We start from the raw sequence: 72089 nt of genomic DNA, 5'->3' as shown, positions 1-72089 counted from the left end.
TTTAATGTACAAAATAATGGGTTTTATTGTGACATTTTCATACATGCATATAATGTACTTTGATCTATTCATTCCATTACTCTCAGTTGTCCTCCTTTGCCCCCTCCCACTGGTCTCCTTTCTCTTCCCAAGTAGATCCCCTTTTAAGTTCATGGTTTTTTCTTGCATTGTTTTATTTTCCCCAAAATTACTAGAATTAGAACTCTACTTCCTACTTTCTATAACTAGAACTTTAATTTTCTGTGGTGTCAAGGCAATAAAATTCACATTCTGTTTTATAATCACAATATAGCCCATACATTGCTTGTAAGTTCTTAAAGTTGAATGTTAATAAAATAGTATTTTATTAATAAGTAATGTAGTGATGGCACCTTTATTCTCTTCTAGGTTCTAAGTACACTCCTGTGCCACTAAAGTGAGAATGTTCCTGGCATCAAGATCAAAAGAACTGCCCTTCAAGCTCAAATCATGCCTCAGTTTAGATGTATAATTCTCTGCACTGACAGAGTGGCTCAAGTGGTAGAGTGCATTCCTAGCAAGCGTAAGACCCTGAGTTCAAACCCCAGTACTGCCTACATACATATATATATATGTATGTATATGTACATATACATACATGTATATATGCAATATATACATATATATTTCTCTTGTACAGTTTTGAGGCATTGTTTTTTTTTTGACAGGATAAGCATGGAGTATTCCTAACATCTACAGCTTCCTGCTTGTTCTATATAGTTCTCAAAGACATTATCATTTTCAAAGACATTATTCTTGGAGTTCTCTGAGTCATTCTACTTCATACCAAATTTTTAGAAAGAGATTTGTGTTGTTGTTACATTGTAATTTCATTTCATGACTGAATCCATTGCATCATTTTTCAAATCTTTTGTGGTCTCTTCCTGCAGCCCTATATCCACACCCATGCAGAAATTCACACTCATGGCTGCTCCTAGACCACATCATCACCTAGACTCACTTCATTTTTGAACTTCTACATTGCCAGTGTTGCAGACTCTGACACACCTCCTTTGCTTCTAGCTTCCTATGTCCCTCTCTCCCCTTCACAATCGCTCTTTAATTTCACCATAACCTTTAATTTCCCCAGGGTTGGCTTCATTTTCTTGCCTATCCATCACTTCAGCAGCCTATCTCCATGTTGTTAATTTAGTACTTTTTACTCCAGCCTCCCCAGTAGCTCACATTTCTACAGAATTACCGAGCACTGTAGAATAAAACTGCAATACTGTATATATTGCTTCTACTACACATTAGTTGTCTCCAACTGGAAGGAGGCTCTTCTTTGCTGTTCAGTATTTAAGTGTCCCTACACCCATTGTTTTTCTCTTGATGGTAGCAATTGTGGCTTGCCATCACTTGTCCTAATTCTCATCATGTTTACCAGCTGGTTTGCTTCTCATTTCACAGGGAGAATAAAAGTTACAGGAAGGATGTGCTCTCAACTATCTTTTAATACTATGATCTGCTTTCCTTCATTTTGGCATTGCCAAGAAAAGCAAAACGCAGCTTTTACCTATAAAGTAAGTATCATATTTGTTCAGTTTATTGACTTATACAAAGTGTGATCAGAGTCTACAAACAAAGCCCAAAAAGGAGAAAATAATACAGCCATGTTTTCTTACAACAAAATAAATAAAGTTCAGCTAATATATGATTACATGTTTAGAATTTATTAGTTTCAGGCACTAATATATGTCATATAATTGATTAATACATATAACTAAGTAATTAGTATTTGTAATAATATATACACACACCCAAACTGGGAGACAGAGACAGATACAAACAGAAAAAGAGAGTTATTAAATTGTATACCATATTTCAGGTTACATCTTTTGGGTTAAGATAAAAAGTATAAAATATAGCAAGTTTAAGAAATTTACCCAAGCTGGGCACTGGTAGTTCATGCCTATAATCCAAGCTACTTGTAATCCTAGTACTCAATTTGAGGCCAATGCAGGCACTGCCTGTTCACAGCCCCCTCTCCAAAATTACCAAAGCAAAATGGACTGGAGAAGTGGCTCACATGGTAGAACACCTGCTTTGTAAGTATGAAGCCGTGAATTCAAACTTCAGTTTCACCAAAAGAAAAAGTTTACCCACCTTCACATAGCTCACAAATTATAGCCTCAGGATATAAACCTGAGAAGTATGGCTTAAAATTCCTTGCACTTAGGTTCCTGGAAGTTAATGAAAATTAAAACACAACCTACCAGAACCTATGGGACACAGCAAAGACACTCTTAAAAGGAAAGTTTTTAATATATGAGTGCATATATTAAAAGGACAGAAAGATCTCAAATCAATGGCCTAATACTACAGCTCAAACTCCTAGAAAAACAAGAACAAGTAAATCCCAAAACAAGCAGAAGGAAATAAATAATTAAAATAAGGGCCGAAATCAATGAAATAGAAACAACAACAACAAAAAAAAAAACATACAAAGAATCAATGAAACAAAAAGCTGGTTCTTTGAAAAAATAAATAAGATTGAAAGACCCCTGGCAAACCTGACTAAAATGAGGAGAGAAAATACCCAAATCAGTAAAATCAGAAATGCAAAAGGAGAGATAACAACAAACACCACAGAAATCCAGGAAAACATCAGAGACTACTTTGACAGCCTATACTCTAATAAATTTGAAAATTTTGAAGAAATGGACAGATTTCTAGAGACTTACAACCACCCAAAACTGAACCAAGAGGATATTAAGCACCAACACATCAGAAAGATCATACACCATGACCAAGTCAGTTTCATCCCAGGGTTGCAGGGGTGGTTCAACATATGCAAATCTGTAAATGTAATACAGCACATTAACAGAAGCAAAGACAAAAAGCACTTGATCATCTCAATAGATGCAGAAAAAGCCTTTGACAAGATCCAACACCACTTCATTACAAAAACTCTAAGAAAACTGGAAATAGAAGGAATGTACCTCAACATTATAAAGGCTATATATGACAAACCTACAGCCACCATCATACTTAATGGAGAAAAACTGAAACCATTTCCTCTAAAATCAGGAATGAGACAAGGATGCCCACTATCCCCACTCCTTTTCAACATAATACAGGAAATTCTAGCCAGAGCAATTAGGCAAGAAGAAAAAATAAAAGGAATACAAATAGGTAAAGAAAGTGTCAAAATATATTTATTTGCAGATGATATGACCCTATACCTTAAAGACTCAAAACCTCTACCCAAAAACTCTTAGACACCATAAACAGCTATAGCAAGGTGGCAGGATACAAAATCAACTTACAAAAATCATTAGCCTTTTTATGCACCAATAACAAACAAACTGAGAAAGAATATATGGAAACAATTCCATTCACAATAGCCTTTAAAAAAATCAAATACCTAGGAGTAAATTTAACAAAGGATGTGAATGACCTCTACAAGGAGAATTACAAACTCCTGAAGAAAGAGATCAAGGAAGACTACAGAAGATGGAAAGATCTCCCATGCTCATGGATTGGTAGAATCAACATAGTAAAAATGACTATACTACCAAAAGCAATCTACATGTTTAATGCAATTCCCATCAAAATCCCAATGACATTCATCACAGAGATTGAAAAATTTACCCTAAAGTTCATTTGGAAACACAAGAGACCGCAAATAACCAAGACAATACTCAGCAAAAATAGCAATGCTGGAGGTATCACAATACCTGAATTCAAACTATATTACAAAGCAACAGCAATAAAAACAGCATGGTACTGGCACAAAAACAGACATGAAGACCAGTGGAACAGAATAGAGGACCCAGATATGAAACCACACAACTATCTATACCCACCTCATTTTTGACAAAGTTGCCAAAAATACACTATGGAGAAAAGACAGCCTCTTCAACAAATGTTGCTGGGAAAAGTGGTTACCCATCTGCAAGAAACTGAAACGAGATCCATGTCTATCACCTTGTACTAGTATCTACTCAAAATGGACAAAGGACTTTAATATCAGACCTGAAACTCTGAAATTACTACAAGAAGGAGCAGGAAACACTCTGGAACTAATAGGTATAGGCAAAGACTTCCTCAAAATAACCCCAGCAGCCCAGCAACTAAGAGAAAGGATGGACAAATGGGACTTCATAAAATTAAAAAACTTCTGTGCAACAAAAGAAATAGTCTCTTCAGTTTAGAAGCGTCTCTAAACTGAAGAGACCAACCACAGAGTGGGAGAAATTATTTGCCAGCTATACATCAGACAAGGGACTGATAACCAGAATATATAGGGAACTTAAGAAACTAAACTCTTCTAAAATCAATGAACCAATTAAGAAATGGGCAACTGAACTAAAAAAAACTTTCTCAAAAGAAGAAATTCAAATGGCCAAGAAATACATGAAAAAATGCTCACCATTTCTAGTCATAAAGGAAATGCAAATCAAAGCCACACAAAGATTCCACCTCACCCCTGTTAGAATAGCCATCATTAAAAACATCACTAACAACAGGTGTTGGCAAGGATGTGGGGAAAAAGGAACCCTCGTGCACTGCTGGTGGGAATGCAAGCTGGTGCAACCACTCTGGAAAAAAATTTGGAGACTTCTTAAAAATCTAAACATAGATCTGCCATATGATCCAGCAATCCCACTTCTGGGGATATACACAAAGAATGTGAGGCAGGTTACTCCAGAGGCACCTACACACCCATGCTTATTGCAGTGCTATTCACAATAACCAAGTTATGGAAACAGCCAAGATGCCCCACTACTGATGAATGGATCAGGAAAATATGGTATTTATACACAATGGAATTTTACTCAGCTATGAAGAAGAATGAAATTTTATCATTTGCAAGTAAATGGATGGAACTGGAGAACATCATTCTGAACGAGGTTAGCCAGGCTAAGAAGACCAAAAATTACATGTTCTCCCTCATATGCGAACTTTAGATCTATGGCAAATGCAGCAATGTTGATGGACTTGGATCACATGACAAGGGGAGAGCACATACGGAAGATATAAGAATAAGTAGAAAACCCAAAACATGAAAGCATTTGATGTCCCCACTCCAGAGGAACTAATACAGAAACCTTAAAGAGACAGAGGTTAACATGAAAAGTGGATCAGGAACCAGTGTAAAGATCAGTTAGAGATGAATCAACATGGGTTGTAACACATTTGTACATGAAAGCAATACTAGGAATCTTTCTGTATAGCTATCCTTATCTCAACTAGCAAAAACGCTTTGTCTTCCTTATTATGCTTATGTCTTTTCTTCAACAAAATTAGAGATAAGGGCAGAACAGGTTCTATCTGGAAGTGGGGGTGGGGGGAGAGGCTGAGGAAGGGGGACAGGGGAGAAATGACCCAAACAATGTACGCACATGTGAATAAATGCTATGCTGCACATTTTCTCTGAGAATTCTTTAAAATTGTGACATGAATTTGCTAGGTGTCCCATAATTATAACAGTGAGTTTAAAAATATCCCTGTTGATCCTTTACAGTTTTCTGTGATTTGTATGAACTTTCATCTTTCTCACTCATCAGCATTTGAATTTTCAGACTGGAGTTCAGTATCTTTAGTTCATCATCTCACAGAAGAAGTTCAATCTACTTAATCCTTAACTTGTCCTTCCTTTGAACTTTCTTAGCTCTTTCAGTTATTAGCTACTGTTCTTTATAACTCCGTCAAAGCCAGGTCATTCCTACTGTTTGGGTTCTAAGGTTGTTAATATGATGACTCCTAAAAAGTATTGTACCCTATCCTACAGATCCAGAAATCAATGGAATATCACATTGTGTCTTGTAAATTGTAAATTAAAAGTAACCGAGGTTTCATTCTAACTGTGTAGGCTGCTAATTTCTACCCAGTAGACTAATGTCATCTTAGAGTGCCAAAAAAACACATGTTTACCTAAAAAAATTTATTTTCTATTTGCCAAATATTGTGTCTGAAATTCCCAATGTTCTAACTACTCCTTGAAATGCAAATAGTCATCACACCCAGGACAGAAAACCTGATTATATATTGTGATCATATTAAGGGACAATACATCTTTCTGCCTAGAGAGACTGAAGTGTCAGACAGACAGAACTCAATGAGATATGTCTGTGTAGTGAGACTGGTCCTCCAAATCCTTTTCCAAATTTATATTTGTATGTAAATTGCAAATATTATTTGAGCAGCTAATATAAATTTAACTTTTCTTCCTAACAATATTTGAAAGGAAAGCCTAATGTGTAGAGAGATATTAATAGAGTTTTTGATATCTGAGTTTTTCTAAGCATGAAAAGTGCAGAGGTACATGTGGCAATTGTCCCTGCATGGATGGTTGTGAAGAAATGGCCAGAAATAAAAGGAACCTTAATGTAAAAAAATAAAAAGTGCCTATGATGTGCAAGACTCTGGGTTCAACCCCCAGCATCACAAAACCAAAACCAAAGGGAGATAAGCCAGGACTTAGCCCTTTAGCTGGATACACTTTAGTGTCCCAGGCTGTCTTTGAAAAGCCCACCAGGTGCATCTGTCAGTGAACTCTTCACAGTGCTCTCACTCTCACCTCCAATGTGGGGGGGTACTTGTAGGAGGAAGAAGGTGAACAAAGGAGATTAAGGTGAGGGAATATGGTTGATGGACTTTATACCTACATGAAATCAAACAATGAAACCTCTTGCAATTGCTTTAAGTGGGATAGGGACAAGTGTCAGGGGAGAGAGAATGGGGGGGATCTGACCAATGTACAATATAAACCTATTCGGAATTGTCACAATGAATTCCCCCAGTATAACGAATATATCCTAATTTTTGAAAAATCAGAAAAATAAAAAATAAAAATAGTCAAAGAATCTGAAGTGACATGTCTCAAAAGAATAGATATGAATGGCCAACAGATAGATGAAAAAAGTGCTCAAGATCTCATCACCAATGTAGACTAGTACAACCACTCTGGAAAAAAATTTGGAGGCTACTTAAAAAGCTAGACATCGATCTACCATTTGATCCAGCAATACCACTCTTGGGGATATACCCAAAAGACTGTTACTCCAGAGGCACCTGCACATCCATGTTTATTGCAGCACTATTCACAATAGCCAAGTTATGGAAACAGCCAAGATGCCCCAGCACTGACGAATGGATTAAGAAAATGTGGTATCTATACACAATGGAATTTTATGCAGCCATGAAAAAGAACGAAATGTTATCATTCGCTGGTAAATGGATGGAATTGGAGAACATCATTCTAAGTGAGGTTAGCCTGGCTCAAAAAACCAAAAATCGTATGTTCTCCCTCATATGTGGACATTAGATCAAGGGCAAACACAACAAGGGGATTGGACTATGAGCACATGATAAAAGCGAGAGCACACAAGGGAGGGGTGAGGATAGGTAAGACACCTAAAAAACTAGCTAGCATTTGTTGCCCTTAACACAGAGAAACTAAAGCAGATACCTTAAAGCAACTGAGGCCAATAGGAAAAGGGGACCAGGAACTAGAGAAAAGGTTAGATCAAAAAGAATTAACCTAGAAGGTAACACCCACGCACAGGAAATCAATGTGAGTCAATGCCCTGTATAGCTATCCTTATCTCAACCAGCAAAACCCCTTGTTCCTTCCTATTATTGCTTATACTCTCTCTACAACAAAATTAGAGATAAGGGCAAAATAGTTTCTGCTGGGTATTGAGGGGGGGGAGCGGGAGGGGGTGGAGTGGGTGGTAAGGGAGGGGGTGGGGGCAGGGGGGAGAAATGAACCAAGCCTTGTATGCACATATGAATAATAAAAGAAAAATGAAAAAAATAAAAAAAATAAAAGATCTCATCACCAGGGAAATGCAAATTAATACCAAAGTGAGAAATCACCTCATACCTTTTTTTTTCTCTTGGTGGGACCGGGATTTGAACTCAGGGCTTCATACTTAAAAAGCAGGCACTCTACTGCTTGAGACACACCTCTAGTCCATTTAGCTCTGGTTATTTTATAGATGGGGTCTCTCAAATTATTTGCCTGAACTGGCCTCCAACCTCAATCCTCCTGATTTCAGGCTCCCAAGTAGCTAAGATTACAGGTGTGAGCCACCAGCACCTGGCTACTTCATACATCTTAGGATGGTTATTGTCAAAAAGATGAATGACAGGTGTTAATGAGGATACAAAGAAAAGAGAATTCTTATACACTGTTGATGGGAATGTAAATTAGTACAGCTATTGGAAAATAGTGTGGAGTTTACTAAAAATGTTAAAAATAGAGTTACTTTGTGATCTAGCAATACTTTTCTGAGTGTTATGTAAAGAAGTTGAAATCAGTATGTTGAAGAGGTAGCTGCACTCCTACATTCATTTCAACATTGTTCACAATAGCCAAAACTTAGAAGCAGACTCAGTGTCATTAATGAACGAATGGGTAAAGAAAATGCACAAAGGAATAAATGTACAATGCAATATATATGTATATATATATATGAATAAGTATATGTATATATGCAATGGAATACTACACAGACTTTTAGAAGAAGGAAATTCTGATATTCATAGCAATATGGATAGCAGTGTAGGAATTATGCTAAGTGAAATAAACCAGGTACAGAAAAGCAAATGCAGTAGGTTCTTACTTGTATGTGGAATCTGAAAAAAGTTGATCTCATAGACCCAGAGAGTGAGTACGAAAGTGGTTACCAAATCCTTGTGGAGAGAGGGTGGGATGGAGAAATGGAAAGTATTGACCAAAGAGCACAAAGTTTCTGTTCAGAAATAAGTTTTAGTGATCTTACACAGCTTGAGAACCACAGTTAATATATTGTATATTTCAAATTTTCTATAAGAATAGACTTTTAACTTTCTCATTGCAAAAAAGAGCTGATGGGGTAATGGATATGTTAATTAGCTGGACTGAGTATTTCTACAGCATGTACATAGATCAAGACATCACATTATACTCCATAAATATACATAATTATTTGTTAATTAAAAGAAAATAAATAAAACACATGAGCATACAAAAAGAAAGATGTATTAAAGAATTTAATGTGAATATTGTATATTATATGCACATTTTAAGATTATAGTTAAAATTACAATTCCTATAGATTTCTTAAACTAGACCTATATCTTAGTAACATGTGGTGTTTTAGGTCTCAGAAGATTTTGTTTAAAGTAAAAAAAGAATTATGTGAGAATCACTAATTTTTAAACGAAATCAAAATTAGTAGTTTTTTTAATCTTTAAATGGACTCTGCCCCCCAAATTGTGACTTTTTCAGTAGAAAAATGCCATTTTCACATAAATGTTTTAGTCACAAAGCTACTTAAGCACAAAGTCATACATACAAACATGTCAAATCTTTGCATTTAAAAAATTAGAGCAAGTGTGATGTATTGAGAACTTTGTAGATCTGAGGCACGGCAGGTACTTTAGAACATTATTTAAGCCTCACAACCATTTCAGGAAGTCGGATTTACAACCACTATTTTACAAATAAGGAAACTAAACCTTTGTCAATGGTCCATAGCCACAGTTGGCTCATGATGAGTCCGTCATTCTAGCAAATGACGTGCTTTCAAACAGCAGGGCCCCTAATAATTAATACTTGTCAACATGTTGTCAATGCATGGCAGTGAATAAAATAACCTGAATAATGATGTAAGACTGCATAAACCAGAAAGGGACGGTTGTACCACATTATTTATTTATCTGACATTGTTTCAATTTGTTATTTATCTTCTGAAAGACTTGCTGATTTCTCTCTCTTTTTTTTTTGACCTGTCTTTATCAGAAGCAGCCTCGGTGTTATATAAAACTGTGATCCCATCTCCCAGAAGGTAAGGTCGTCTGAGAAGCCAGTAAGGATGATGTCATACTGGATATTCAATAGCCCTAAGCCAGACTTAAATTTCAGGTGGAGTCACTTGTCTGCAGAGAAAAATAGCATCATGGTTGATAAGGGATTTTAGACCATGATTTCAGAGTCCTGGATCTTGGTGACAGTTCCAAATGGTTGGTTAAAATCTGAGATCAGAGCTTCATCTCAATTCTAGAGTCATGACACTGAACCCAGGAGCAAGATTGATTGTACATTTGCAGACTTGGCAGTCTTTGCAAGAATGATTTAGCACAATCAACTTTCACCTCTTCTTTCCTCTGAGATTTATGGAGAGGAATTTTACTTTCGAAGGCTCTTGTTTTTTTTTTTTTAACTTATGGTGGAATGATGCTTAGCGTTAATGATGCTCTAATTTCAGGACTAATTCAGAAAATCTCATCAAAGACTAATATTTTTCCATGACAGTGCATGTCAAGCATAATTTTTAAGATGTAGGATAAATTACCTCTCAAAGATTTCTAACCAATTCTAAACTAAAGTGAAAGCTGAACATAGAGTCTGCAAATTAAAACCTGTATTTGTTCTTTTGTTTCTATATGGCTTTGACCAGTTGTTAAAGTGACAGAGAGAATGAGGAAATAGATTTGACAATAGGATTTTTAAAACAGAAAAGAACTCAACATTAATACAACTGCAATTACATTCCAGTTATGTATGAGTAATATTTTTCATGTATTTTACCCTATTCTTGTAAACCTCTGGAAAAAAATTTAGATAGGCTTCTTCTTTGAGTATATATGTAAATTCATGTTCTAGAATGCAAATAAATTTATATAAAGATGGATTTTACTGGGCATGCACTTTCTCTTCAAGACATCAACATATAAATGACTAAAAATAGGAAGAAAATCATTGGAATGAGGTTAGAATCCTCTTTTTCATATTTGGTGATAGTTGATCAGTAATTTGGTTTCTCACATAGGAGATTTCAATCTGCACATCAGCTAAAGTAAATTTGGAACTATATTTTCACCCCATTGCCTACTCCTACTGCCCTACCTTAGACCTTTCCTGTTCCTACAAGTCTGCCTCAGTTCCAGACCACTGTATTGCCATCGCTCCTAACAAGTGAAGTGCAGATGTCTCTGGCTGTCAAATATTGTCCAGATCAAATTCTGACAGGCCAGCTCATGTCCTTTCTAGTGATCTTCAGCTTGCCTGATCCTAGCATTTTCATAAGAACAGAATATTCAACAATTCCTTACGCATGTTTGAAGTTGATACTCACTGTTCAGTTATTTCAGAAACTTTTTACAACTGCTCCATCTTTAAAGTATCTGCAGACAGGTGTCACAGATGAAGCATCCAAGAGTGTCAAAAGCCATCAAAGCATTATTTGCAAAGTCAAAGCACTTTACCAATGTCATTCATGGAATACCATCTTATAGCTCATTGGTCATGTAGTACAGCTCTCTATTTGATTTAAGAACATCTTCACCAATAGTCATGGAAGGAGAAAAGAAGGGGAAAGAACATGTTTGTGAAGTCTAAAGGACTGGTTTTGTAGCCTACTCCCCCTCGTTCTTCTTCTGTGATCTCAGGCAAAATACAAACCCCCCCAAACCTCAATTTGCACATGCAGTACTTGTGGACTTACTAGGAGCTCAATAAGTACATGAATAAATAAACATCTCAGTAATATCAGTCTCTCAGGTTTTTTTTTTCTTAAGTTTTCCAAATCATTCTCTTCCTCTCACCTGTGCTTTTGTGCATTCTGTATTGTCTGTTTGGAATTGCCTTTGCTCTCTTACCGTTTCACCTGGTTGATTATACTCGTCCAGCGAAATCTCCCCTAATGAGAGCTTTCTACTCCAGGCACCTGAAGCCTGTCTAGGCTACTCCTTTCATGCAGTCCGCTTGCATCCATCACAAAATTAATCATGAGGTGTAGTCATAGGGATCTACCTGTCTGCCAAACTGAGTTCCTTGAAAACAGGAACTACATTTTATTCCTTTATTTGTGTACTCTTCTTTATTTAGATACAAAAGATCAAATTAATTGTGTCTCTCAGTTTGGGGAAAATTATTGTCATTCCCACAAATGTTCTCTTTTTATTGTCCACCTTCCTTATATTACTTTTTCTACGGTACTGGGAATTGAACCCAGGGCTTTCACCCTAGCTAGACAAGCACTGGATCACTTGAGCTATACTCCCAGCCTTTTAGGTTTTATTTTGTTTTTGAGATAGGACCATGCTAACTTTTCCTGGGCTACACTCAAATCTGGACTCCTCCTGCCTCTTCTTCCTGAGTAGCTGGGATTACAAGTATGGGCCACCATACCAAGCTCTTTGTTATTTATTCTTTTGTTTTTAACTTCCATAACCATTTCCTATCTTCCTCACATGTTTAAGCATTCATTATAATATAATTATGTGTATCTTCTCATCTGTATTTTTAAACATGAGCTACATTGTTTGTATGTATTTCTTAATTTCTACATTTGGCATATTTTTTATCAAAAGCATTTGTTTCATGACTGGCATAGCCTTAATTTTCAATAACTGTGGGATAAATATGGATAAAAGATAAGTTAAAATGTGGTCAATGAATTTACTATGAATCAAGCTTGGATCAAAAATTTTAGGATAAGGAATTGGAAGTAGGACTCATGTAATAAAGTGCCTGTTTTGCAAGCAGGAAGCCTTGAGTTCAAATGTGGTCCAGTCCCTGCAAAAAAAAAAAAAGAAAAAAAAAGCCCAAAACAGTAAGATAAGGCATGTAAAAGTGATATATAAATTGTCCGATTGAGCCCACCTAAAGATAATATAAGTGGCAGGCCACTTCATGTGCTTCTGGCAGAGACTATTCCAGGGCCCCATTGATCGCTTTGGGGGCAGAACCTTGGTGTGTCCATATGTTTCAGGTGAACAGTTGTGGAAGGAGTAGGGAGGTACCCCTGCAGAATAAAAATTACTCCAGGCCTCCTTGTCATTGTGACTCAGGTATGGGAAGTGTCCTCATGTGTCCCTTTCACTGCAGCATATCTCACTTCTATTGCCAAAAAGTTCAGGGCCCCCAGGGATTTTGTAGGCTACACTCATAGAAGACAGTGGCCAATGTTTAATTCAAAGGGAATAAGGAAATGAAAATTTTATCCCTGTATCCTTCAAAACACCAGTGTAAGCGGCCCAGTTATTTAAAAATATAAAACTCCTGCCAATGTACACAGGCAGTATTAAGTGCCACTTCATACCAAAATGCCAAGGGTCAAATACCTGGTGATGAGAGGGTGTAGGGGAAGGCAACAACAGCTCTATTGAATATGAATTCCAGTCCCTGAGATGGGCTAAGAGGCCTGAACAGAGTAGCTTTCTATGAAAAGAGGCATTAAGAACTACCTGAAGTTTTTCCTTTTATCACCCAAAAAGTCCAAACTGTTGGCAAAGCAATCAGAAACCAAACTGGAAGGACACAATTTTACTCTTCACATATGAAGAGTATGAAGAGAGCTAGTCCAAAAAAAGTTTTTTTAAAGGAGCAACTGGCTCTCTTGTTTACTTACCATGGAGTCAGAGCTACTGAAACAAAAATGAGACAATTATCTGGTCTTTCTAAAGATTCAAAATTTATAATTTGTTAAAAGATCTCATGATTTTAAGGCCTCAAACTGCCCATTATCAGAAGACACCACAATAGGATCATCCTAGAGCTAAAAAGAAAAGTGAGAGAGAGAGAAGGAGATATAATGCAGACATAGGGGAGGATCCTGCTTTTTCTGATGAGCACAACCCCAGGATGCCCTGCCCTCCTACTTTGAGTCTTCATGATCTAAAAAGACATCCATCCCTTGTAGACTCCCCAATGAAGAAGACTTTATTACTATGCCCAAAACAGCTTCTTGTTACTATAAAACAAAAGAATTATTTTTACATGATGCTACTATCTCATTATCTGACCACTTTACTCTCTTCAATCCTAAAATTAGAGACTAATAGTACGGAGATGTTAGTCCATCGTGAAGGAGATGCCTACCTAAATGCCTGCTTTAACCGCTAACAGAAGCAATTACAGCTTCTTCTAAAAAAGGCCCTTCCAATAAACTCAGTGCTCCTTAATTTCCATCTCACCCTTTATCATCTCAAAATTCCCAGGAAGCCTTGTGTTGTCAACTAAAGTATCTAGGAACAACTAGTGACTCAATTTCAGAAAACTCTCCCCAACAAATTCAAAATATTCTGAATTCTGTCAATGCGCTGCATCCTCAGAGGTGCTCTCAACCACAACTCCAATGCATCCCCCAGAACCCCAACCTTCTTAGCACTAATTTAAGTTCCTTACCCTGATTTACACTGATGGCAGCTTCTCAGCTCCTACCCATAGGAATCCTAGCATGTTTCCTGGACTTCTGACACATCACTTTAGCGGTCCTTTGGAGTCTGCACAATCCGCATGATTGCCTGGCTCTCATAGACTCAGAGACCCAAATACAGCACTGACCAAGGTCCTCTCTAAGCCCAAGGGATCATCTTTCAGCTTCAGAACTGATCATCAGCTCTCAAATCCTAAGCAGGTTAGCTAAATTTTATGTCACATTTGGAACAATTCCATTAGGAAACTTAATAGCTATCATTCCCCTCAATTCATACTTTCAGGCTGGGGGTATAGTTCAGTGGTAGAGTACTTGCCTGGCCTCAAGGCCCTGAATTCAGTCTCCAGCACCATCTTTTTTTTTTTTTTAGCAGTACTGATGTTTGATCTCAGGGCCTCACCCTTGCTAGGCAGGCACTCTACCACTTGTGCACTCTGCCAGCCCTGTTTTGTGTTTGATGTTTTCCAGATAGTGTCTCAAAAACTGTTTACCCAGGGCTGGCTTTGAACTGAAATCCTCCTGATCTCTGCCTCCTAAGTAGCTAGGATTGCAGGTATGAGCCACTGGCACCTGGCAACATCATTATGTAATAGCTTAGGCATTAAATTCAAATATCCCACAATTGTAATGGATGCCATAATAAGGCCATCCACCAATTGGAATAAATTGGAATAAATAGCATTATTAGTGCTTCATTTATATTGGTTGAAACAGTTGAAACCTCACAATACTTGTTAAAACAAGGAATAGTGGAGCTATACATTGAAAGGAGTCAGAAGCACCACAATTTCTCCTTTGATAGTCGAAGTTGGCCTGTCCTTAAAATCAATAAAAATAAATGAAAGTTCCTCATTGATTATTATAAACTAAATGTTGAATTTCTTCCCATCAACACCCATACTCAATATTTTTTAAGTGACAGAAAACAATGACTCCCCCAACACACAAAATATTTTGCTGTCATTGATTTAGACAGTATGTTTAATACTGTTAGTATTAATGGGACTTCCCAGTCTTAATTTACCTTCTTTAAATTACCAAATGTACTTTTACCCATTTGGCCATAGGATATTTAAAGTTTTGTCACACCCCATAATGTTTATGGCCATAACCTGGGTAATTTGGTGTCTACTCACTGCTGACATTACATAGGTTTTAAGATACTCTTTTAAAGTCTGAATCACTAGAAGTCATTCAAGTAGACAAAGATGCCACAGTGACCCAACTGCAAGCCAGAGATTGAACTATCACTCCCACAAATTCCAAAGGCTGGCAATATTTGTTACATTCCACGTCAATAGCCAAATGTCTTGCTTTAGTTCAACAAATGGGAAAAAGAAGCAATTTCCTTAAACAAAGACCTCTGGGGTCTGTCACAGCTAGTGAGCATCATCCATAAAATCTTGGTCACCCATGTCTCCGTTCATACTAAGGTCAACATATTCAAGGCTCTTTTCAATAATCAAACTGACCCACTAATGATAGGCTGTCATACAGGCTGAGCATGCATGACCACTTGTTATGAGACCCATTTGAACCTAAATTTACACCACTCCTAAATCTTCCATACTATCCATGCTTAAGGAATGGAGAGTTAATATGACTTCCTCTTCTATAGTTCCCTCAAAGAAACAGAAATGATCTCTCCAGGGACATAAACTCTCAACTACCAACAAGAGAGATAAACAACTCCATTAAAAAATAATGATAGAGCTGGGCATGATGGTTCATGCCTATAATCCCAGCCCTTGGGAAATAGGCAGAAAGATCAAGATCGTGAGTTCAAGGCCAGCATGGGATACATAGTGAGTTCAAGGCCATCCATGGCTACATAGGCACACCTTGTCTCAAAAAAAAAACCAAAACAACCAAAAAGATGGAACCAAAATTCTATCCCACCATGATAAGGCAGACAACACTTCCTTAGTAATAATTCATGCCAGGAGAAAAGAAACCAAACATCAAAAAGCCTATAAGGTACAGCTGCACATCATTGTGTTGGATCTTGGTTTCGTTGTTGTTGATATGACTGCTTACATTGTTTTGTGATCTAGAGGCTCAAACTTTCCCAACAAACCCTTGTTTTAACCAGACATGGCAAATGCTAAGAACTATGAATTTGGCTAACACAAGCCCTGCAACCCAAATATCTTGCTGATTTGCCCATCACCAAATAACTGAATAACAGCTGAACCAAATAACAGCTGAAGCAAAAGACCGATAGGAATTGGGTAAATTAGAAGGCCTGCCCACAGACTAATACTGGAGCTCCAACCTCAACCATATATATATATTTTTTTTTTTTTTTGAGACAGTGTCTCACTATGTAGCCCAGGCTGGCCTCAAACTTGAGATCCTCCTGCCTCAGCTTCCTGAGTACTGGGATTTCAGGCATGCATCATCATGCATAGCAACCACAGGTATTTTAATAGGTAAACAACCTAACATCCTATTGACCACATGCATATAAATTTGGCTGTGTAATTTAAAACCTGTGTACATCAGAACCTCTTTCATCACCCATCCAGGAAAATCCTTGCACTATTGAAAGCTACCCTTAATTAAGACTTTAATTGTACTAGTCAGATTCTGAAACATTAGTGCAATTATAGCAGTGTCATGGACACCAGCATCATCTTTGCAACTTGTATATCCACAAAGCTTTTGACTTACAAGACACTTACAAATCAAGTTTTTAGGAACCAACACTGCATTCAAATTCAACAACTGGCTCAGCCTCATTACAATGCCATAGAGTCACAAAAATATGACCCATCTATAGGTTCCATATGGGAAGGCTCCCCCCAACATTATCACTCCAGGCCAAGACCTCACCATTAGAAAGACTTCGTCCCTTCCTCCCAACAAAATACCAGGAGTTGAGAAGTCTCCCAACCACAGCAGACTCCAGAATTATGGTTTTTCAATCACTAATTAGATTACTAAATTCTGTTTTAAAGGGTGGGACCTATCAAACATGAGTGACTTTCCAGGCATTGGAGTTTTCTCTCCCCACAATTCAATCCTACCTTGTGATCCTATAAAACTCTAAGCTCTTCCTCTTATGATTTTAATTTAATTCTATGCCATGTTAAGGGTAAGACCCTGTGGGACCAAGTCCAATGTCTACATAATGCTTTCCAGATTCAAGTTCCTGCTAACACCATCCACATTTCTTGCCTAAAGGGAGCCCATACAATGTCTCCAACTGTGTGATTTTCTAAGTATAATAGAAGAATTCTGGTTGACTTCCCAATGCTCACATTATTCAGTTCCTTCTACCCTTTTTCCTTCTCCCTTCCTCATTTTCAGCTTCTTCATCCCCTCTTCAGTCTCTCTTATCCTAATAGTATTGACCACTCTTGCATTCTAAAAGATGATACAGAAAGTAAAATTCAACTCAAATCCAGTACCCTAACCCTTGGATAGATGTATATATATATACACACATTTGATACACATATATACACATATATACACACATTTGATAAAATATATATGTAAACATTTGACTGAAATTATCTCTTGTGTATTGATCTGCAACAGTTGGATTTGCCATCAGCCTACTTCCATATTCACATGCCACACATCTACCCAGCTGGTATCTGCCCTAGAGATGGAAATAACTAAAAAATTAAAAACTCCTCCAAACTGCCAAACTTGCCTTTCATAGCAAGTGGCAGTGGCTCTCATGTTTCCTCAATACATACCACAGACATGCTACCTAATGAACTACTCCATACTCTTAGCATATGCCCAACCAAAACCACTGTCTTCTTCTACTCCCATTTTTAGTAGTTCCTATTTACCTAAAATGAGGTATAGTTTTCCAATCTGAAGATAATACCACAGAACAATACTACAGCAGCACAAAAAAGGGTGCACATCCCCTTTACTTTGTTCTCCTATTACCCACAAACTAAAAGCCAAGTGGATGCAATCTGCTCTCTCTTGACTTTTGTATTTATATAAATGTTAATCACCTTCCTCCACTCAGCCAAACATCATTGATTACCACAAGCATACCATAATATTGGGACTTGTCACTACTCTGGGACTTGCTGGAATGGTCATTGGCACCATTGACCTAACTCAACAGTAAAATCAGTAGATACTAACCTACAATGTCCCAGACTCCAGTATCTCAGGTCTCTAAAATACAACAAATTTTAGGTCTATTTAGTCAAGGCCAGGAAAGCCTGGCAAAGACAGTTTTGTCAATAAATTTGTTGTTGATTATACATTAGCTAGTCAAGGCAGTATTTGTAATATTAATATTTCTTACTAGATGTGGGTTAACATCTAAAAGTATAGATGACAAAATCATCATCATAAAAAACATAACTTGCACATTTCACAGGCTCTATGATTCACACAAAATGTTACTGAGGTCTTCACCATGACTTACTCTCCTAGCTAATGCCAAACAGTTGGGGAGCTTGGCTTCGACCCAGCCCTCATAACGTCTTAATGGTTCTACTTGGTCTTATTAATGTCATCATAAAATGTTTTCTCTGTTCATTTACTCAACTCTTAGAAAAGTTGCTAACATCTCCAAGTCATATTCTATGCCCTGTTCTCTAGAAGTCCCTACTTCTGAGGACACTCAAATACCACAAATAATTGACCTCAAAACCGATGACAAGATATCAAGAACTCAATCATTATGTAAGTTTTTGTGTGTGGGTTTTTTTCATTTACTGTCCTGTCTTAATCTAATTTTGAGATCCTGACTAGAGGCTGGCCAGTACTCTTTCTTGAGCAACTGATAAAGTCCACACCCCAACCACTTCCCTTATCTGGGTCTCATGTTCCAGGTCCCCAATATACCATCTCTAATCACTCTAGGGCCAGGCAACGGACAATTTTGGTGGCACCAGAGCCCACCAAAATTATTCAAATCAGTCAACCTATGAACTTAGCTAACCCCACCCTTCTTGCCATATATAAGTTGCTCCCTACTGCTCCTGCTTTCTGGTACCCTAACTTCAGGTATAACTCCTGTGTGGTCCTGCCCAGCAGCCTTCTCTGGAGCTGTAAGTAACTGAGTTTGTTCTGTCTTTCATTTAGTCAAATGTTCGTGTTCATCTATCCTCTGAAAGAATGTTTATACTGTATCTACCTACTTCTCAATGTATTAAATTAGTTATGAAAAGATGCACTGTTTTTTCTAAAGACTTTATGTTTAATAAACAAGACTATAAATATTGAAATTTGAAGGGGAGGAAATATGAATTATTATTTATACTTATTCCTTCATTAGTGTCCAGTTCAGTATAAATTCCTCTAAACAATGTAATTGATAGACTTGATCAATTTAGTTCCTTCAAATATTATAAACTGTATTAAGTATAAACAACCTAGCTGAATCTCTGAAACTTTGCAAATGCCTAACATGGTAATCTTTTACACACTTTATAAATATTTTTAAAGGGGGAAAAGGATTCTCATAATTAAAGCAATTTCAGTAAAAGGAATGTGCATTAGTAAATTATGTTCTCTTAAACATTCAAACACTTTGTAGAAACTTATGAGACTTCTCTCATCCCTTTTTTTTTTCTTGGTGGGAAAGGGGTTTGAACTCAGGGCTTCATATTTGCAAAGCAAACACTTTACTATTTGAGCCACACCTCGTCCATTTAGTTCTGATTATTTTGGAGATGAGGTCTCATGAACTATTTGCCCAGGACTCAAATCTGAGATCCTTCTGATCTCAGCCTCCAAAATATCCAGGATTAGAGGTGTGAGCCACCACTCCCAGCTTCTTTTATTCCTTTAAAATGAAAATCACATAGTTATATTTAATTTTCTAATGTGTCACGTTCTACTACACGTTTCAAGTATCTTAAGAAACTGTTTTTCATAGATTCTTCCAATGGTTATAAAATTAAATTCATAAACTTAACACCAATGTTTTCATTCTACAAATTTGATTAAATTTAGCATTCCTAGATTAATTTCTCTCCTGTCACAGAATTGCAAAGTCACTTACTCAAATAAAAGAGAGAGATGTATGACCTCTTAACACTCTATGGCAAATCAGAGCCAAAGATGAAATATCAATAAAAAATTTGAGAGAATAGCACAAACCTAGTTAGGTACTGCTTACATCCAAGGTGATCTACCTGAGCCAAAGGTCAGCACACTGATCATTTCCTTCAGGCAATAGAGCTTTTTAAGCTCACACACTTTCGTGTACATCTATGGACCTTTACCCAGTGTTTAATGTTACCTCTTTAACAACTTCTAATTGTTTGATTTGATAAATAAAATTCCCTCTGATGCTAATATTCTTTATCACTTGACTAAATTTAACCAATCTTTGTTTTGTCATTGAAGCTGGCATGCTTTTTTTTTATACCTGTAGGGCCTCCCTTGGGATGGTTTTACCTTTTTTATTTTTTGCATCTTTTGCACCAACAAATTTTCCATTTGTTCTCCCCATTATTCTTTTCAAAAAAAAAAAAGGAGAAAACATACATTTCCTTTATTGCAGTGCAGGCAAGTGGCCCAGACACAGAAGTAGATGTGCTAAGTTTTCTGAAAGCACTAGGGAAGTCATGAAATAAAGGTATGTTCTTCCAGTACAGACAGCGTGAGATTGTGAGTTTTTAATTCCAGAGTCTTCCTTGGCACAGCTGTTTTATGTGTCCTTCCTTGGGAGGTCTTTTCTGTCTAGTTTGGTTTCACTCATTCCCCTTATAATTATCTTTATAATTAATCTGAGGTGGAATAGTACAGTGGCAAGAGGCAAACATGTAGGAGTCAAACAGACTTTAGACAGAGGTGGTATTACTACGAAAAGGATGAGGTTTAACATCCAGGACTGTCCACTTCCTGCTTCCAAGATTCTGGAAAGACCCTAGAAATGTGTTTATATTGTCACGTGTTTATATAAAATTTGTTAACAATACTGTCAGACAGTCGAGACCATTATCATTCTACCAGCCATCATACTTCCTGTGTCAGGTGGTGTTCAAGACTGCAGGCATTTGTGAGATCCGGCTAGGGAAATTGAGTTGAGAATAATTTTAGTTTGGCTTCAGAGGGATCTATTTATATGGTTTCCAGTCAGTTCTGTATACACACTTATAATTTATTAGCTAGCCATTCCGGCATAACAAATCACAAATATGCAGTGCTCAAAAATCACATCAAAATCCTAATAGCTCGCAGGTCCAGAAATTTGTAGGCTGTTGAAAAGAAACAGATTGTGAAATATACAGAGACAGAGTTTATCTATTAAAAATTACTTCACTTGTCAAATGTGTAAAATGTAGGCAGAGAATCTGGCTCTCATCTGATACCAGTCAAGACAAAAGTTCTCTCCTCTAAATGTATCTGATAATATCTTTTGTACAATTAAAACCACATTGTACTTTTTAAACTTTTTGTGGAAAAAGCATAAAATTAAAGAATGTTATATTTTAAAGGCACAGACCTGCAGCACTACTTCAAATGTGTGCATAAAGTGTTTTGCAACCAATATCAATAATAAAGGAAAATATATTTCGATCAACCATGCTAGAAAAAAGCCTGAAATATCCTTTTATTCCCTCCATAGAAGATGATATAAAACTTTTGTCATATGTAGAGATTATCAGGGATTATAAAACTAAAATATACATAAAAGATAGCTTATAAAATAATGTATTGTTTTTCTGTTTTTGTTTCTGTTTTACAGGTGTTTAACTTTTTTAGTGTTTAATTTATGATGATCTCTTGTCCTAAGTAGATTGTTATTTTGGTCACTAATTTTTATTATTAATTTTGTATTCATTTTGTGGTAAAATTTAATTTACCGTTTAAAACATTTTTAGGTATACAGTTCTGTGATATTAAGTACAGTCACATTATTATACAGTGGTCACTATTATTCAACTTTTTCATTTTCCCAAACGAAAACTCTGTACCCATTAAACACTAATTGCCAAAAGCTCCTCCTTCACCTGGCCTCTAGCAATACCTACCCTCCTTTCTTTCTGCTCTATGAATTTGACTATTCTGGGTACCTTCAAACAGTATTTTTCCTTTTGTGTCTGACCTATTTCACTTTGCATAGTGTCTTCATGGTTCATCCATACTATAGTATGGATTGAAGACTGAGTAATATTCCATTGTGTATATATATCACCTTTTGTTTATGCATTTATGTCAGTAGACACCTGGTGTGATCCTACACTTTAGCTATTGTAAATAATCCTTATATGAACATGGGTATGCAAATATCTGTTCGAACCCTGCTTTTGCTTCTTTTAGGTATATTCCCAGAAGCAGAATTGCTGGGGCAGGAGGTAATTTTTTGAGGAATTGCCATACCATTTTCCATGGTGGCTGCACCATTTTATATTCCCAGAAGTTCAATTCTGCCATGTCATTGGCAGAGCTTGTTATGTTCTAAAGGATTTTCTTTGGAGGCGAGACAAGGTCATGCTATATAGCTCAAGCTGGCCTCAAGCTTGCGATCTTCCTGCCTCAGCCTCCCAAATGCTAGTATTATAGGCATGTACTATCATACCTAGGCTTCTGGGGGCTATTATTCAGGCTTTGTTTATTTGCTTGCTTGTTTTTTATAGTAGCTATCTAAGTGCGAAGTGTATTTTTTTTTAAAGAAAGCCTCCTAAAATTCCATGTGGTCCTTTTAGGTCTGAATGTCAGTCCTACTATGGTAAAATGCCCAATTTACTTCTCCATGAATTTGTTTCCTCTCATGTAAAATGACAGAAGTAAACATGTGTCTGGGATTGTTTTACAGATTTTATGAAATATGTGAAATCATTAGAATAGTACTTACATTTAGAAAGTACCAATAGCTTTCATTTTTATTTACACGTTTCCTCTATACTACATTGTGAGCTCCTCAGTCATATTTTTATACACAACACCCAGCATAAGGCCTGACACACAGTCAGTATTTTATGACTATTTGATGGAGGAGCTTAAAATAATCTGTCAAACACAGGCCACAATCTTTTAGTCACAATGAATATAGGAGTTCAAATGTTCCTCAGTGACGAGGAACTGAAAGTAAACATCAGGACCTCGCTGCTCTGTAATTCAGAGTGCAATTAAGGCCTTATCAACAGTCAAATCTTTATTGTTCTCACTCCCTAAAGTACTTCACTTATGCTCAGCAAATGATTTTATTTTTCTCATAAAGTTGTAAATCCTGGTACTCCTCTGGATATTGCTTTAGACAAATATTTGTATGGGGTGGAACCTGCCTAACCTCTGCTACAAGATTCTTGTGCCTCAAAGGTCAAGGTAAGATCAATAGCCTATAATTTGGGATTCTGTGCCAGCTGAGCTGATTTCTGCTGGGGACTACTATAGGTGACATTGGAGCCTGTAATACTTGGAGATTCCATTCTTAGGTAGGCCTAGATGCAGACACATGAAGATGCTTAAAGAATTATCACATCAAATTAAAAATTCCTAGAAGTACCTAGAATAGTATGGAAACATAAGTTTAATACTTGTAAGATCCATATAAATATGACAAAAGCTTTCATTTATATATGTCAATTATACTTTAATCTATTTTTGTGTCTTGATCTCATAAAAATAAATTTGAAATTATGTGTCTTTAATGTAGGACTGATTAAAATTATTTCTGAGAAGTCAATAAAAATAAGTATTAATTGAGAAAAGGAAGAAATCCCAAGCATAAATGAAAAATAGTGTATCTGTACATACTTATAGTTGGGTTGTCATACAGTTTGACAGTACTTGTCATTCTCAGAAAGTTGAAGTTACTTTTGGTTTATTCTGTAGAAATAAAAAGCACCTCCACTCTTATAAAACTAACCAGATGGACAAATTAAGGTACTATTACTGAGTTCCATGTTCATAGAAGTGAGCTAGGGTGTTTCACCCCCTAACTACAATAATATCACCCAAGGTGATCATAAGGTTCCACATCCCTTATTTTAAAAAAACTAAAATAGAACACATCCAACAAGTTTTAAAATGTTTTAAATGAGCTTTCAAGGTTTTAGTTCTATTAAATGAATGTCTATGTCTGGAGGGCTTGGTTTGTTTCATCTGATTTTGCTTTCCCATGATAAACACTGTCACTAACATTCTTATCCCCAGAATCTGAATGAACTCTGAGTAAAGCTTAGCTCTACTGATCCCTCCTGCTGAGTTGAGGTGGACTTAGATTTTCAAGAGAAGTAAAAACAGCATATATAAACATATGAAATCCAAGAAGAATAAAACCTAATTGACTTATAATTTACATACAATACTATCTGTTCTTTGGAATATTACAGCCAATTTTATATGCCATTTAGTCCTTAATGAAGTGGTTCTGCTTCCCAGTGACTGGTCCAACTCCCTTCCTTTCATTTCCAAGCCTGATTACTACACAGGAAGTGTTCTGTTAGATACCTTACCCGCCCCGTACAGCCAAAGTTCAGGGGTCTTAATGTTATATAACACTTGATGATTTGAGCTGTAATCCTACTGTCTATATACAGGTCCACAGCTACAACAGTTGCCTAACTATAAGTAAATGTTACTTCTGATCAGCGAGCAATAAACTAACCTGGATTACAGGACTGGGCACAAATGGAGACCAGCGAGATAAGTTCCTATAAGTTTCTCTTTCAGGTAGAGATTTAGAGCATACTTTTTAAAGGAGAACATCATTCATGTGTACCCTTGTTAAGTACAATTCTTAATGCATCACTGGCTGATATATTATGGTGTGAGGGACCCTAGGAAGCTGCTCTGACCAAAAATCTCTCCCTTCCTGGCCTGTACCAGTTAGGACATTCCATTGCTGAAAACGTACTCCTTTACTTAAGTCTTTTGAATCTAAAATTGCTATATAAAATATGGACGTGACTGAAGAAGTTAACCGAGTAGGCCATTATCTGCCATTAATGCCCTGGTGTAAATTTGTTTCAAGATGGTTAATTAGCCAAGGTTAGGCAAATTTGGAAATGGGATTGGGAGTTGGAGAGCTGTATCCTAGGTGATCCAGGGTAATCTCTAAAGTAGCCAAGAGACAGCATTAGGAAACTATAAACTTGGAGAAAAGAAGATAGCAAACAAGATGAAATCTAATATGAACAAGGAGGTAAGAGGGCAAAGGCATTTCTCAGATCTGTCAACCAAGTGCAATCCTGACCTCTGGATTTCCTAAAGTAAGAAAGAGCTTTCACAAAGTAAACATGTTATTTGAAAGTAATATCTGAGATGGCCATGAAATTATGATGTACAGTTTAACTGGACTGGCGAAGAACTTCCGAGGGAAGAGCCCAGAGATCAGGGGTCAAGGCTGCTTGGACATGTTCTCAGGTGTCCTGGTCTGCCTCTGAGCTACAGCTATCAAATTCACACTGCAAGGAAAGCTTTTCCTGAGCCTCCTTGGAACACACCCATGACTCCAAAATCCTTCCCCTGAAGCTCTGTCAAGAGCCATGATGTTGGTCCAAATGGAAAGTCTGACTTGTTTTGGGGAAGAGAGCAGGGCCTAGTGGTGACAAGTCTGGAAACTTGGCTTCAACACATAGCTTTTGGACCACTTTAGAATAGGATGCCACCCCTCAGAAACAATGCAAAGTTATGTCTCTAGAGTTTTGTTTCTTTCTTAACATTTTTCTTTTCTTCCAAAAAAGTTAGTTTTAAGAAAGATGGTCAAACTTGAAAAAAATTATAGAGCAGCCCAAAGTGGCATATTGTGCACATTAACTGCCTCAGTTACAATGAAACTCAATCATCAAAGAGGTAATACATTATTTTACTAAAAAATAAAGTTTCCACTTGGATCATTATGTATGCAAAGGCAGGAAGGAAACTTTTTTCTTACAAGTGCAACTCATAAACATTTAGCATTCTCTTTGCTTTCCATACTTTCTGGTTTTACTTATTCTCTACTGTGGATAAGAAGTTAGAAAATTATATGACTCATATTCTCTTACAAGCAATAAAAGGAAAATAAATGAGATTCAATAGCACATAATTTTCTATTATGCTTACTTTTTTATTTGTTCAATGTTTTTGTTTTAGATGACAAAATAGTCTCGCAGAATATGTAATGTTTACAGACAGCTTCATGGCAACATATATTCTCAAACCCCATGTCAGATACTACTTATGTACATCTTGATGGGATTTTTGTTCTTGCTTCTGGAAATCTCAGCAATTTCTGACAAGGGGTATATAATATTTTTGAAGCAGTGAGTCCATAAATGTGGTCCTCAAACAGCCTCAGAGTCACTGGGGAACTTACTAGAAATGCATATTCTCAGTTTTCATTCCAGACCTATAGAAAACCAGGAACTGAAGGTAAGGTTGGGCAATCTGTATTTTCACAAGCCCTCCAGGTAATTCTGACACACACTAATGTTGGCGAGCCACTGGCTTAGCAACACAGAAGAAAGATTGTCATCTGTTTCCAGATGAAAATTATCCCTAGCTTTGCTTTGCCTTTCCCAATAACAATTTGAGTATTTTCTCTTCTTATGCTATGATATTGAGTGAGATTTTTGTGCCCTTGTTTTTTTTCAAACAAGTACATTTTTTCCCTCATAGGAGTATAATTGTATAGATAGAATAAAATAAAATGACTTCTCCATGTGTTCATCTGGTTAAATTTTCAGTTTTATAAAGAAATGAAATAGAATTTGAAAGGGTGTGAAGTAACTATATTTGCAAAATGCAACAGAAGACTCACAGAAATTGAAGAGATGACTCTTTTCCTCTTAAAAATTTTTAAGTATGAGGTTTTTAAGAAAAATCTTATGAAAATAATATATATTCATTATAACCATTAAATAATTCAGATATAAATCAAGTAAAAATTAGTAGTCTCTCCCATCTTTCTACCCTTCCCTTCCAATCATATCCCCTTCAGGGCAACACATGTTACCAGATTGTAATTATCTTTCTACTCTCAATTCACTGAATACATAAGCTTGTATGTGCAAAAAAGGTTCTATACACAAAATCAGGATCATATTATTTCTCTGAAATGTGCTTGTTAACTTAAAATATCACAAACACGGTTGCCTAGCATCATTATTGCATCTACCCACTTTTAGGTTATTTTGAAATGCCTGCTCTTACAAACACTCAGTTAGCATCTTTGTGTGTGTGTGTATATATATATATTTTTTTCTAATACTCTTTTTTTTGTAGTAAAAGTAATAGTAAAGCTTTTTAGGAAAGGAATTTAGTGCAACAGGGTTAAAGTGGGAAGAAATAGAAAAAGGAGCCCAATTACTCTTTTTACATTTTCTGTAGCATGGGCTTCTAAAAATGAGAATTCTCAATCCACCTCTATGTCCATTCATAATTTAAATAAGTTCTATAAACTAGTGGTTGTAGTACTTTATATTTCCACAAACAGTAATATCAGCCTTTTCAATTTTGTTCCCCACTCCCATGGTCTCTTATTGTTTTGGTTTACACTTCCTGACACAGAGGTCACATAGGGCATCTTTTTTTGTTTTTCACACTGTTACCATTGGGAATTGTGTGAGCAAAGGATCAAAATGATTCCTTGGAAACAAAGGGATAAAGAAAACTTCTCAATGTTTCTGGTGCCAAAGGGCATGATGGGCTTCACCCTCTTCAACTATGTGGATTGACAGAAGTTCTGCCCAAGGTTGCAGTTCTTCTCCAGGGCTACTAGAGTTGACCTGCAAGAAACAGGTTCCACATTGGAAACTGACAGAGGCAAATTTTCTCCAAAGATAGAGAGAGATCTATTGGGTTTAACCAGTTGCACCTATTCAGGGAGCCAAGATTCTAAGTTTCTCACCCCAGCTAAAATATCAACTCTCCACCTAGCCAAAAGTCACTGCGTTCCATCTGAGTCTACAAACAATAAAGCCTACACCTGTTTGTTTTTAAGACTGTGCATTTTGGAGGCTTGTGGGCCTTGCTTATTCTATTAATTGAATCTTGCCAGCAGGGCATTGGCAAGGATAAATGGTCATGGATGTACAATCAGATTGTCATCTATCTTAAGTTTTCTTCATCTGTATTTCCAGATGTTCTCCCTGTGTTTAAAAATAAATTAACAAGCAAAGGCTATAGTGAAAGTGAAGAGGAGATGATTTTTAATATTAAAAGTAAATCAACCATCTATAAGTTTATCTAGAATAAAACACAGGCAAAATGCATAAAGCGATTTACCAATTCTTTCAAATGCTCATCTTAAAGCAAAAGCCCTATGTTGTGATGAGTGCAGAACACTGCTGCTTCAGCCTGCAATGTGAGAAATTCCTTTTACTATGATGATATTAGGGAGGCTGTGTCCCGCCAAGCAGGGTTCATTTTCTTAAGTCGTAGAGGTTTATCAGGTCAGGCAAAGTTTCAGAATCATTTAATCTCACCTTTCATCATCCATTATGGTGGAGCCGAAGCTATCTCCTCCTAGATTTATGTGCCTGTAATTTTTTTTCATAATGCTCTGAAATATGGCACCTTCCATTTCCTCCTCAGGAAATCCTTCGTTTCTGGAACATAGAAGTTATTTTTTTCATAACTGATGCAATATAGTTTCTCAATCTGATATTAGGACTCAATTCTAAGTTTTGCCACCCTTGAGAGATTAATAACAATTTTACTAGTCATTCTGCTTCTTACTGTTCAGTTGCACATCCAACCAAAGCCCCTGCCCCATCCAGCCACACATACCCCGAACTTATCTTGGATCATCTTGGTTGTTGGAATGTCTCTCATCCATCTCTTGGTCACCAAAGAAGGGCAGAGAGCTGCTTTCAGAGCCAAGCAGCAGCTGTTGCTGCCAGTACCATGAAGGAAAGCCAATCACCCACCCCACCCCAGGAGTTCTCTCTCCATATGCCCCTCGGCTGGCACTGAGGGATGGCTAATGCTTGGGCTAATTTGATACTCTCAGCTCTGTCACAGTTTGTCATCTATTAAAAATTGAAACTTATTTATTCTCCAGTGAAGTGGTTTCAGTTTTCTGGTACTAAGTTTAGACCAACTCTTAAGAAGAGAGATAGTATCTCTTTCTTGAAAATAGTGTACTAAGATTCTGTTTTTCAGAGCTTAGATTTTTCATAGATCAGTGTATATCATAGCAATAGCATCTTGCTTGATTGAAAATTTTATTATTCCAGTTATGGATCTTATTCTTGAGTGGACTTGAATGGTTTGTTCACATTATGACTAATCGCAGATAGAAATAAACAAGCAAAATCAATTCACTTGTTTATCACAGCATTTAACAAATATTTATGGAGTATCTATGAATCAATGAAAGATTCCTAAGATTGATAAGATTCAGTTTCTAATTTCAAGGATCTTATCTTCTGGTGGAGAAACAAGTATACACATAAAAATAACCGTGGTTTGAATGTGAAAGGTGTCATAAAAAAGATGCAAAACAAATTCTGTGGCTATGCAAAGATCTCGTCTAATGTTCCCGAGTAAGAATTTCATGAAATATAATTCACCCATCCCCATCAGCAATTTTATTCTTCTCATGATGAAATGATGAGAAGAATAAATGATGAAACCTCATGTCATCCTGTCTGGAGTGTGAATCATCCCTTTTTTCAGTGTATCCACACTGTATATGCTACCTGCCCATTAGTCACTTGGTAGGTTTCCCATTACCAAATTGACTGCTTTGGTATTGCAGTGCTTGTGTTCAAGTAACCCTTACGTAGTAGCATAATCTTATGTCATGACATCTATATCATTTACCTCACTCCACCAGATCATGGAGGCATTGCTTCATCACACATCATCACAAAAGAAAGGTAAGTATAGTACAATAAGATACTTAAGATATTTTGAGAAACTACATTCACATAACTTTTGCTACAGTATTCTGTAGCAAAAGTTCTGTGTGATTTTATTATTAATTGTTGTTAATAGTACCTAATGAATAAATTATAAACTTGATCATAAGTTTTTAGTATAGAAAAAAACCCAGTATTTATAGGGTGCTTTCAGGCATCCTCCATGACTAAAAGGAGCTATTATACATATCATCTGAGATGTCCTTGGAATAATAGGTTAGATTTTCACAAGTAAGTATGTGTGTTTGGAACAAGAGGCTGAGCATTTCACATGAGAGAGCAACAGATGTCAAGGCCTAAAGGCAGAGACAGAGATGACATAAATTTGGAAATGACAGATAGTCCTGTTTCACTGAAAAATCAACAGTGTAAAAGGGAATTCCCAATACAAGTCTAGAAAAGTAGATTTGAAGCCTAGCCCATCAGTATTTAATTTTATGCTAGGCAGTAGGAAGTTGTTGAAAGGTCCTGGACCATTAATGAGCTAATTGGAACTGGGACTCAGGACTATTATTCTCACAGTAGAAATTGAACTGAATCTGAAAAAAGAAAAGGCTCAGGCAGTACAGACAGGTTGTGATGGTATGTTAGCAGGTGAGAGGCAATGAAAGGGGAAGAAAGGAACAGAGAAACAGAGGAAGGAAGGAAGAAAGGAAGGAAGGAAGGAAGGAAGGAAGGGAGAAGAAAGAGAGAGGGAGGGAGGCAAGGATAGAAGAAGGAAGGCAGATAAAAATGACAGCATTCGTGTGTGTGAATTTAAGAAAGGGAAGGGAGACAGGGATAACCCCAAGTTTCTGGGATTAGACCCTACTCCTGCCACCATTAATAGACATATCAGAAGCTGAAATAAAACAATCTCAAGCTCATTTGGAGGCAAGAAGGGCCCCAAATGTGGATAAGCCACTCCAGTAGTGTCGCTCCTTAAGCAGAAGAACTGAGTAGATGAATTTGTAGCTAACTTTTTCACAGATGAAGTTTGAAAATACATGTGTATTTTTCAAATGATTAGCAAGTGGAGCTCTTGACATCATTCATTACCTGTATGAATAAACATATCTGTTGTGCTGTACTCTGTGCATGACATTCTAAGAGTTGGACAGATATGAACAAATATTTGTTTTAAAATTAACTGTTATGAAACTGGGTTTCTCTCATTAGTAAAACTAAGTGGCAGCCCAAGACAAAAGTGTTGAGAAAGAAAAATGTCCCCTTTACTTTTCTTAAATTGTAAATGGATAGATTTGTCACCCAATAGCAACATTGGGGTAACTAAGAAAACCTATGTAGACTTAATAGCCCTTATAAAATAAAACTGTTATCAAAATCAATATGATTAACCTTCATGCTACTGTGCCACAGGGGAACTAAAAGTAAATAGTTTACATAAATTACTTTATTGGTAATCATTTTGCCAAAACAAACATTTTTAGTCCTTCTTAATTACTTCCTCTCAGGTGTCTGTTCTTGACACCAGCATTGATATTTTCCTCGAAATATTATATATTATCTGCCTAGAAAATCTAAGAGCATCAACTATAATCAATTGGAAAATATCTAAGCAATAATATTCTTCACAGTAGTAATGAAACTATTAGCTCATCACATTATTTCATGCACTCTACCATGGAGCTATGTTATTATATTTTTGAATTAGTGTACATTAATAACATGAGGGGGTTTCAATGTAGCAATTTCATATATGTGTACAACCCCTCCATTATATTCCCATTTCTCCTACCTCCTCCCCCCTTTTTCAAACAGTATTTGGTGGGTTTCTTTATTCTGTCTTATATGTATATATATGTCATATATATATATATATATATGTATGGGGAAAGAGAGAATCCTTTCCTTTATCACTCCCCCATCCTGCTGATCTCCCCGACCATCCTCCTTTCACATTTATGTCCCAGTCATCATCATCATCATCATTTTAGGTCCAGGTTCCTCAAATTAGAAAGAACATGCACTGTTTGGCTCTTTAAGCTTGCTAGCCCTGTTTTCAAAAGGACCTTTTTTCAACTCAAGATGTAGGTAATTTCTTTGAATATCCAGTCTTAAACATACCAATCTAAACACACCCAGTGCTGAACTTCATGTCTTTCCCCCATTTGGTCTTTTTTCTCCTCATTATACCATCCAATGACCTTCAGTCTCTATCATTACTTGATGAATCCTTGAGAAACTGCCCTCTGCTCCTTATCTGTGGTAGATTAAGTAAGAGCTCTCAACGATGTCCACATTCTGATCCACAGAACCTGTGAATATGTTACCTTACACAGCAAAGGAACTTTGTAGATATGATTAAATTAAAGGTCCCTAAGATGAGAAGATTATTCTGAATCATTCAGGTGGACCTGATTTAAACTAAGAGTCCTTGTAAGAGGGAGACTGAAGAGCAGAGGAAGAAAAAAGTCTATGCTCCTGGCTTTGAAGATAGAGAAGGGGCCATGAGTCAAGGAATGCAAGCAGTTTCTAGAAATTGGAAAAGGCAAAACAACAGATTCGCTCCTAAAGACTTCATAATTAACACAGAGCTGATAACATCTTGGATTTAGCCTCTAAGACACATTTCAGACTTGTGATCTCCAAAAGCCTCAAGAGGATAAATTTATGTTTCTTTAAGCCACTAATATTTGGTAATGGGTTAACTCTTCTACCTCCCTCTTAAAAGGACCTTTGTGCTTAGATCAGGTCCACCTGAGTGATTCATATATTCATACATTACCTTTACGTATGATTTATCATATACTCTAGAGCACAGAGAGGTAGAGCTCATGAGTAATGCATATCTCAGGAGGAAAACTGCTATTGCACTGGTTTAGAGAAGAAAGGGTAAAGTGGGATCCAGATGGAGCTATCACATAATAAGCCACCACTGCATTTCAGATAGTGGGCCAAGTGTTTTACAGATGTGCTTTCTTTAACTATTTCTCCTTTATTATCTTTTAAAATATCTTTGGCATATACAGTGGTTGTCTTGAGTATCTGGTGGTCTTTGATTCTAAGGTTGTAATTTATGATTTCTGGAGTCTGAAATTGGTCCGTCTTTCCTTTAAAGAGGATCAGTTTCCTTGATCCTCTTTGTTCAATAATGTAAGTTCACAGGTTGAAATTCCCTCCTTCCAGTGACCCAAGCCTCACTATTGCTATTGGCATCCACTCTTGGGATGATGCCATGCCTACTTCTAAAGCCCAAGTTTTTGGGGGAATTTGTTTTGTTGTTGGATTTTAAAAAAAGTACATTTTCTAGAGTGAAAGTATGATTTTTTTTTTTCAGAGCCTGGAGTTCTGAAAAGAAAAATGGGGCAGTAGAAGGAAGTAAAAAAGTAGATGGCTTTAACTATTAAACTTGTTGGTGATTCGGCATGTAGCTTTTATGAAAGGAAATACTCAGCAAGGACTTGAAGATTCCTTCCTCAAGAAATAAGGAATGTGCTAGTATCATTTACACAGGCTATACCAAGAGGAAAAGTAGTAAGAAATGAAAACAATTGCAGATTAGATCTTGAGTGTGACAACTTTGCTAGTATTTGCATTTGTTCTATTTTTTATTCAGTGTTGGGTGTCTAGGTGAATTTTGATCACATTATAGATTGATAAGAAAAAAGTCAGTAATTAGCATTTTCAGGGAAAACTGACATTTTGTCTTCCTAAAAATAAAATCTGGCTAGCTTTGATTTTTCTATTAAGATATAAAGAATCACTGAATATTTCAAATAGTAGAGTTAAAGAAGGTAAAAGAATGAAAAATCTCGTATTTTTTATATTTCTGGAAAAACTAATAGAAGAAAAGCTTTGGAATTTGTCCCCAAAGACTGGCTGCTAAGGAGTAATGGAACTTGAGTGATTCTTTATTTTTATCTCTTGTTTTATTTTTTAATTTCATCTTTTCAACCAAGTGCTACAACCCAGAAACATGAAAACATAATCTGTTCAGAACATCAGCATATGTTCTTCATTTTCCTTCAAAGAATTTATCTCCTCATTGGATAATCATGTACAATACTTGTAAGTGGGTTTAGAGCCAGCTGCCTTAACCCTGGGATTCAGCTTTCAGAGTATTTGTATGTCCCCGGTAGCCAAAAGAGGCCAGTGCTCAGGGATTCAACATGTGCCCACTGTATCATAGGCATCAGTGCAATAACTTCTGTTATAACCTCCATTACACACAAAATTATCAACAATATGTGAAGTCTTATGGCAAGAAGTTTCTTTTAGATTCTTGCCCAGAAGATGAACAGATGATAATCCTCTACAAAACCTTCTTCTTCTTCTTCTGTTGCTCTTTCCTGCCTTGCGTCTAGCCCTAGCTCAACCATAGTTTTAGTCTGAGGCTCATTATCTTTCTTCTTTTAAGTCTTCTTTTTCCACCAATTTAAAATAAGAAATATCCAATAGCATCATTTTCATTTCATTGAGTCTTACTTTTACTTGTGCATTAGATCTGGCTTACCTGATTAGATTCTCCTCATCGCCCAACCCATAGGACTTCACCAGTTCATGCTGGGAGTCTTTCAGGATGTTCTACTGCTCAGAAACAAGTCTGCTCATGCTCTTCTATCTGGCCTTCCTGCTATAGCCTTTCTTACCTCAAAAGCCACTTTAAAAGGCATTTTCCTTCTGCCTTGGCTGCTGATTACCATAGAAGGGATGTAGACTGACTAGGATACAATCTGTACATACAGCTTCAAGATGCCAAGTCACATTTTATTTCTTTCAGTTCTCATTGTTTTCAAGGTTCTATAGTATACTTTGTAGACTAATTGCTGAATGTGCCCCAGATTGTTGCAGTTTTCACCTACGCCTTCAAGCAATTTTGCGTTGGTTGCTAATCTCACCAAATCCATTTTAAAAACACTTCCTTTGGTTTCTACCTATCATCTATGTTCCTTTTTTAAAAGAAAACTAGAACTTTTGACACAGCTAAAATCTTTAATCTTCACCTCCCATTTTCTTTTCCTCTCCCCCTCCCTTAAAGGTACTCGTGATCACCTAAATTTGCTGGTTACTTTTCCCCCACGTATATTATTTATGTTATTGCTACATAATATGGATCCATGGGTATTTCTTCATGATTATGCATATTTTAAACTTTATATAATGGTATTACACAGGATGCATTATTCTCCAATTTAATTTTTTTGCTTAATTATCCTGTTGGATTTGCCTATGTTAATAAGAGATGAAAAGGTTGCTTTCCTGGTTGCTTTTCCTTTCCTTTTACTTATTTCTAAATCTTACACAACTTTTTACATACTCTCTCTCTCTCTCTCTCTCTCTCTCTGGCATATCATCAATACTCTTGCATATCTTCAATCCAGAGCCCATCCAATTCCTTTAGATGACAAAATCCTGCTCTGGAATTAAGCAGACCCACCTTAAAATATTGCCTCTACTTCTGTGAAAGCTTGAACAAAGGTCTACAGTTCACCTAAATTTCTTTTTCTCATGTGTAAATATGAAATATTAATAGCTTTATCATTTGATTTAAGAGATAATATCTGGAGCTTTACATTGCAAGCTGTCCTCTGACCCTAGCAATATGGCATACATCCCCTCTTCTTGAATCTGAGGCAATCTGTGACTCAGGCCTGCACCTTGTGATCTCTCCAGCATAGTAACCAGCTTTTAAAGTGGCAACTCAGGCCTCTGACAGAGTGCTCTTGATAATGGAAATGGAAGGAAATGGAAGCTTCTCTGACCCTTGAAACTGGTGCATAGTCTCTTCCTCCATATTCCATTAGTCAAGGCAGTAATAGCTGACTGGAGTAGTCTGTTAACTGTCCTCTTCAGCCATAATTTTTCTCATTGAATTTGTGAATTTCCCATTGCATTTAATATAAAATAACTTTGGAACATTCTCTTGTCTACATCCCTAAACTCATACTACCTTCCCTTTGCTCACTATTCCCCAGCTGTTTTAGTTCTTTTGGAAATAATAATAATAATAATAATAATAATAAACCCTAAAAACTCTGTGGCTTAAATGATAACTATTATTTATTACAATTCTGTGGGATAAAGGCACTGTTTCCATCACTCACTTACGTGGCTGAATTTAACTAGAAACTCAGTAGGAGATCCAAGTTGGGATACCTGGGATGTCCCACCTTGCTTTCCCAGTGGTGTTTCACTGTGAAGGTCATGAGACCTGGCACAGTGTTCTCACAAGGCTCATCTGTGTTCTAAACAAGCATTTATCAAACCTTTGCTTGAGTTATTTGCTGATATCCCATTGACCAGAAAAAGTTACATAGCCAATTCCAGAGTCAACATGGGTGAGAAGTAGAAAAGGGGATGGATAGTAGAAGGCAGGATTTAGTGGGAGGACTTTAGCTTGGCAAGATGCAAATGCCTCATTTTATGAAATGTTCTGAACTCTTTTCTCTTCTTTGCATTGTCTCTTCCATTTATTCATTCAACCAATATTTAGGAACCCACAGTTAGTGGGTAAAATGCTCAGAGCTTTCATGAACCTTTCTTTCTGTGGAAAATACATAATAAACAAGTACAAAAATAAGCAAGATATTCTTAAGAAGTTATAAAATCTCTGAAGAAGTAAATTGGGGTATATGGTAGAAAATCACTGGCAAGAATAGAGAAATTAATTTAGTGAGACCAGGCTTCTTGAGATGTCACTGTGTCTGAAAACTGAACAATAAAGAGCTACCCATGTGGTGTTACAGAGGGGGAGTGTTCCAGGCCCAAGAAATAGCTCACATTGCCCTGCCCCCTTCCAGTTTCCTGTTCAAGTACACATCCCTACCATTTCCATTGCTCACCCACCTTGTAAACTCCTTTAGAGAATTCACTACATTGTAGAATTTGCTGTATTTTCTTTATATTATAAGCCCGCAATAGGCTGAAATTCCCTTAAAGATAGGGCCATATCTATGTATTTCTTGAATATGTTCATAAAATTATGCTTAGTCAGCATTCAAAAAGAATGTTGACCAGTCACTTTATATACTCCATCACTGATTCTCCCAAGTCTGTCAGGTTGCTATTATTAATTCTACTTTTCAGATAAGGAAATTGAGGTTCAATGAGGCTAATATTTGGCTCCAATTGCACAAATAGAATGTTAGGGTGAGCTCATGAGGGGATGGATCCTTTCTGGTATATCATAACAGCTGTTCTGAAGCCAGCATACCCCATGGATGAACTTCAGGAGAGCTGTGTTGAAGGCACTTCCCTTCTGGTATTTTATTCTTACTAATATTATGTAATAAAATTCAATGTGTTTTTAATCTTAAAGTTCCCAACTGTGGTGGAAAAAAATGGGCTGGAGGCACAGGTGGTATCAAATATCGACACTACCACTCTGGCATGTGACAAGCAATATTTCAACCTCGGTTGCCTCATTTGTGAAGTGAAGGTCACTGTATGCACATTTTATCATGGGAATCACATCAAATGCTGGAAACATTATATGCTAAAGGAAGCCAAACAAGTCATGACATGCAGAGGTTCTCAATCTTTCAATAATAAGAAAGGAAAAAAAATCTGCAATTTACCACTGATTTTTTTTTAATGGCGTGGTTCAGATAAGCTTAGCTTCAAGTTACATTAAAGCAAAATACCATGAATTTTCTCATTTCTTAAAAATATTTTAAAGTAAAACAAATCTATAAAGAGGCAAGTGCATAAGGTACATTTGGTAACTTTCTCACTAACCTGTAAAGTTTGTTTTAAGTACATTTCACCCATCAGTCAGAGAAAAGCTGCTTTCACTCTCAGCTGCCATTTTCCTCTGAGAATCAGTAAGCCAAGTACCCTGAGTTGTTGCATGTTTTATTCTGAACACCGCTCAGAGCACTCAGTTTTCTCTCTTCATATTAAACAGAAAAGGCATTTGGAGAGCTATTCATCAACACACTAAGAGTGCCCTTGTATTCCTACCTTCCCTACCACCACCAAGTTAGAAGCATTTACAAAGAAATCTCTCTTCTCTATTGTGTCAGAGCTCCAACTTAAATCTACTCTCAATAACATAAAAAGTATGCATTTTTTTTCATAAGCTATTTGCTTTATACAGGTGCAAGGAAGCAGATATTTTTTAGAGTCCTAAAAACAAATGATTATCTCAACAAGATTTTTGTATTAGCACCTTTCCTGGAAGTAAGAATGGACTTCTCTATCAAAAAAATAGCATTCTGGGGTGGGTATGAAAGATGGCTTTTCTTCACCTTTCCTTAATATGTTCTTCCTCAAATAAAACATGCATATATCATGTCAGTATCATTATTTGAATCTATGTAAATATAGGTGAGAGCACAAAACAGGACTGTGCATCTGTAAGGTACTTTCAGTACCCAACTCCATTTCTCTTTATCCATTAGCACTCCTCCATTACCAATGAAATCTGCCATTAATTTCAGCATAGTTCATAATAACTAAAAATAATCTAAATAGCTGTTAATTGGGAAATGACAAAATAAGTGATGGCAACCCACAAAATGGAACATTGTAAAAAAAAAAGCACTCTTTATATCATGAAATAGACATGCTAACGAGAGACAGTAAGAGTCCAAAAAATGTGTGCTGGACTGAGAGCATGACACAAGTGACAGAGCACTTGTCTAGCAAATCCTGAGTTCAATCCTCAGTACTGCAAAAAAAGAAAAGTGTGTGCAATATACAGTGACATTGTTTGCATTTTTCAAAAATGCAGTTCTTCTAGAGATTACATCAAATATCTCCAAAAATTATGAAAGATATAAATAACTTTGTTTCCCTCTGGGATAGAAGATGGGAAGAAATGTGCCTTTTGTACCTTTGAATTTAGACCCACATGAATATAGTATCTCTTCCAAAAATATTGAAATTATTAATGAAAATATGCTTGGGCAATTTCCACCATGTGTGAGAAACTCAAGATACATATGCTGCCTTAGTGAGCTAAGTTACTAACTAGATTCATGTTAGCCACAGGTGTGGCACAAGGTTAATGGTTCATGTTCTTCAGGCTTTCACTTTTCTCCCGTTTAGTCCAGATGTTTTTCCTCAAATTTTTGATGACTGGAGAGTACACAGGGCACTTTGCCCCTGGCACAAGCCAGCCAGCACTCTTTCCTCTATGACGTGGATCCCTGGACAGCATTCTTCTCAGGCCTTAACTCAGCCTCTGGTCTAAAGAGTCACCTAATCCTGAACCCAATTAGTAGTATCAAATCATAAAACAGCATAGGATAAAGGATCCTGGCTAAAAGCTGGGCTGAACTGTCAGGCAGGAGATGAACAGAGCAAGAGCAGGAGTTCTGAGACATACAGCAGTCAATGGCAGTGATGTGACGCCAAACACAAGTCAAAGGCAAGGTCAGGGTCCAGGTTGGAAAACCAGGGCTGAGGTTTATAAAATTAAGTTGCTCCTGATGTCAGAGCACCAAACAAAGACCAGGTATAAAAGTACAGGTTTGATATTCCAGATAACTTACATAAGCTTCCAGAAAAGACAGACTCACATATGTTCACCCCAGGATGTAACTGAATATGCCCCTACACTTTAAACACATTTCCTGCTGAGGACACAGAAGAGGGAAGGGCAGGTTCTGTAAGTTGCACTTATGACATGCAGTAGGGCCAGTTGTGATTCCCTCCCTTCCCACTTTCAATGGTGTCTAGCCCAAGTTTGTATACTAGGAAGCCATTGGGACATTGAGCTCCAAATTTTCTTCATCCATCCCCTGAAGTTGTGTTGAATAATTTGGGTGCAGGCAGGCTGGTGACATCAATGGCACTGTGTGAGTAACTAAATTACAAAATCAATAGCTAATTTCAATAACCAGAACTTGTGGTGCCTGAGGCAGTGCCAAAGTACCATTTGCTTTGTTCCTTATTCATATTATGGTGAAGGGATTAAGTTATGCTTCAATTTAGCTTCACCTGGACCCTGCAGTTTAAGCCCTCTGTCAGTAAGGAGCTGCGTTTTATTTCTACAGAATTTAAGGGCAAAGCTAAGGACCTCTAAGGTACATCGATTTATTACTGAGCTTTACATTGGTTCAGCAGCAGCCTTACAAGTAACAAGAAATACACATGGTCTTTGCCTCTAGGTTTCCTGCAGAGGTAGTGAAAAGAACTGGATTTTCAAGTTTGCTCTGGAAGAGGCAAGTAGGAAAGAGACTGAAAGCTGATCATAAATCAATTGCTGTAGGCAGGCACCTGCCCTGTCAGTCTTAGCTACATCCAAATGGAAAAATGAGTGATCTAGGATTACCATAAGGCAATGCCAATGGCCACAGCTCTAAAAGGTCACATCTATTATAGTTGGCATTTCTCTCCCCACTGGACTGTTTTTTTAGTGGATATCATACTCATCTCATACAGATGGCATGTCCATCATGCCAACACATTGCTGTCAATATGTGATCTAATAAAAGACACTCTTCCTTTCCTTCAAATTTCATTATATTTAACTGCTGCCAAAAGATGAGTCCTTTCTTCCATATTGCCCCAACTTTGCATTTTAGGGACTGGAATCCTTAAGCAAGTTGCAATGATTCTTTAAAAAAAAAAAATTGTACTAACCAAATATAATTATATTAACAAAAATAAATGGAATAGTCAGCCCCAAAACAAGAAGTAGCTTCATATAAACAGTCATTGCTCTCTTGGAAGAAACCATTCAGCTCTATTAATAATGTAATTTTCACCAGCAATCAGAAGTTGGGGGAGAACTAGAAAAAACAATCTTAACCCACAAAAATAAAATAAGTTAGAAAAGGGTAGCAACAGCTGGTGCTAGCTGCAAGCTGCCCAACTCTGCAGGGAAATTTATGAGAATTTTTGGAGCCTTCCACAGGAGCAACAAAAGACCACATTATAAAAAGGTCAGATGTGAATCCTAGCTAGCTAGCACCCTTAGGAATTACCAACAGGAGGCATGGAGAACATTGCCAAAAATCCATCTTCCCCAGATCAAATCATTGCATATAATCAGTCTTGTTTGTTCAAGGAAGTCTACACTGGTAAGCTTCGTTCTAACTGAAGGGTGATTCTTAGCCATGAGGGCCCTTAGTACGCCTTCAAATTCCATAGGTCTCCACTTTAAAAGCATAACTGACATGAACCTGGGAGGTGTTTTTCCTGGAGTTCTTTCTCACCAGACTGGTTCCGGCTGCCTCTTGGGTGATGATGGAAAACTAAGGTGCTTGCCAACATGTCATGCTTTCATTTTGTAATCCTCAGGCAGTTGCACAAAGGTTATATGGAACCTTACCAACCAGTTAAAGGCACAGTTGGGGACAGTCTTAAAGGAATTAGGACTATTACTACAATATCCCAGTATTGCAAATAAGGAATTCCACCATAAGCCAAATAAACTCATTATGAGGAGTTGCAATAAGGATCCTTTCCCTTAACACCTTTTTACTTATAACCCTAGAGTTTTGAAATCCAGTGTCTTTAAGCCACAGTTGAGAAATTTTGCCTATGTGGCCTTGTCAAAACATTGTGATCCCAAGAGAAAACCCTGTGTACTCTTTCTATGGGAATTATTGCTGAAGTAAGAGTCACACGATTTAAGAGAGCTTTAAGAGTCCTTAAAATTTCTCACTTGATCATCTTAGTGATCATATAATATGTTATGTATTCAGGTAACTCTCCTTGCCTGGAACAACTTTTTAAAAATTACAACTAAAAACAGAAGAAATTTAGAATAAGACATGGCCTCTACCAACTAAATTAATTTCCCAAGTAATCTTTTATACTACAAAGACAAAGTCAAAAAGGACTTTCATTTAAATCTTGCTATTTTGCCCTTAGCTAACGGGACAGAGATCTTTCCAGAATTCATGTTGTAGGAACCCAAATATAAGGTTTTATCCTTCCTATATGAGAAGTAGAAAGGAGGGGAACCTACTCTCTGTCCTGGGCTTTGATTCCCTAAAAATGGAAAAAAGTAGATTTCGTGGAAGTGTAAGGATAAGCACTTACCAGCTACACTGGGACCAGGGAATATAAATCATGCTTACCTTGGTTTCTATACAAACACACACAAAAACAAAGCACAGAAGAGTGGGCACTGAAGGAGACTCAGTAGGAATGCATGAGGTAGCTCCAGGATCCTGAGTAGATATGTGAAAAACCACAGAATATGTTCTTTTGGGAGAACGTGTGGCCCATATTACACCACCAGCACTGTGGACAAAACCAAGACATTATAGGATTTATTTTTGAGAAACTAATTCAAATTAATGAATTGTTTTGTGCTATCAAAGTAAAAAGCAATGAAACGAAAAGGCTGTTATTAATTTTTGTTTTACCAATAATTTGTTATAGTGGAAAGAATTCTTGACACAGTTTGAAGACTGATGTTCTAATCCTAATGCTTATATCTGACTTTGGGATTAATTTTCTCAACTCTTAAAGACTCTCTCTGTTTTGAAATGAAGATAACAATATTTATTTCACCCAGTTCACAGACTTCTTAAAAGTTACAAATAAAATCATGTGAGTAAAACTATAATGAAGCCACCATTCCATGGGACTATATTAAAGAAAAGTATTTTTTAAAAGGAAAGTATTTCTTGAAAAGCACTGTAATCATTCCATTTATTCTTTATCTGCCTCTTAGAAAATACCCTAGAGATGGTTCTGCCCTGTGATTTCAAGGCTGATTGACTAATACGTTTCATCAAAGTCATGGGAACTCTTGCATAGTCCCGTCCTCCTCAACTCTCGCTGCTGTAACTCGTCCATCCTACTTACCCATTGCCCCTGTAGTTTTTCCATTATGATTATTAAACTAAGGGAAAAAATGAAGACTAACTTTTACTGTGCATCTGCTATGGTTCCTTTATCTCTAATACTCACTTTAGAAAAAAAAATTTAAGGGTGAGTTAAAGAAGTTGCATTACTCAAGGAAATTGGGGTAGACAGATAAAGAATTTTGTAGTCAATGCTAACACCTAAAAATACCTGTGAAGCAAAAGAAGGTCTTACAGAAGGAAAGAGCATCTCAGATGACTTCACCCCATTATGAGTCTTGTTCACTCTCTTAAGATCAATAAAGTAAATCTCTACAGTACACTTCTTCTATGCACTCTGCCCTCATATATACTAAATCAATCCACAAATCAAGTAGTGCACTTGCCACTTTTTTATAGACTTATTAGGGGAAGAATAAGATGAGAGTAAATTAAAATGACAACTTTCTGCACGCACAAGTAAGTATTCCCTCCAAAAGGAAGCACTTGGTATTATATCTGTCTTCATCATGGATCTGTCGTCAGCATTTGACTCAAAATCTCCTGTAGAGCAAGTCAGCACCCAGTACTTAGCCTGCTCACTCAACAGCTAAAAGACCTGAAAATCAAAATCAAACTCTTTTCTTGAGATTTAACTTGATCACTTAAATTTGTGTGCAATGCTATGGTTTCCAGAGAATTGTGCAGGTTATTTTTAAGTGAAATGCACAATGATTTCATTGCTGAAGGGCATATTAATTTCCCAACTAGTTATAGAAGATAAGATACAAATACTATTTCTCAGTTGTGAAGGTACAGATGAGGATGCTACAGTTAACATGCCCAGATTAGCCACTCAGGCAATAATAAAAATTCCTCTTATTTAAAAGTTCATAAACCTATATTCTCAGAGTATCCAATATAGTTTCCAAGCTGGTAACTTCAATAAACATGTATGACAGCTAAGTATATTTAAATTTTAAAGTTAAGAGCATGAAATTTTAAGATACCATGAATGCCTCTATGCTGTGGATTAAAGTTATTATCTACTTCTTTATTTGCTTAATTATTTTCTATGGAGAGTTGACTTGGTTGAAAGAATATTCATTAATATATTTGAAAATTGCCTTCAAAAAATATGATATTCCAAAGCAAGAAATATAAGTTTGAAAGCATTCTTTAATTATAGTAATAAAAGCCATAGACTCGTAGATTTTAAAAACTTGTGTGTTAAAACTCCAAGCCATATTTGAAGAGTTAGATTTTGACACTTATAAGGTGTCAAAAATTTTGACACTTAAAGGACCAAAGTTCTCACTCTCTCAGCCATGACTGACAGACACAATTGTTCACTTCATCCTCCCATTAATAGAACTGCAAGTGGAAAGGTTCTTTCCCCTTAGTCCAAATGTGATCATGAGTTTACCTCCAGCCAAGCTCATCAGTGTGTCTCACACCCTGAGTTTAGATCAGTGCACTTAGTCAGGCATCGACCCTGATGAACATTTTGCCCTTCTAAGTCTATAAAAGCAGAATAGTTAAAGGTTAAAAAAATGATCATTTACTTGTTCTCTATACAAATATTTATTAAGCACCATTGTTTTCTAGGCAGGTTATGAATGAAAATAATATTATGGTATAAAAAAAGAAAATGATCAGGATCCTATCATCACTCAGGTGTCATTTTAGAGATGGTTGTACACATTAAGCCAGTAATAATAAAATACAGATTGAGTGTCCCTTATCCAAAATAAATGGGAGCAGAAATGTTTTGATTTTAGATTTTTTTCAAATTTTGGAATATTTGCATATCATTTGAGTATGACTAATAGCAAAATATGAAATCCAAAATGTTCCAAAATTTGCGTTTTAAAGTAAATGTTGTAATTTCAGAATGCAAACAAAATAATTACAGGGTGTAACAAGTGCTATGAAAGAAATCAGACAGAATGATATAACAGAGTGACTGGGAAGGGGAGGTCAGGGGAGGTGACTGGATTTGGAAGTCAGGAAAGCCGTATCTGAGGAGGTAACATGTGACCTTATGCAAAGATCTGGGTACAGAGTACTCTAGTCAACAGGAGAGTAAGTATAAATGTTCTGAAATGGAAGCAAGTTTAGTGTGGATGGAGAAAAAGACACCCACTGGAAAATATAAAGTTAGTAACATATCTTTGTTGTAAGTGAAGAGAATGACAAACCTAGAGGAAGTAATATATGTGAAATCCAGGTAAACCATCTGCCATGTAAATTGACTAACCAAAATTTCTTATTGTTAAAGTAGAAATAGTCATGCTAATATTGCCATTTTCCATGACCTACTTCCCCACTCAAAAAAAGGTTTTTTTTTTTAATTTGTTTATTTTTTTGTTCATTTATTCACATGTGCATGCATTGTTTGGGTCATTTCTCCACCCTGCCCCCCACCCCACCTTTTCTCCCTCTCCTCCTCAGTTTCAGGCAGGTCCCGTTCTGCCTTTATCACTGATTTTGTTGAAGAAAAGACATAAGCATAATAAGGAAGACAAAGCGTTTTTGCTAGTTGAGTTAAGGAGAGCTATACAGAAAGATTCCTAGCATTGCTTTCATGTATACATGTGTTACAACCCATGTTGATTCAACTCTAACTGATCTTTACATTGGTTCCTGATCCCCTGCTTATGATAACCTGTCGTTTTAAAGTTTCTGTTATTAGTTCCTTTGGAGTGGGGACACCAAACACTCTCATGTTTTGGGTTTTCTACCTATTCCTATATCTCCCATATGTGCTCTCCCCTTTTCTTGTAATCCAAGTCCAATCACATTGCTACATTTGCCCTAGCTCTAAAGTCCGCATATGAGGGAAAACATACGATTTTTGGTCTTCTGAGCTTGGCTGACCTCGCTTAGAATGATGTTTTCCAGCATTTACCTGCAAATGATAAGATTTCATTCTTCTTTATGGCTGAGTAAAATTCCATTGTGTACAAGTACCACATTTTCTTGATCCATTCATCAGTAGTGGGGCATCTTGGTTGTTTCCATAACTTGGCTATTGTGAATAGCGCTGCAACAAACATGGGTGTGCAGGTGCCTCTGGAGTAACCTGTGTTGCATTCCTTTGGGTATATCTCCAGGAGTGGGATTGCTGGATCATATGGCAGGTCCATGTTTAGATTTTTAAGAAGTCTCCAAATTTTTTTCCAGAGTGGTTGCACCAGTCTGCATTCCCACCAGCAGTACACGAGGGTTCCTTTTTCCCCCACATCCTCACTAACACTTGTTGTTAGTGGTGTTTTGGATGATGGCTGTTCTAACAGGGGTGAAGTGGAATCTTAGTGTGGTTTTGATTTGCACTTCCTTTATGGCCAGAGATGGTGAGCATTTTTTCGTGTGTTTTTTGGCCACTTGAATTTCTTCTTTTGAAAAAGTTGTGTTTAGTTCAGGTGTCCATTTCTTAATTGGTTCATTGATTTTAGGAGAGTTAGTTTCTTAAGTTCCCTGTATATTCTGGTTATCAGTCTCTTGTTGGATGTATAGCTGGCAAATATTTTCTCCCACTCTGTGGGTGGTCTTTTCAGTTTAGAGACCATTTCTTTTGTTGTGCAGAAGCTTTTTAATTTTATGGAGTCCCATTTATTCATCCTTTCTCTTAATTGCTGGGCTGCTGGGGTTCTATTGAGGAAGTCTTTGCCTATACCTATTAGTTCCACAGTGTTTCTTGTTCCTTCCTGTAGTAACTTCAGAGTTTCAGGTCTGATATTTAGGTCCTTGATCCATTTTTGAATTGATACTAGTACAGGGTGATAGACATGAATCTAGTTTCAATTTCTTGCGGACGGGTAACCACTTTTCCCAGCAACATTTGTTGAAGAGGCTGTCTTTTCTCCATCGTATATTTTTGGCACCTCAAAAAAAGATTTATATTGCCACACCAAGCAGTATCATTTCTGAAAGAGCAGGAAATTTAGAGAACGATGTGAGATTAATATGGAATTTAATAGTTAAAAATAAGTATTGATTTTTGCAATTTCTATATTTCCTCATTTTAGGAAAAATATGTGTAATAGTTGGGATTTTCAATGCCCTCAAAAGATTCATGTATTAAAAATTTTGTCCCCAGGGAAGCTTTATTGGGTAGTGCTGTGGGCCTTTAGGAGGAAGAGCCTATGGAGGTCTTTAGGTCATTGGGAACACATTTTTGAAGGGAATTGTGGGACCCTGCTGGTCCTCTTTTGCTTTGCTTCCTAGCTCATGAAGTAGTGGTTTGCTCTGCTACATACACATTCACCATGATATGCTGCCTAATCAGAGGCCCAAAGCAATGGAGCACTAGATCTTGGACTAAACGTCCAGAGACATGAGCCAAAATAAGTCATTTTTCTCTATGAGCTAATTATCTCAGTAACTTTGTTATAATAGGAAGCTGACTGATACAATCTGGATCCCAAGAGTGAAACTCTTAAGTATTATAGAGTAGTTTTTGCCTTCTGTAACTGGAAACAACTGAGGTACGCATTTTTCTATTTAGTTATGTCTAGCCCATTTCGACTATAGCTAGACATTGGTCTCTTTGTACTTTTTATTCCTTCTCTACCGAAAATTATTTTTAATTGCAAATTTAATTTTGAAACTCAGCATAATTGATTTACCTATGGGAGTTTGTGGTTTAATTTTAAAATATTAAAGTATAAAACAGAGGAAAATATTAATCTAAAGAACTAAAAGAAGAAAGTTAAAAATAAGAAATGCTAAAAAGCCCTCAAATACCTCAAAGTGGATAACATATAGTTTTAAAATGCAATAAAACTGAAAATGCTATTGCTTTTTGAAAATTATTTTTAGACACTAATAAAGTAATAAAAAATAAGTAAAATAAGCTACTCACTAACATTAAAGCAAATATCTCAGAGACAATCTAATAAAGATGGGTTGTGATATTATAAAAATGAAGATGCATTCCTGGGCTGCGGAGGTAACCAGAAATGGATTCAAATTCTGTTCTACTCCTTGAATTTTCTGACCTTCAGATATTTCTTTACAAGTAAGTGACACTAACCTCCCTCCTGGCTCTGTTGTGAGGACTGTCAATTACTTTAAACAGCCAAGTAGAAGTCACTTAATAAGCAGTAGTCTTTTCTTGCCACATTGCTGCCCTCTAGCATAAGGACACTATAAAACAGCTCTCCTTAATAATAATAGGAAATTTTTAGCACTCTTGATACTTCCTAGTGCTATCAAGTAAGCAATGCTCTATCAAGATTATTTATGTACTTCTGCATTACTTTTCTAAAAAAATATAGATTTTTTTTCCATCAGCCCAGTTTCTCATGATCAAATTTCAAGTGCATATGGATTTATTCACAACCGTCTATCAGGAAAAAACAAAAAACCATCTTCCATATGTGCTTATGTAGTTGATGAGTTTAAGAAATAGCATGTTTAGAACAGCAGAGGTGGTGTAGATCAAACATCTTCTTGGAGCAAAAAACTTCAAATATTTCAGCCCTGGACAAAGTCTGTAGGTGAAAATGAAATTAATGCAAAATAAAACATCTTGGATTTGGCGTAGATATTAAGCTGGGAGAGGCAAAGTTTGTAAGCAGAGAAAGAGGAGTAAAGGTAAGTGGAAGCCACATTAGGGCTTAAACTCTAGGTGAGTATTAAATTTTACGTCCTCTCTCTATTTAATGTTCTGCTTGTGGGATACTCAAGCATACCCTGGGTACACAATAAAATAAAGGGTCAAATAGTTAGAGGTTAAAGTAATTTTATACATGAAACTTTACCATTCCATATAAATGTTAAAACATTCGTGTAATGAATCACCCTGTAATAATGTAATGCAAAGGGGTTGTCTTTTTTCCAAATATGTCAATTAATATGGCGGTTCAACTTAAGGTTTAAAAAGATTGATCAATGGATACACAATTACAGTTAGATAGAAAGAATAAATTCAAGACATCTATTATACAGCGAGGTGATTATCATTAATGATAATTTACTGTGCTGTCAGAAAACTCAAAGAGCATGGAAGTAAGTGCTTTCACAACAAAAATAACTGAGTGAGGTAACATGATTGTTAATCAGCAAGATCTACCCATTCCACAATGTTCATATACTTCAACAAATCATAGTGTGCATGATAAATGCTCACAATGTTATCTGTCAATTTTGTTCATTAAAAAAATTTTTGAAGCTCCCTTTTAAGCAATATCTCCTAGTGCCTACTAGTGCTATACAATGGGAGCTTGGGCCTCTTTCTAAATGGATATTCAGTCCTTCCCTAAGAATGGTCATAAACCATATCCACTTTGCATATGAGGTAAGACTGTCATCAGCCACATGACCCTGATCATGCTGCCCACTCCCATCTTCTTTCGGGGGTTGCAAGCAGCTCAGACAATTCTACAGCATGACAGGAATTATGACTCTTGCTATTTTGGAAGCTTATTTGTCTGGCTGTATTTCCAAGAAACACATTTAGAACCTTGAAAACAAGGACCTAGCCAGAATCTAACACATCCTAATCAATTTTCTTTGCCTCCCTGAAAAGTCCTGTGGACCTTCTCATCACTCAACAGGTGTCAGTTCTCATCTTGGTCCAGACTTAAATTGGACTTAAGAATTGTAGCATAGAAGGACAATTAGGGGATCATCTACTTCATGCCTTACCTAGTGTAGCATTTGTATGCTACTTCACTAGTGGTATGGTGAAGAAAGCTCTAGATTGGAGATCAAGGTCTTCTTGACTTCTTGATAGTCATGGTGAAGTTCCTCAACATCTCTCAACTAAAAAATAATTCTTATTTATGGTATTTTGTGTGTGCATATGTGTATGAGAGAGAAATAAAATAGTATGGAAGTGCTTTATCAATTGTATAGAACTATAAAAAGAAGGCTTTTATTCTAACAAATTTACTTGGTTTGTAACAGAAATATTGGAGCAAGTTCATTAAGTAGAGAATATTTTATTAAGCAAGTTCAATATTAATAAAATATTCTCTACTTAATGAATTCCAATATTATTCCAGAATGAGGACTTAATTCTTACTCTGTGTGCCTATAAAATATATCACTTATTAATAATATATTATAAACAATTACTAATTTTATTATCTGTTTCTAAATTAACATCATGATACTAGCTCAGATCAACTGGTATATCTGCAAATTAATCTGCCTATTAAATTACTGTTGCTAGTATTGCTTAAATATCCAGCAAGAGTATAACTGGAAATCTTAAGTATATAAAGTATTTTTAATTTAGGCAATCCAAAGAATTTCAGATGATAATATTCAGCCATGTCGTTTGCTAACATGAGAGAAGCAAGACTTTGTTCAATAAAATCTGTGATTTTGATGTTTGTCTTGTATAATATAATAAAATAAAACAATTCAAGCTGACCTAACCCTTGTAGACATTTTTACAATGCCTTTTTATTTGCATGTATATATTTCCTGATAAGCAGACATGATGACATAGTGTTCTATTAAGGGCAGAGAAGTTTCTATAAAAACCCCAAGTGGCAGTTTAAGTTACCTACTGCATGCGCAGTTGCAGGTAGTTATTCCAGGTTATAATTTTTTTTTCAGAAAATAAAACTAGTTAGAAGATCATGGCAAGTTCAGACTGGGGATATGATGGCAAAAATGGTAAGAGTATTTCTTTTCATATAGATCAAATAACTTGTTCTTTTTTTCTAATAAAAGTATAAAGCATTTAACATAACTGAATAAGCATAGGTTAATGGTTCAGATTGCCTGTTTTGAATAATTATAATATCTTTGTAGGTATTTTTAGCAGTTGTTCTTTGGGGCAAATATGTCTACATATACATGTATATTATAAATCTCTTGCTCATAGTAAAATATTTATAATTGTACAGATTATGTGTATATGTTTATCTTCCTGGTGTTGACAAATAATGTTGTTTTGTAATATAGTATAGAAAAAGGACTCTCTCAAACACAGAATTTTCATTAAGCTAAAAAAGAATGCCACTTAAGATGCCAAATAAACCATAACCTAATTAGCAAACAGGTAGGTAGAGACCTAAAAATTGGAATCAAGCATTCTATAAAGTCTTGATTGAATGCATTTGTCCTGCTAGGTCCTGAGCAATGGAGCAAGCTGTATCCCATAGCCAATGGAAATAACCAGTCTCCTATTGATATCAAAACTCATGAAGTCAAACATGATACCTCTCTGAAACCTATCAGTATCTCCTACAATCCAGCCAATGCCAAAGAAATTGTCAACGTGGGACATTCCTTCCATGTAGTTTTTGATGAGAATAATAACCAATCAGGTGAATCCAAAGACTATTGTGATTATTTTTTCACTAGAATCTACTGAGGAAATTAAACAATGGAGCTTAACAAATACTAACGGTCATCCTAAGTGTTTGGAGCATGTGTGGAGCACTGCTGAAATGTGGGAGGCATTCTGGATATCTTTAAAATGCCCAAGAGATAAAATGAGTTTTGGAACTCCCATCTCTGTGTTCTTTTAGTCCTTCTCCTTCCTAATGATACCATCTCAACTGTTCTGTCCATTCCAGTTCTTTAAGCTCACTTCATTCTTTCCGTCCAAATAGCATTTCTCTAAAAAGGTCTAGTGAGCAAATCATTATGAATATAAAAACTGAAAAGGCAAATATATTCCAATCAGGATGAGGGTGGATGAGCACAGTACAGAAGCAGAGACAGGATGACTGAATTATTCACATACCCCAGAATCTGGCACACTGCTTGTAATATGGTCAGCTTTTCATAAATATTTACTGAAAAGTTGTTGAATGACAATATGTTTGACAGCTCCACTGATGTAAAAGACCAAATAATTTTAGCACTTTCTTATAAGGTTCTGAGCCTAAATTTTAGGCATCTTGAGGAAATGTCTTTTAATATTAAATCTAGTCTGGTGTCATATGTGCATAAGTAAACACATGATTGGACAGACTCTCCAAAATGACAGGTCATTTGGAGAGTGACCAAATATTTTTAAAGTGACCCTGCCCCACAGGAAGTGTCTCTTGGTCCCTCTCTAGTGATTCTCAACAAAGTTGTCAAGATATACTGTTATGTCTTCATTAAATACAAAACATGTGATGAGTAATTTGTTAATCAAAATAAATTACTATCAACTTTGATGCAAACTACCTATACAGTCTTTATTGAAAGAATGAATGAATAAACTTGCATATTAAAGGAAATTCAAAGAAAGTCCTGTAATCATATAGTTTGTTCACTTTGCAATATGCTTTTTTGGTGTAGAAATAGTTAAAATTTGGGCCCTGTGCTGAGACTTGTGTATAACTCATAGACTATTTTATCACTGTCACAATCAGAGATGTCTCATATACACGAATGCCATCATTGTGAGTGTAGGAGTGTGAAACCAAGATGAAAACTTTGGCATGAGTGTTTGTTTTCACTTTTGCTCAACACAGTTTTCTGTTGGTTTATATTAAATGCAAAGATATGCTGGAGTTACGATCATAAGAATAATAGTAAATTCTTTTCTTTCTAGTGCTGAAAGGTGGTCCTCTCTCTGAAGGTTATAAGCTTGCTCAGTTCCATTTCCACTGGGGAAGTACAAACGACAGTGGTTCTGAGCACACAGTGGATGGAGTCAAATATTCTGGAGAGGTAAAGTAGTTTTTTAAGTGAGAGTTAATTACATTGAGAGTACTCCCAGAAGCAACTCCACTGTTACATGGAGTCATCAACATAATTACACAAAAGAGTGAGAATTCTGGTCTCTGTAAGGACTCCCAGGCTCTATTAATATCAAACACAGATACACCATGTTTGGCAGAGGGAAATTTTTCATGTGAAAAGAGATAACTAAACTGGAGCTGAACTCCTGAGTCCAACATTTCCCTGGAAATTCCTCAAAAACTCTTACATTGACATCATGCTGGCTTAAAGGGATGATTCTGCTCTCCTTTAAAGCTCTGGCCCTCAAATAAAAATCCACCATTCTCTTTTTTACATAAAAATCAAGCTTGGACACAAAAGTAGCATGGGGGTGACCAGGCAGATACATTTCAAAAAGACTTTACAGAGCTCAAGTTTAATCCCAACAATGGTTCAAGGTGAAGCAAGCACCCAGATGAAGTTCTAAGGTTCCCTGGCTGCAGTGAACACCTGCCACCTCTTGAGTTGCCCTCACATGGAGGTTTGTGATCTAAATCAAGACATTGGTTGGAGGCCTGGCTTAAGTGGTAGAGTAATTCAAGACAGTATATCTGTATTTTCACAGAAAAACTGGACACATTCATCAATCTCCACAGAAAGTCTGGGAGATTAAAAGGAGAGGACCTTTGCTCCCTACATTATACATATATTACATGTAATGTAACCATATATATGGGCTGGCTTTTTAGTTGCACTTTGATAAAATGAATTTTTAATGCATCTAGTTTTGAAATTTACTCCTTTCCACTTTCAGTTTATCATGGTAATTTTTCAACCACAAGGTTTAATTTCACCTCATTTTTTAAGTGTCTGTATAGTATCTCAATTACATGAATATTTCAGAATTTAACTGGCTGCTATTGGTAGATAATTATAATGTCTTCTGATTTTTATTCTGTGATTTTTTTGTTTTACTTTTCTGTCTAAAACTCTTTTTTATTACCATATTATTGTTGTACTGGGGGTACATTGTTACATTTACAAACATTCTTACAATATATCATACTTGGATTCAATCACTCCGTCCTTCTTTACCCCTCTTCCCCCCATTCCTGGAACAGTTTAAACAGGTCTCATTTTTGCATTTTTATACATGAATACATAATAATTCTAGTAAATTCACCCTCTTACACCTGAAAAAAGTTCTTCAGTTGATACATCATGTTTGAATTCTTCAGTTAATACATCATGCTGGTATCTTATGCACCAGTGAAAGTAATTGTGTAAGACAGATTTTTTTCACGAGAGATTGTCAGATTATAAAATACGTGTATTTTTAATTTTGATAGAGAGTTAGAGGACTGTATTCAAATATAGCTTGCTATACATTACATTGTAAAGTTTGGATAATACCTTTCAGTGCTGCAGAAATCTATTAAATGTTCATTCCTGCATTTCCTCCCCATAAAATTGAAGATGGACTGATATCAAATGGGCTAGAAGCTTAAATCAGCACTGTGTTTTTGGAAGAATACTTGGTAATATCCAAAAAAAATCTAAATAAGTGATTCTCTCATATAAATAGTCAGTGATTAAAAATCCTTAGTCACAGAGTTTGGTGTTATTTATTCAGGACACTTCCATAGGATAATTGGTATTCACCAAGTTCAAGAGGCAGTACAGCCCAGTGGTGAAGAACTAAAAAGCTTCTGTTCATCAAAAGAAATGGTCTCTAAACTGAAGAGAACACCCACAGAGTGGGAGAAAATATTTGCCAATTATACATCAGACAAAGGACTGATAACCAGAATATACAGGGAACTTAAAAAACTAAATTCTCCCAAAACTAATGAACCAATAAAGAAATGGGCATGTGAACTAAACAGAACTTTCTCAAAAGAAGAAATTCAAATGGCCAGAAAACACATGAAAAAATGCTCACCATCTCTAGCAATAAAGGAAATGCAAATTAAAACCACACTAAGATTCCACCTCACCCCTGTTAGAATAGCCATCATCAGCAACACCACCAACAACAGGTGTTGGCGAGGATGCGGGGAAAAAGGAACCCTCTTACACTGTTGGTGGGAATGTAGACTAGTACAACCACTCTGGAAAAAAATTTGGAGGCTACTTAAAAAGCTGGACATCGATCTACCATTTGATCCAGCAATACCACTCTTGGGGATATACCCAAAAGACTGTTACTCCAGAGGCACCTGCACATCCATGTTTATTGCGGCACTATTCACAATAGCCAAGTTATGGAAACAGCCAAGATGCCCCAGCACTGATGAATGGATTAAGAAAATGTGGTATCTATACACAATGGAATTTTATGCAGCCATGAAGAAGAACGAAATGTTATCATTCGCTGGTAAATGGATGGAATTGGAGAACATCATTGTGAGTGAGGTTAGCCTGGCTCAAAAGACCAAAAATCGTATGGTCTCCCTCATATGTGGACATTAGATCAAGGGCAAACACAACAAGGGGATTGGACTATGAGCACATGATAAAAGCAAGAGCACACAAGGGAGGGGTGAGGATAGGTAAGACACCTAAAAAACCAGCTAGCATTTGTTGCCCTTAATGCAGAGAAACTAAAGCAGATACCTTAAAGCAACTGAGGCCAATAGGAAAAGGGGACCAGGAACTAGAGAAAAGGTTAGATCAAAAAGAATTAACCTAGAAGGTAACACACATGCACAGGAAATTAATGTGAGTCAACTCCCTGTATAGCCATATTTATCTCAACCAGCAAAAACCCTTGTTCCTTCCTGTTATTGCTTATACTCTCTCTACAACAAAATTAGAGATAAGGGCAAAATAGTTTCTGCTGGGTATTGAGGGGGGGAGCGGGAGGGGGTGGAGTGCGTGGTAAGGGAGGCTGTGGGGGCAGGGGGGAGAAATGAACCAAGCCTTGTATGCACATATGAATAATAAAAGAAAAATGAAAAAAAAAAAAAAAGAATGCAAGCTTCTCAGTCGACTTCAGGGACTTCAGTCAAAGCTGTGCCGCTCACTGGTTGTACTTTAGGCAGATCAATTTGTGTCTTGATCTTCTCAGCTATAGGGTCAGCTTGCATAATATCATATCTATCTCATGCAATTACTGAGAAAATGAAGTGAGTAAACCCATATATGACACGCTTAGACCAGCTCCTTTTACATTGTAAGTGCTCAGTAATACTACTTATAATTCTGCAGATAAGACACAAGTAATGGCTCCTCAAGCAACATAGCATATGCAGAAAAGATTATAATTAAATAAATATTGTAGTAAATGGCAGTGTGAATAGTCACAAAGGACCATGGAATATAGTTATAGAATAATCTGTTAAGAGTAGGGGCAGCCACTGTTGAGGAGCTAATAAAGTAATCTTAAACTGGCAGAGGCCACTATGGGAAGGTGACCAGAAGTAGTGAAGAGGTCAGGTAGAGATGAACCAATTTGGGTTGTAATGCACTTGTGCATGAAGCAATGCTAGGAATCTCTCTATATAGCTATCCTTATCTCAACTAGCAAAAACGCTGTCTTTCTTATTATCTCTTATGTTTTGTCTTCAACAAAATCGGAGAAGAGGGCAGAACAGGTTCTGCCTGGAAGTGGAGGGGGGAGGTGGGGGCAGGGAGAAGAGATAGCCCAAACAATGTATGCACATATGAATAAATGAAAAAACAATAAAAAAAGAGTAGGGGCAGAATCTAGACTGGTGTGGTCAGAGGAAATTACAATGAGATGATATTGCAATTAGGACTGTGTAGTGATCTCTCTTAAAAAGAAATGGTTTAATCATTCTTTTTTCATTCAACAAATATTTATTGAGCACTTACAATATGTTTTTTTTAAGTTCTTATTCTCAGAACATACATTTGATAAGGGAAAGAGAAAAAAATTAAGGAAAGAAGAAATGAAAGGGTGTACAAGAAGGAAAGAAAGGGAAGAGACCTGGGCATGGAGGGACGAAGAGATAGTAGATGAAAGGTATGGAAAGAATTGCCTTTATTTATGGTGATCACTTTATTTTAAGTAATCATAGAAGGGTTATTTGAGGAATGTCATTTGAGTTCATTCCTAATTCAAGAGAAAGTTCTGTTATTCAAAGATTTTGGGGAAGGAAATTCCAGAAAAAGATTGGTAGTTAATGCCAAAAAACTCAAAGTTGTGAATAAGTGTTGAAGTATGATCTATGACATAAGGATATTGATAGGTGTGGCATCTGTAGACATCTATGTGGAGATATCAAGAGGTTATAAGGAAACATACAGGCATACTTGAATGTACAAGTCTCAAGTTCCACTGAGAGTTCAGGCTGCAAATGTTGATTTGAGAACCTGTCCTTGGCAATGTTCCTAGGCAGGCCAGGAGCCCTTTCTTACACATTTACTGTGAATTAACTCACAGCAGAGAAAATGATTTCATTCCTGCCCCTAAAGCTAGTCAGTCAGATTACCTGACTTTTATTTATTTTATTAACTTCTTTCTTTTTTTTTTTTTTTGCTATACTGGACTTTGAACTCCAGGTGTTCACCTTGAGCCACTCTGCCAGCCCTTTTCTGTTTGTGATGGTTTTTTTTTTTTATTCATATGTGCATACAAGGCTTGGGTCATTTCTCCCCCCTACCCCCACAGCCTCCCTTACCACCCACTCTGCCCCCCCTCTACCCACACCCCCTCAATACCCAGCAGAAACTATTTTGCTCTTATTTCTAATTTTGTTGTAGAGAGAGTATAAGCAATAATAGGAAGGAACAAGGGTTTTTGCTGGTTGAGATAAGGATAGCTATACAGGGCATTGACGCACATTAATTTCCTGTGCATGTGTGTTACCTTCTAGGTTAATTCTTTTTGATCTAACCTTTTCTCTAGTTCCTGGTCCCCTTTTCCTATTGGCCTCAGTTGCTTTTAAGGTATCTGCTATAGTTTCTCTGCGTTAAGGGCAACAAATGCTAGCTAATTTTTTAAATGTCTTACCTAAAAAATCCTCACCCCTCCCTTGTGGGCTCTCACTTTTATCATGTGCTAAAGTCCAATCCCCTTGTTGTGTTTGCCCTTGATCTAATGTCCACATATGAGGGAGAACATATGATTTTTGGTCTTTTGGGCCAGGCTAACCTCACTCAGAATGATGTTCTCCAATTCCATCCATTTACCAGCAAATGATAACATTTCATTCTTCTTCATGGCTGCATAGAATTCCCTTGTGTATAGATACCACATTTTCTTAATCCATTCGTCAGTGCTGGGGCATCTTGGCTGTTTCCATAACTAGGCTACTGTGAATAGTGCCTCAATAAACATGGGTGTGCAGGTGCCTCTGGAGTAACCTGTGTCACAGTCTTTTGGGTATATCCCCAAGAGTGGTATTGCTGGATCAAATGGTAGGTCAATGTTTAGATTTTTAAGTAGCCTCCAAATTTTTTTCCAGAGTGGTTGTACTAGTATACATTCCCACCAACAGTGTAAGAGGGTTCCTTTTTCCCTCGGATCCTTGCCACCACCTGTTGTTGGTGGTGTTGCTAATGATGGCTATTCTAATGGGTGAGGTGGAATCTTAGTGTGGTTTTAATTTGCATTTCCTTTCTTCTTTTTTTTTTTTTTTTTTTGGTTTGGTTGGTGGGACTGGGATTTGAACTCGGGGCTTCACATTTGCAAAGTAAGCACTCTACCACTTGAGTAACACCTCCAGTCCTGCATTTCCTTTATTGCTAGAGATGGTGAGCATTTTTTCATGTGTTTTTTGGCCATTTGAATTTCTTCTTTTGAGACAGTTCTGTTTAGTTCACTTGCCCATTTCTTTATTGGTTCTTTAGTTTTGGGAGAATTTAGTGTTTTAAGTTCCCTATATATTCTGGTTATCAATCCTTTGTCTGATGTATAGCTGGCAAATATTTTCTCCCACTCTGTGGGTGTTCTCTTCAGTTTAGAGACCATTTCTTTTGATGAACAGAAGCTTTTTAGCTTTATCAGGTCCCATTTATCTATGCTATCTCTTAGTTGCTGTGCTGCTGGGGTTTCGTTGAGAAAGTTCTTACCTATACCTACTAACTCCAGAGTATTTCCTACTCTTTCCTGTATCAACTTTAGAGTTTGTAGTCTGATATTAAGATCCTTAATCCATTTTGAGTTAACCTTGGTATAGGGTGATATACATAGATGTAGTTTCAGGTTTTTGCAGACTGCTAACCAGTTTTCACAGCAGTTTTTGTTGAAGAGGCTGCTATTTCTCCATCGTATAATTTTAGCTCCTTTGTCAAAGACAAGTTGGTTATAGTTTTTTGGGTTCATATCTGGGTCCTCTATTCTGTTCCACTGGTCTTCATGTCTGTTTTTGTGCCAGTACCATGCTCTTTTTATTGTTACTGCTTTGTAATATAGTTTGAAGTCAGGTATTGTGATACCTCCTGCATTGTTCTTTTGACTGAGTATTGCCTTGGCTATTTGTGGCCTCTTCTGTTTCCATATAAATTTAACAGTAGATTTTTCAATCTCTTTAATGAATGTCATTGGAAATTTGATGGGAATTGCATTAAACATGTAGATTACTTTTGGGAGTATCGACATTTTTACTATGTTGATTCTACCAATCCATGAGTGGAGATCTCTCCACTTTCTATAGGTTTCCTCAATCTCTTTCTTCAGAAGTTTATAGTTTTCCTTGTAGAGGTCTTTCACATCTTTTATTAGGTTTACACCTAGGTATTTGATTTTTTTTGAGGCTATTGTAAATGGAATTGTTTTCATACATTCTTTTTCAGTTTGCTCATTGTTAGTGTATAGAAATGATAATGATTTCTCTATATTGATTTTATATCCTGCTACCTTGCTATAGCTATTGATGATGTCTAGAAGCTTCCGAGTAGAGTTTTTTGTGTCTTTAAGGTACAGGATCATGTCGTCTGCAAATAGGGATATTTTGACAGTTTCTTTACCTATTTGTATTCCTTTTATTCCTTCTTCTTGCCTAATTGCCCTGGCTAGGAATTCCAGTACTATGTTGAATAGGAGTGGAGATAGTGGGCATCCTTGTCTGGTTCCTGATTTTAGAGGGAATGGTTTCAGTTTTTCTCCAGTAAGTATAATGCTGGCTGTAGGTTTGTCATATATAGCTTTTATGTTGAGGTACTTTCCTTCCTAGTTTTCTTAGAGCTTTTATCATGAAATGGTGTTGGATCTTATCAAAGGTTTTTTCTGCATCTATCAAGATGATCAAGTGGTTTTTGTCTTTGCTTCTGTTAATGTGGTTTATTATGTTTATTGATTTTTGTAGGTTGAACCACCCCTGCATCCCTGGGATGAAGCCAACTTGGTCGTGGTGAATAATTTTTTGATGTGTTGTTCAATTCTGTTTGCCATTATTTTGTTGAGTATTTTTGCATCAATGTTCTTTAAGGAGATTGGCCTATAGTTCTCCTTTTTGGAGGTGTCATTGCCTGGTTTTGGCATAAGTGTAATACTGGCTTCAGAAAATGTGTTAGGCAGTTTTCCTTCCCTTTCTATTTTGTGGAACAGTTTAAGGATGGTTGGTATCAGTTTTTCTTTAAAGGTGTGATAGAATTCAGCAGAGAATCCATCAGGTCCTGGACTTTTCTTTTTGGGGAGACTCTTGATTGCTGCTTCAATTTCATTTTGTGTTATAGGTCTATTCAGGTAATTAATTTCCTCTTGGTTCAGTTTTGGATGATCATATGTATCTAGAAATCTGTCCATGTCTTTAAGATTTTCAAATTTATTTGAATATAGGTTCTCAAAGTACTCTCTGATGATTTCCATGGTGTTTGTTGTTATCTCCCCTTTTGCATTCCTGATTCTACTAATTTTTTGGGTTTTTTCTCTCCTCATTTTAGTCAGGTTTGCCAGGGGTCTATCGATCTTGTTTATTTTTTCAACGAACCAATTTTTTGTTTCATTAATTCTTTGTATTTTTTTTTTGTTTTCTATTTCGTTGATTTCAGCTCTTATTTTTATTATTTCTCTCCTTCTATTTGTTTTGGGATTTACTTGTTCTTGTTTTTCTAGGAGTTTGAGATGTATCATTAGGTCATTGATTTGGGATCTTTCAGTCTTTTTAATATATGCACTCATGGCTATAAACTTTCCTCTCAGGACTGCCTTAGCTGTGTCCCATAGGTTCCGGTAGGTTTTGTTTTCATTTTCATTGACTTCCAGGAACTTTTTAATTTCTTCTTTTATTTCATCGATGATCCATTCTTCATTAAGTAATGAGTTATTTAGTTTCCAGCAGTTTACATGTTTTTTGTCTTTACTTTTGTTGTTGAGTTCTACTTTTACTGCATTGTGATCAGATAGTATGCACGGTATAATTTCTATTTTCTTATATTTGCTGAGACTTGCTTTGTGCCCTAGGATATGATCTATTTTGGAGAAGTTTCCATGGGCTGCTGAGAAGAATGTATATTGTGGAGAAGTTGGATGAAATGTTCTGTAGACATCAACTAGGTCCATTTGATCTAGTGTATAGTTTAGATCTTGGATTTCTTTATTGATTTTTTGTTTGGATGACCTATCTATTGATGATAATGGGGTGTTAAAGTCTCCCACAACCACTGTGTTGGTGTTTGTGTATGCTTTTAGGTCTTTCAGGGTATGTTTGATGAAACTGGGTGCGTTGACATTGGGTGCATACAGGTTGATGATTATTATTTCCTTTTGGTCTAGTTCCCCTGTTATTAGTATGGAATGTCCTTCTTTATCTCATTTGATCAATGTAGGTTTGAAGTCTACTTTGTCAGAGATAACTATTGCTACTCCTGCCTGTTTTTGGGGGCCATTGGTTTGGTAAATCTTCTTCCAGTCTTTCATCCTAAGCCTATGCTTATTTCTTTCAGTGAGATGGGTCTCCTGTAAGCAACAAATTGTTGGATCTTCCCTTTTAATCCATTTTGTCAAGCGGTGCCTTTTGATGGGTGAATTAAGTCCATTAACATTAAGTGTTAGTACTGATAGGTATGTGGTGATTCCTGCCATTTAGTTATCTTAGTTGTTTGAAGGTTTGATTGTGTGTACCTAACTTGATGTTACTCTCTTCTGTCTTGCTTTTTCTTTTCCTGTGGTTTGGTGCTGCCTGTCTTTTCATGGTTAAGTTGGGTTTCACTTTCTGTGTACAGAATCCTTTGAAGAATCTTTTGTAGTGGTGGCTTTGTGGTCACATATTGTTTTAGTTTCTGCTTATCATGGAAGACTTTTATTGCTCCATGTATTTTGAATGATAGTTTTGCTGGGTAGAGTATCCAGGGGTTGAGGTTATTTTCATTCAGTGCCCGGAAGATGTCACCCCATGCTCTTCTTGCTTTTAATGTTTCTGTTGAGAAGTCTGCTGTGATTTTTATGGGTTTACCTTTGTATGTTACTTGTTTTTTCTCTCTTACAGCCTTCAATATTCTTTCCCTAGTTTCTGATGTTGTTTTAATGATGATATGTCATGGGGTAGTTCTATTTTGATCTGGTCTGTTTGGTGTCCTGGAGGCCTCTTGCATCTGTATGGGAATATCTTTCTCTAGATTTGCAAAATTTTCCATTGTTATTTTGTTGAATGTATTATGTATTCCCTTCGCTTGCACCTCTTCTCCTTCTTCGATGCCCATGATTCTCAAGTTTGGTCTTTTGATGGAGTCGGTGAGTTCTTGCATTTTCTTTTCACAGGTCTTGAGTTGTTTAATTAATAGTTCTTTCATTTTTCCTGTAATTACCATTTCATCTTCAAGTTCTGAGAATCTGTCTTCTGTTTGTTTTATTCTGCTGGATTGGCCTTCCGTTTTGTTTTGCAATTTTGTTTCATTCTTTTTTTTGAGGTTTTCCATATCCTGGCTGTTTTCCTCTTTAATGTTGTCTATTTTTGTCCTGAGTTCATTTATCTGTTTATTCATGGTGTTCTCTCTTTCACTTTGGTGTTTATACAGTGCTTCTATGGTTTCCTTTATTTCTTCTTTTGCTTTTTCAAATTCTCTATTTTTGTTGTCTTGGAATTTCTTGAGTGTCTCCTGTACATTTTGGTTGACCCTATCCAGTATCATCTCTATAAAATTCTCATTGAGTACCTGTAGTATGTCTTCTTTTAAATTATTCTTGTGGGCTCCATTGGGCTCTTTGGCATAGTTTATCTTCATTTTGTTGGAGTCTGGATCTGAGTGCCTGTTTTCTTCATTCCCCTCCGGTTCCTGTACTAATTTTTTGCTGTGGGGAAAATGGTTTCCCTGTTTTTTCTGTCTTTCAGTCATTGTCTTTGGTGTTGTTACTGTCCCTGTACTGTGTGCAATTAAGTATTTTCTAGCTTGTAATAATAACAATGGTAATATTTAGAATGGAAGGGTGAGAGGAGATGGAAATCAAGAAGTTAAAGAAAAGGGAAAACAAATAAACAGACAAGAAGGAGAAAACAGAACAGGGAATCAGACAAGAAAGTTTCAAAGGTATAAACAAGGAGTGTTAGTGTACTAATCGACAGTAAGCTGAACAGACATTAGAGAGATTGAGAGGATTGAAAATAAAAAATAAAAAATAAATAAAGATAAGAATAAAAATTAAAAAGTAAATGAAGGAAATATCTATATGTAAAAATAAATTAAAATAAAATGAAAACTAGAAAATTTAAAAAAAAAACAAAAAAACAAAAAACTTCCAAGTTCAAATGCAATGAAGTTTCAGTCTTAATAATTTTGGTGTCCGTCTCAGTCTCCAATCCTGGAGATGGTGCCTCAGATGTTGTTCTGTAGTTGTCTCATCAAAGGGGACGCATAAAGTCGAACAAAACTACACACACACACACACAAAATCCCCACCAAGTGTCCCAATTTCAAATGCAATACAGTTTCAGTAAGTTTTTCAGCACGCAGGTGTAATTCGGTTGTTTTCTCATCAAAGGTAGGGAGAAAAAGAAAAAAAAAGAGTCTGGAGACAGTTCTAAGAATGGTATCTGCAGCTGTGGCTTGCCTGCCTGCTGCTGTCAGCCTGCTGTTGCTGGAGGTGTTATTTATGCAGATCTCAGGGGTGAGCTTAGCACTCACCTGGCCCTGCAGGCTTTGTTTACTCAGAGTTCTCCTGTGCGTGAGCCTCTGCTACAAGCTTTTCCCTTTCCAAACACACTGGGAAAGGTGACACTGCACTCGCTTTCTCAGGCCTGCGTGTTTATTTACAGTTCATGTGGGAAGTGGGTCTTACCCCCTCTCCTGTGCAGTTTGCCTCCAACTGTCACTTTTACAAGCTTTTCTGCTCCTGATTACTGGGCAGTGCTGCTGCTCCTGCCAGCTGCCATGTTTGTTTACAGCTTATGTGGGAAGTGGGTCTTCCCTCCTCTCCTGTGGAGTTTTCCTCCATCACTCTCACAAGCTTTCCTGCTCCTGGTTGCTGGGCCTGCACCCCCGCTCCCACCGGAGACTCTCTGGCCTGCCCAGCTTGTTTATTTACAGTTCCAGGAAGGATTCCCTTCCCCCAATCTTCAGCGCTCAGTACGCCCCACCCTCTTTCCTGCGTGTCTTTATTGTTCTTATTGCTTATTAGTCAGTTTCTCTTTTTCCCCCGGATGGAAGTCAGTCTGTCCAGGGGGCTATGCTGCTCTGGCCCAGGCTTGTCTGTGGGAGTACCACAGTAGCCATCTGGGTGTGGGCGACTGGCGGCCTGGGGGCCTTCCTTGTTTCTCTGTTTAACATGAAGTGGAGATTCTCTGCACCAGCTGGAGGTGTGGAGGGGTCAAAGTTTTGCCTCTTCTCAGTGATTATGCCTGCAAAATGTGTCTCCAGCATCTCTCCAAGATTTCACTATAGGAGGCTCACTTTCTACTTCCTCCCTCTAGCCGCCATCTTGGAATTCCTCTATGATGGGGTTTTTTGAGATAGGGTTTCTTGAACTATATTTGCCCAGGCTGGCTTCTAACTACCATCATCCTGATCTCTGCCTCCTGAGTAGCTAGGATTATAGGTGTGAGCCAAGGCATCGGCTACTTGATCTTTTTATACCAAAAAGAGATATATATTAAAGAAGCAATATTAAATAGTTGATGACCTTGTTAAAAAAAAAAGAAATTTTACTTATTGGTTCTGGGAGCTGAAATCTTCTTATACTATTTAGGACACCCTTTCCAAGAGTAAAGATCACCTTTCCTATGCTCTGGCTAAAGATTCACATACATTTTATCTGCCTAAGCCAAAATACATCCTCAAATACTAACAAATTAACATACAACTTACCTATTGTAAGGTACCTTTACACTTGCATACATAATTACTTCACCATATTGTTATTTTCAGCTTCACCTAGTTCACTGGAATTCTGGGAAGTACCCCAGCATTGCTGATGCCATCTCCAAGTCTGATGGCTTGGCCATTATTGGTGTCTTGATGAAGGTGAGTCTCGGCGATTTACACAACTCTGCTCATGCTACTTCTTCCCAATCAGAATTCAAGGAAGGACTGTACAAAGCAAAGGACATTTAAGTTGTTTTTTTTTTTTTGGAAAGCTCCTATTTTACTTTTGAACAGGAATTAACAGTTTCCTCATTCTTTGTGGCCTTGTTTCTCTCTGGTTTTCCCTCTCAAAAGAGAGAAAATAAGTTCCCAATAGGGTTGGAAAAGGAAGTTGTCACAGAGAAAACTGAATTTCTGTTTTCCTCCTCTTCCAAATTCCTTTTTCTCTGACTCCCACTTCATAGAATCAGGTGTTTGTCAGTTTAATACCTCATCATGAAAAAAATATTAAAGAATTCCCTCTTCCATAAATTTCAACTGAATTTTAAAATGGTGAGTGTTGTTTAATTTCTCTATTGAAGAGTCCCTGAAAAGTTCTCTAAGAAATTCATTATTAAGTTGGGTATGATTGGCTAACTAATAACTTTTGTAATTATAGTAGTTTGAGTTAATCTGTAATAAGCACTCAAAATATGCCAAAAATGTACTAATACATAATTTCCTCTCTTAGAGCAAGGAAAAAAAAGAGCATCTCTCTTCAGTTATTGTTATTAAATGAAAAAATGTTTTAAAAACTTAGCTAAACAGTGTTGTTTTGATCACAACCTTTATCTCACACTTTTTTTTTTTAATCTCCAGGTTGGTCAGGCCAATCCAAACCTGCAGAAAATACTTGATGCCATAAATGCAGTGAAAACTAAGGTAAATAAACTAAGAGTTTAACTCAGAGCACAAGAATTCACAAAGGTAGAGAAATCATTTGTGTATACACTGGAAGTGTGGAGTGAGAAAGCTGTTGGAAAAATTACCAATGTGGAAATCAAGGAATTACTTAGATATTGCCTACACCTGAGACTCTGATAAAGAGATTTGTTTTGTTTTCATATTGTTCATTGAATTCAGGCATACAGAAAAACAGGTTACTTTGCCCTGAAGATTTTTGTGTAAAATAAGTAAGTTTTATACTGTTTCCAGAAAAGGTTCAACTTTAAATGCTTATATTACAAAGTGAGACAGAATATTTTTAAAATATCCAATAAAAACACCCAACTCAAGAATATTTTTAAAAACATATTAAACAAAAATGGAAAGAAATAATGAGTGATGATAAAAGAAATTAGTAAAGTAATAAAGAAAAAAGATGAATGAGTAAAAATAAAATTTTATAAATAAATGAAAAGTTGATTCTTTGGAATAACCAACCAAAAAGGTATGTTTTTGGCAACTTTGGTAAAGGAAAAGTGGCACATATGCAAAATACTATTAGAAATTTAAAAAACAGGGTATACCTAATGATATAGAAGAAATTTTCATTAGAGAAAACTATTAATAACATTATACCAGTAAATTTGAAAATTCAGATAAAATGGAAGATCTTCAATGAGAATATAAAGCACAAAAATTGACTCAAATGAAAATCCAAACAGATGGTAAGCCTAAGAATAAATTAAAAAGATAGTGTAAATGTACCTATTAAAAGAAAACTTCAGCCCCACCCCATTTTATGTGTTGTTTTGCTCAACCTTTAAGAAGCAATCATGTAAGTGTAAACGAAACATCCAAGTAAGGGGACAAACAGAAAACTCCTCATCAATGTATTTAAATCCAATATCAAAATCATGTAAGAATATTGTAAAAGCTATAGACCAATCACTCATAGGAAGATAGCTAAAAGAAATCTTAAAATTGATTATAGCAAAACAACTTCAACAGTGTATGAAGTGTAATATTTTTGAACTAGTAGAGCTTACTCCAAAAATATAGAATGATTTAGTATTAGAATATATCTAAATATAATTAATTATATTAACAAATTAAAGATAAGAACCAAATGTCACCAAATTGTTACATATTTTAAAAGCATTTAATAAAATTTCATGCCCATCCCCGAGGATAAGAGAAAACAAAATAACAAAATCTCTTGAATCTGATGAAAACTATTACCTTGAAATTTGGATCAAGCATCATACTTAGTAGCAAAACAATTGAAGGATTTCTATTTCAATCAAGAACAAGACCAAGGTACCAACTGTGACTATCGAAGTTAAATACTATGATTGAAGTCCCAATAAAAGCAATGAAACAAGAGTATATATTAGGATAAATATTGGAAAAAGCAAAGACAAGTATCACTATGGGCAGATGATATTACAATTGACATCTGTCTGGAAAATTCAAAAGAATCAGCTAGAAAACAGAATCAATTTAAAAGTCTGGTGAAGTGGGATACATAAAAGATTAGCCTACAAATATGTTTGTTTGCTACATATGGATAACAATCACAAAAATAATGGAAATAAGATTAATATAATCAATATGCATGTCAATGAATATCTTTGCCACTAGAACAGTATCTAGCTTCATTCCTAGAGAAACAAAAATGATTTATACTTGAAATTAAATAAATTTTGTTAAATATCAATTATAAAATCTTTTGGAACCCTTGCTTATCTTTAAGCAAATGAAGAAAGAGGAAGATTTCTTGGTCATTTATGCATTTTTCATCTTTTCTATTTTGTTGTTTACACACACACCCCAAACATGAAATAAGATAGAAAAATCAAACTCTTAGCTAAAATCTCTCTAATATATAGCAAGATAATAGTATATGTGTTACATATTTTTGTGTAAGTATTTTATATCACATATAATGATATTCCCCCTCCCCCCCCCCAGGGCAAACGAGCCCCTTTCACAAATTTTGACCCCTCCACTCTCCTTCCTGCATCCCTGGACTACTGGACCTATGCCGGCTCTCTGACTCATCCTCCTCTTCACGAGAGTGTTACCTGGTTCATTTGCAAGGACAGCATCAGTGTCAGCCCAGAACAGGTAGTGTATCCAATGCGTGGGAACTGGAACTACAAAGCAGGAAGAACGATTCAGTTGACAGTGTCAGTGCAGGGTATTATTTTTTCAATTAGGTTTTTGAACACTTTATTTTTCCTTCCAAATAAATAAGGTTCACTGCTCACATAGATCTATTGAATTACCCCAAGAAGTGAACTATGATACTGTTTTTACTTTATGAAGAAAATAAAACAAATGAGATCCAGAACTTCTGCTATTCTTCTCAATAAGAAAAAGCCTAACCTTGTTAGATATCTTAAGAATTTCAGAAACAAAGGGAAAACTGATTGCAAGTTCCGCTGACTCTGGAGAACTGTGACTCTCAGTTGGCATACCTTAGTAGTTGGCAAAACTTGCTTGTTCTTTTTTTCAAGCTTTAGGTTTAAAATATCCAACAAAATATCTTGTTAAGTATTGTTTGTAATGGTGACAAGATTGTTGATTGAATAGCTACTTTTGTTAGGTGTCTTGTATATGTTTTGTCAGCCAAGTCTCATAACACATACAGGACCAGCACTGTGACCTGTTGCTAACTGACATTTATTGAGTACACACTGCATCATTTTGAGGTCTTTTGCATCTGTCAGCCCATTTAATCTTCCCAACTACCCAGTGAAGTAGTTGCTATATGGAAAGGGAGGCGCCATACCTCAGCTGACAAGTGAGAAAGTTGGTTTTCTAACCCATCAGTCCTCGATAATTTAAGCAAAATGATTCATTCAGAGGAGTGTGAAGGATTTGGGGAACCCTCCCTAACGACTGGTGAAACTACTGCAGTCCTCAACTCAGTTTCTACATATTAAGTCATTAGTTATACTGAAAATAAAGTGCTTTATGTGATTTTAATGTGATTCTTTAAATGTTTCATCTTTCCAGCTGTCACAGTTCCGCAGTCTTCTTTCAAATGCAGAAGGTGAGACTGCTGTCCCCATACTGCACAACAACCGACCACCCCAGCCTCTGAAGGGCAGAACAGTGAAAGCCTCATTCTGATGGGTCTGAGAAAGACCTTATCCTCCCCCAAGAGCACAGCCCTGCTTCTGACATCCAGTAAAATGATCACTTCAAACAACAAATGTCTTTCATTTAGCAAGATAGCATAACTGCAAATTTAATCTGCAAAACTAAAAAACATTCATTTCGCTTTTTGGTAGTAATCTGTAATAATCTATAAACTCAAATAGTAATCTGTAAGTACACATTTATGCTTAAATTTGAGTTTATTTTGTGAAATTCTTTATAATTGCAATTAAGTGATTGTATCTCCTATTTTTTCATTTTAATTGAACTAATAAAATAGTTTTATCTCTTCTTATCTATTGTGCATTCTATAAGAACTATTGTTTCTTCTTTTACATTCAAAGATCTTAAATACCTTACTTATAAAAGTATTTCATATCAAATACCTAAGAGTAACCTAAGAGCTGCCAGAGATGAAATATTGAAAAATTAATTTTCATACTCTTGAAGACAAATATATAACTTAAGATCCCATCTGCATTTAATATTATTATGCTATCCCAACTTTGATATCATTTGTATTCTCTGTGACAAAAATGGTATCTTTTATGCAGGAAGATGAAGCTTCTGATATTCCTTCCACATTTTCTCCCCACATTAGCAAGGATGATGCTTTTCTTCTGTTACTATATCTGGTTAGTTTGCATGAAGAATCTGTACTTTTAAATTGGAAGAAAAGTCACAAGTGAATGGTATATAACAATACCAAAAGGAGTCATTTGGCCTGTGAATCATACAGAAACTCAATGCAATCTTTTAGTCAGATGTTCACTTAATCTGAAGCCAGTTCTTTCTGAGGCTATATCTATATCCAGAATTCTACAAATCCTATCTAGGTCTAGTATTTTCTCTTGTGATTTACTTTAGTTGTCTCATCTAAAAAGCCATATTAGAGACTAAATCCCATTCCAATGTTCTTACTGTCTAAGGTCACAGAATCTCTAAACAACCATAATCAAAGTTAGAAAGCTAGACCAGCTGATTCTTTTTGTTCTGAGGGAGCCCTCTGAAAAAGCTATATTTGCTTGGCACCTAATAACCATACTAACAAATTTCTTTTGAAATATTTAATTTGGGGTTCAGATTTACATTGATCCTCTGTAATAAAATGTAATGGGCCCAAGGTAAACATTAGCTCTGCTGCCATCAGCAGTCTCTATAAACATAAAATTCTTCCTTTGCACAGGCAATCTGTGTGTATTACTCTATATTTGCCAAAACTGAGAAAGCTTGAGATAGTTACACCTGTCCTTCAATCCTGAGTCATATTGATTGGATTTTAATTCTAGAGTTATCAAAAGTCATCCTGGAAGCCAACAAAAGAGAGAGACAATTATTTTGGAAATTGCATCTACAAAAGATGCTCAGGTCTTATAATATTTAAAAATATTTTCTGAAATGAAAGTATGCAATTTAGAAATACATTTCACAGGAAGGTCCTAAAAAACACTCGACTTGATGAACTGTATATTTTTTAACAAGGTTAAAAAGGATTCTGGGCTTTATATATAAGTCCGTGACTCATAGTGAAAAGAGTAGAGATGTGATAGGAAGTACAGGATGACCATCAAACTTTATCCCTAAGCTGAATGCCAGCTGAGAGCATGTTTCCCCTTCCTGCTTCTGCCAGCATGCCATAGATTTAGCAGAACCCACGAGGTACATCATGGGGACTTTCCATATTTCTTTGAAGTAACCGATGAAAGCAGCTCTTGAGACAAGATATGTGGACTAGCCCTCCGGATCATGGGAGAATCCACCTATGTTTCATTGACTCTTTGTCCTGCTCTGTGCCCTCCTCTCTCTCTGACTTAGGTAGAGGATCTGGATATCCTGCAAGGACTCTCAGCTATTCCATCATGTTTGGCCACTGACTTTTGTGCCAAATCTACTGGGTTTCTCAGCATCCAGAATGGCAATGCCAGATGGTGAGGCCCAGCACAGGCTCAAGGGTGGAAGGGTGCTATCTTATCCTCTCTTTTCAGAATGGCCTTGCTGAACACTTATGGCACCTGTCAGCTGATTTGTGAGTCCAAGTAACTCAAAATATTTTCTAAGTTGTCCACTTCTGTAATTTTTAGCACAAACAAAAAACTCTAAACACATTGAGTTCATCAAAATAATTAGGCAGAAGTAAAAGAAGAGTTGTTTTCTTTGCATTTAATTTCCTTACAGATCTCAAGAGAGTATTGTGTCCATGTATTATAACTGTAGTCACTCCATTTTACTGGTTCTTTACTATTTTGTGGTCACAGTTACCTATGAGTATGTGATTACAGCCATGAAACTTCTCTCCCTCTCTTCTCCATCACCACACCCAAAAAAAAAAAACCACAAAATAAGATGTAGCCAAATTTGAGAACATTTTCCTCCCTTCCACATCACAAAGTCATTCCTCAAGCTCAGGGTAAGATCATTACCCTAAACTATTAAAAACTGTGCAACATCTGGGTCCAGAAGTTCACATCTATAATCCCAAGTACTCAGGAAGCAGACTCAGGGTCTCATACTTGCTAGGCAGGTGCTGTACCACTTGAACCATGGCGCCAGCCCTGTTTTAGTTATTTTTGGATAAGATGTCACGCTTTTTTGTCCAATACCAGTGATCCTTCTACCTAGCTGAAATTATAGACATGTACCCCCATGTCCTGTTTGTTTACTAAGCTAGGGTCTCATGACTTTCACCTAGGCAGCCCTTGAACCATGATTCTTTCACCTCCCTCAAGGCTAGACAAGAGAGAATCCAAGTCTCTCTTGGTCTTGTTTCCTAATGTACATTATTTTTCTTTTCTGCCTCATTCTTTACATCCAGTATGTGGAGAAAGAATGATAATATATTCTGGTGTTGTTCATGAATTGTCTTTTTACTGTTTCTTTCTCTTTCCTAACATTACTTTGAGTTATAATAAGGTCCTTTTGAGAAGAGACATGAAAAAGATAAAAAAAGAGATATAGAATCCAAATCTTACCAAATTGTTTATTAGTGGGTAAACTAACAAACAAAAGAACAAAAGAGTAACACGGGCATAAAAGTTAAAAGGACATCAAAGAAAAAAACTCAGTTGAGAAAGATATCATCTGATTAATAATGGGCCAAACTCAGTCTGAAAGTCATCAACATTCTGCTGTCAAGACCACAGAGCATAAGTAAATATTTTATGAGCATTATCTTCATGTGATTATTTGTCCCTGTTCTCTGTGAGGCACTGAACAGGGCTTTCCCTATTACTAACTGGATTTGGCTATTTTCAATCTTGGTAGATAGATAAGGAGGTAGATAGGCAGGCAGGCATAGATATAAAGGAATAAATAATTACATTTACTTCAGAGCTACTCTGCCTTGACAAAATAAAATCATAGAGATGGTATTTAACCTATTAAAAAAAGAAAGCTGATTTTGTGTTCTTGCGGACACATTTATAAAGCCAGTTAAACATGCATAAAATAAAAAATATTTTAATAGAAATAACAACATGTTCAAAAGAAATTAGAAAAGGTCATTGTGCTCTTATTCA

General features: G+C 36.4%; 1 protein-coding gene and 1 long non-coding RNA gene across 5 annotated transcripts; one reads left to right on the top strand and one right to left on the bottom strand.

Moving 5' to 3' along the window:
• Window positions 1-19103: 19103 nt before the first annotated feature.
• On the top strand, window positions 19104-68869 carry Ca1 (carbonic anhydrase 1). Of its 4 annotated transcripts, XM_020182759.2 has the most exons (9): window positions 19143-19210; window positions 29881-29923; window positions 50233-50292; window positions 50751-50948; window positions 52172-52290; window positions 64549-64644; window positions 65344-65406; window positions 67381-67536; window positions 68431-68869. In XM_020182759.2, the coding sequence occupies exons 3-9, from the start codon at window positions 50256-50258 to the stop codon at window positions 68545-68547; spliced, it is 786 nt and encodes a 261-aa protein (XP_020038348.1). In that variant the 5' UTR covers window positions 19143-19210; window positions 29881-29923; window positions 50233-50255; the 3' UTR covers window positions 68548-68869. The 4 variants fall into 4 exon arrangements, with proteins under 4 accessions (XP_073924893.1, XP_020038349.1, XP_073924892.1 ...); XM_020182760.2 differs by lacking the exon at window positions 29881-29923 and having other exon boundaries at window positions 19120-19210; XM_074068791.1 differs by lacking the exon at window positions 50751-50948 and having other exon boundaries at window positions 19140-19210.
• On the bottom strand, window positions 26158-28981 carry LOC109698492 (uncharacterized). Its single transcript, XR_002213542.2, has 3 exons — window positions 28830-28981; window positions 28526-28648; window positions 26158-27826 (listed from the first exon to the last, which is right to left on the bottom strand). It is a non-coding gene; the product is annotated as an uncharacterized lncRNA (long non-coding RNA).
• Window positions 68870-72089: the final 3220 nt, after the last annotated feature.

This window comes from Castor canadensis, chromosome 3, assembly GCF_047511655.1.
Source record: "Castor canadensis chromosome 3, mCasCan1.hap1v2, whole genome shotgun sequence".
Taxonomy (NCBI): domain Eukaryota; kingdom Metazoa; phylum Chordata; class Mammalia; order Rodentia; family Castoridae; genus Castor; species Castor canadensis.
This window is presented reverse-complemented; position numbering and strand designations above follow the sequence as displayed.

Coding starts and splice junctions, on each gene's coding strand:
- Ca1 (XM_020182760.2), top strand. CDS start 50,256: ATGGCAAGTTCAGACTGGGGATATGATGGCAAAAATG. Junction 50,949..52,171: donor TGAGAATAATAACCAATCAG/GTGAATCCAAAG, acceptor TTTTCTTTCTAG/TGCTGAAAGGTGGTCCTCTC. Junction 67,537..68,430: donor TCAGTGTCAGCCCAGAACAG/GTAGTGTATCCA, acceptor TCATCTTTCCAG/CTGTCACAGTTCCGCAGTCT.